The 60,218-nt window shown below is 34.8% G+C and overlaps 3 protein-coding genes and 1 non-coding gene across 7 annotated transcripts; 2 read left to right on the top strand and 2 right to left on the bottom strand.

Moving 5' to 3' along the window:
* Positions 1–4,357: 4,357 nt before the first annotated feature.
* On the bottom strand, positions 4,358–4,439 carry LOC133858976 (small nucleolar RNA SNORD36). Its single transcript, XR_009898646.1, has one exon. It is a non-coding gene; the product is annotated as a small nucleolar RNA SNORD36 (small nucleolar RNA).
* Positions 4,440–4,729: 290 nt separating this feature from the next.
* LOC133863984 (putative pentatricopeptide repeat-containing protein At5g13230, mitochondrial) lies at positions 4,730–14,870 on the top strand. Of its 3 annotated transcripts, XM_062300173.1 has the most exons (6): positions 4,730–7,510; positions 9,210–9,277; positions 9,443–9,464; positions 11,006–11,059; positions 14,043–14,173; positions 14,499–14,870. In XM_062300173.1, the coding sequence occupies exon 1, from the start codon at positions 4,888–4,890 to the stop codon at positions 7,390–7,392; it is 2,505 nt and encodes an 834-aa protein (XP_062156157.1). In that variant the 5' UTR covers positions 4,730–4,887; the 3' UTR covers positions 7,393–7,510; positions 9,210–9,277; positions 9,443–9,464; positions 11,006–11,059; positions 14,043–14,173; positions 14,499–14,870. The 3 variants fall into 3 exon arrangements, with proteins under 3 accessions (XP_062156157.1, XP_062156150.1, XP_062156166.1); XM_062300166.1 differs by lacking the exon at positions 11,006–11,059 and having other exon boundaries at positions 14,499–14,869; XM_062300182.1 differs by lacking the exons at positions 9,443–9,464; positions 11,006–11,059 and having other exon boundaries at positions 14,078–14,173.
* A 22,008-nt stretch (positions 14,871–36,878) lies between these two features.
* LOC133858447 (uncharacterized) lies at positions 36,879–46,000 on the top strand. 2 transcript variants are annotated; one of them, XM_062293918.1, is made up of 4 exons: positions 36,879–38,003; positions 38,148–38,198; positions 38,391–38,463; positions 45,589–46,000. In XM_062293918.1, the coding sequence occupies exons 1-4, from the start codon at positions 37,228–37,230 to the stop codon at positions 45,742–45,744; spliced, it is 1,056 nt and encodes a 351-aa protein (XP_062149902.1). In that variant the 5' UTR covers positions 36,879–37,227; the 3' UTR covers positions 45,745–46,000. The 2 variants fall into 2 exon arrangements, with proteins under 2 accessions (XP_062149902.1, XP_062149901.1); XM_062293917.1 differs by having other exon boundaries at positions 45,586–46,000.
* Positions 46,001–58,789: 12,789 nt separating this feature from the next.
* LOC133858373 (uncharacterized) lies at positions 58,790–59,994 on the bottom strand. The gene has a single exon (XM_062293831.1). The coding sequence runs from the start codon at positions 59,852–59,854 to the stop codon at positions 58,964–58,966; it is 891 nt and encodes a 296-aa protein (XP_062149815.1). The 5' UTR covers positions 59,855–59,994; the 3' UTR covers positions 58,790–58,963.
* Positions 59,995–60,218: the final 224 nt, after the last annotated feature.

Raw genomic sequence — 60,218 nt, 5'->3', positions numbered from 1 at the left:
TATGATTTAATCCATACCTTAAATTGTATTGGATGCGTCGTTTCGTCCATGTCGTGCAATAAAGTTAAGCTCAAGTATTCACGGGAATTTGCCTTTTGGTCTGCGGGTGGAACATCACTTTCATGATAGACTTGTTTTTACGCTTTGATAAAAATATGTTTATATTATGGTATTCAAACAAGAAACGTGGAAAATTTGATTAGAATAACTTTTTACTAGAGTATAAGAAATGAAGATAGGATTCCCTGCTAACTTTTCAAATAATTATTTTATGATTTTTTGTCACGTAGGATAATTGTGTGAAAAGTTGGTAAGAATTATATTTTTAAGAAATGTGTGAAAAAACTAGTTAGCCCAAAACGTAATTTTGAAAATCCTAGACCCCCCCTCTTTTTTTTTTTTTTTCTTTTTTTTTTTTTTTTTTTTTAATTAAAAAACAAAAACAAAAACAAAAACTTCTTACTACTTCTGATCTTCGTCATTTTTGTAATCATACCTTTAAATTTTAAAATTATCAATTTATTGTAACCAAGTTTGCAATATTAATTATCCTTTGACTCTAAATTGACATTTTTTAAAGGTTAAGGATATGATTGCAAAAGTGATAAAAGAAGAGGGGTAGTAAGTGATTTTTTTTTTTTTTTTTTTTTTAACCAAAAGCTTTATAACCAAACACTTCAAACTACACTCCAGTAAAAACTAGAATCAATGTTGCAACAAACCCACCTAATTGCTAAAAAAGTAGCAAACCAGCAAATTCAAGCTCAAAACATAGCAACACCAACAAACAAACAAAACACAACCAAACCTACACAAACCAGAGAAAAACCAAAAAATTAGATCAGCGGCAGTGAACCATTCGACCTGAAAATTTGACCATTACTCTAGCTCTAACCTCCCACCGAATCTTGGAGATAATTTGCTCTTTAGTTCTAAGGGTTTTACCATGAAGAATAGCATTCTTTTGAAGCCATAAATGATAAACAGCAGCCCCCAAGCATAGTTTTCGAACACAGCTCACCATATTATTGCCCTTCAAAGCTACAATACTCCAAACAACAATCTCATCCCAATCAGATGGATAGTTACTCACCAAACACTCACTCATAAGAGACCTCCAAATCCTTTTACTGAAACTACATTCAAAGAAAAGATGGCTTTGACTCTCCATGGAAGTTCTGCAAAAAAGACATAAGCTATCACCAACAAGACAATCACACATCTTCTCTCGGGTAGTAATAGCTTTATGGAAAGCTAACCAAAGAAAGAAAACATGCATGGGAATAACAGAAGCAAACCAAACAATGTTATACCAATCAACCACAGGATATCTAATCCTCAGTTTGTCCCAAGTCTTTGCATTAGAAAACTGACCAGACTTTGAATCCCAAATGGCTTGATCAAGACCTCCCAACTCCACCTCAGACAAGCGACTTTGGATAGCAACAATAGCATCAGACCTAGCACTAGGCCAATACCAAGATCCATTTTTAATAATTGAATCCAATTTCGGTCCAATACCATGGCCAGCATCATAAACAGTTCTCTGTCCATAGACATTAATCAAACACTCAGTCGGATGCCAATTGTCATACCAAAGAAAAATCTTCCGGCCATCACCCACCTTATACCTAATAAATCCTCTAGCAATATCCTTAAGTTTGAGGATTTTTCTCCAACACCAAGAAGCATTTTGAGGGACGGAGACCTGCCAAAAACTCCTCCCTTTGAAATTTTCCTTTAAAAAAATTATTATTAGCAATGGAATATGAGATCTTCTCCTTCAGAAAGAAAAAGAAAGGAATAGGATCCTTTCCATATTTCAGGAATTCACCATTCACGTCCGTCTGGGTTTTGTTTAAATGTTATTTAAAATTTTTAAACAGGGTGACAACACATATATCATTTGGTAAAATATAATTTAAACTATAAAAAAAAAGTTCATATTCAATTAGCAAGGGTGAAAGACATTTCATGGGCAAATTTCTGTGGGCAACCTTTTGAAATATATAAAATAAGGATTGGACAGATATTGAATTCGTTTTTGGTAGGCTGAACGTGGGGAAGCTTGAGACTTGAGTGTTATCTCGTCCAAACGTGATTATATGTGGGGTTGAAGTTTTCTTATTTGTGGCTTAAATATGTTCTAGTGCGGTCGTTGACATGTAATTCTGTCACGTGAAAAACATTACCAACCCATGAAGGTGTGGGTTAAATTTCTCAAGTTAGGTCAGGTCCATCAGATTTCTTATGTCAATTATTAGGCCCTCGAACAAACTTTAATTGAACAAAAATATTGTGTAGTTAAGTGGACGTAACTACTATCTTGCCAAAACGTGTGAAAATTAAGTGGGCCTACGGCAATATTGTATTGTATTATATTATTTTTTATTGTATTTAAAATTACGAATACCGATAATTTTTTTTTTTTTGAAATTATATCTAAATAGTTTAGATAACTTGAGACAAAATTGAAAAAATTAGATAAAATTTGAGTAGATTTTAAATTTAAAAGATTTACTCAATCATGTTTTCCAAAAGTAATAAAATATAATAAAAAAACATTGATTACCCAAACATGTCCTTAGACTATTATGAGATATGCTATTCATTCTTTTTTTGTCCTTCTCCTCATCCTTTCACTTTTTGGATGAGCAGTTTATCTGAAAAGAGTACTTCTCCATGACACACTTATAATTTTAATAATTACAAGTATGCCATGGAGAAGCCTTAGAGAGATGAGAGAAGAGCGTAAAAATTCAATAATAATTTTAAAAAGTAAAAAGATAAGAGAAGAAAAAAATAAAATAAAAATCATTTCTCAACTATTATAGATCGGTGAGGACCACCGTGGAGTCTAATCCAACAAATTTTATTTTATTTTTTCCTTTTTTTAAAAACTTTATCAAACTAAACCAAATTTTAAGTTTACCAAACCAACCCTAATTTTCTTTTACTTTTTTTTGGCAACGCATGTGGAGCCTTAGACGGTCAAAAGTTATGTACGAACGAACTGAATAGAGAATGAATAGTAGCGAACTAAAATTTGTATTTGAATGCTTTGCCAAATGGGGCCCATTGAGGTAGAGAAAATGGGGAGGTTGAAGGCCCAACTAAAGCTTTATAAGCGAAGTCCAACACCACCAAGGCCAATCTCTGCAGCCCAAAGAACACCTTGTTCTGTTTGGCACTTCGGCTAGGCTGGGTTAAAGCTCAATTGGAGTTCAATTGAACCAATAATTTAATAAAGGAAAGAAGAAAAAAAAACATTTTAATCTTTTGAAGTAGTACTATTTTTTGATTTTGCCTCCAATATTTAAAAATTGGCAAAATACTCCCATCAAGTTTCTGAAATTTCTAACGACTGTTCTTAGATCTGAACGTCCCCAAAATGCCCCCAAGTCCACATGTTGAGTTCCCAAAATTTGACTATTTATATTTTTTTAAAAAAATAGAAAAAAACAAAAAAAGATTGGGGTGGCCCGTGGCCGTAGCTACAAATTTTTTATTTATTTTTGGGTGAAATAAGGGCATTTTAAACTTTTCATGTCTTAAAAACTCGTGCACTGCACATGGGCATTCTTCCGTTAGAGAAGAGGGTGTTCTTCCATTAGAGAAGACTAAAGTTGCTAACGGATTAATTACATTGAAATTTCAAAAATTTGATTGGGGCACATAATCAGTTTCTAAACATTAGAGGAGAATAAAAAAAGTGGTACAACGGGATAAAAATCATAAAATGTATAGGAAAAGCTAATCAATTAGATAAATCATAAGTTCCTGTCAAGAACTTAGAAGTAGAATAAATGCAAATATGTTGACGTTTGTGTTGAAAAAATAATAGGTAAAATAAAAACAATACTTTCTATTTACTTAGAATGAAGATGCTAGGTTTCCAAAATTTATCTAAAACATTTAGGCTATCCAAATTCATCTTAAATAAGATTCACATAAAAATTCAAAAATTCAAAAAAAAAAAAAATCCCAATCCCCATACAGTTTGGGGGATAATAAATTAAATAAATAGGTAATTATTAAACGGAATTGATATTTGACACAAAATTAATAACCTACGTTCTGAACAGATCTATGACTCTCAGATCCAATTCTGGCTACCATCTTTCTTATCATCATCTTATGTTCTCCGTCTTCCTACTCTATCCTCAAGCCATCAATGTGACCATTTGCATTACCAATTACTTGCATAAAAAAAAAAAAAAAACTAAGTTCTTTGCATCTGGAAAGACCCAAAAGGCAATTGATTGGAAGAATGAAGCAAATAATCCAATAAACATGTATAAAATATTTGAACTAATGAAAGAAACTGTGAATGGGACAAAGAATGAGTGGATTTGGCCGAGCATCAGTTTTAAAAAGCTCGATTATTGATAGCTTCATGGAGTTATCAGTTTTCAATACTAATATCTCATCATCTGCTCAGATCCTCATCTTCCCCCCATCACATAACCAGAACCAAAATTTTAAAGAAAAAACAAACGAAGAGCATACAAAAAATAGAAAAGGAACACTTTCTAACGAAGGCGCTGAAAGTCTGAGGTGAATACACGCTTATTCAGAGGCACATAGAGCACCTTATATACTGCATAGACCGAGGACCCCGGAAACCCTAATTGCTAAAGACCACCCAAAGTGATGTCGTTTTAGGCTTGCACTTAAGCTTGACCGCCGTCCTAGCCCAAACACTCATTTCACTTGCTCAGAACGCACCGTTTGACCATGCTTACCTCGAAACGCGCCGTTTTAATCTCGTCTCTTTTGCTGCTCCTTGCACATGTCTAAGTTTGATTTACCGGACGCTGAGCTTAAAGCGCTCTGTGTTTTCAGATCTTCGAATTTGTGAGCTTGAGATTTGAGAATCCAACGCGCATGATCAGATTGTTTTGTCACAGAACTCTGCCTTCTTGTGTAAATTTCGCAACGCATTGTGGAAATTGCAGAGCTTGGGTATGCTTCCCTCGACGTTGTTTCTCAGCCCAAGCGGCCCAATTGGCCCAGCGGTGCGCGAGTTCTATAGAGCTTCCGAGCTCAGAGTTCGACGCTCACGCTTACGCCACTATGCTTCAAGATTGTATCCGAAACGCTGACCCAACCTCAGGGAAGGGTCTCCACTGTGAGATTCTGAAAAGAGGCGGCTGTTTGGACCTGTTCGCTTACAACGTTCTGCTCAACATGTACGTGAAATCTGAGCTGCTGTGTGATGCTGTTACACTGTTCGACGAAATGCCCGAGAGAAATACGATCTCGTTTGTTACGTTAATTCAGGGGTACGCGCTGTCGTTGCGATTCACTGAGGGTGTGGAGTTGTTTGTTAGGTTACATAGGGAGGGTCACGAGCTTAACCCTTTTGTTTTTTCTGCGATTTTGAAGCTGCTTGTCAGTATGGGATGGGCTGAGCCAGGTTGGACAATGCATGCTTGTATTTGGAAGCTTGGTCATGACTCTAATGCATTTGTAGGGACCGCTCTTGTCGATGCCTACTCTGTTAGCGGGCACGTTCCTAATGCTAGAAAGGTTTTCGATGGAATTATCTGCAAGGATATTGTTTCGTGGAGTGGGATGGTAGCTTGTTATTCTGAGAATGGTTGTTTTGAAGAGGCGTTAGAAGCCTTTTCTCAAATGAGGATAATTGGGTTCAAGCCAAACAATTTTACTTTTGCTGGTGTGCTTAAGGCCTGTCTTGGATTAGAGGCCTTTAATGCGGGAAAGAGTGTTCATGGGTGTGCGTTGAAAACTCGCTATGAACAGGATCTTTATGTGGGTGTTGCATTACTTGAACTGTACACAATGTCCGGGGACATTGATGATGCTCAGCGGGCATTTGAGGAGATCCCTAAAAAAGATGTGATTCCCTGGAGTTTTATGATTGCACGTTATGCTCAAAGTGGTAGGAGTGAAGAAGCTGTTGACCTGTTTCGTCGAATGAGGCAAGCTTTTGTTGTCCCTAATCAGTTTACATTTGCTAGCTTGCTGCAAGCTTGTGCAACTATAGAAGGTTTAGTTTTTGCGAAGCAAATCCATTCCCATGTACTCAAAGTTGGTCTCTGCTTGGATGTGTTTGTTTCTAATGCCCTGATGGATGTCTATGCTAAATGTGGAAGGATGGAGAACTCTATGGCTCTATTTCTGGAATCACCCGATAGAAATGATGTGACTTGGAACACTATGATTGTTGGCTATGTGCATTCAGGTGATGGTGAGAAGGCACTGAAGTTATTTCTAAACATGCTTGAATACCAAGTGCAGGCAACAGAAGTGACATACTCTAGTGTACTTCGTGCTTCTGCAAGTCTAGCAGCCTTGGATTCAGGAGTTCAGATTCATTCCTTGACAGTCAAAACCTTTTATGACAAGAATATTGTTGTGGCTAATGCTTTGATAGATATGTATGCCAAGTGTGGCAGCATTAAAGATGCCCGTTTGATATTTGACATGTTGGATGAACGACATGAAGTTTCATGGAATGCCATGATCTCAGGATATTCTATACATGGTTTGGGGAGGGAGGCTCTAAAAGTTTTTGAAATGATGCAGAAAATGAAGTGTAAACCGAACAAGTTAACTTTTGTTGGTGTTCTATCAGCATGTAGCAGCGCGGGGCTGTTAGATCAAGCACAAGCTTATTTTAATTCTATGGTTCAGGATTATAGCATTGAACCATGTATAGAGCACTATACTTGTATGGTCTGGCTTCTGGGGAGATCAGGCCATCTTAAAAAGGCTGTCAAGTTGATTGAGGAAATCCCAATTGAGCCCAGCATTATGGTCTGGCGTGCTTTGCTTGGAGCTTGCGTTATCCACAACGATGTTGATCTTGGAAGAATGTCTGCGCAGCGTGTGCTTGAGATGGATCCCCAAGATGAGGCTGCCCATGTGTTGTTGTCAAATATATATGCTACAGCAAAGAGGTGGGAAAACATGGCTTCAGTTAGGAAAGACATGAAAAGGAAAGGGGTAAAGAAGGAACCGGGCCTAAGTTGGATTGAGAACCAGGGAATAGTTCATTATTTCACTGTTGGAGATACTTTACATCCTGACATGAAACTAATTAATGGGATGCTGGATTCATTGAACATGAAAATCAGGAAGGCAGGATATGTTCCTAATCGTAATGCAGTTTTGGTTGATGTGGATGATGATGAAAAGGAGCGTCTCCTTTGGGTGCACAGTGAAAGATTAGCTCTTGCTTATGGGCTAATTAAAATGCCATCTGGAAGACCTATTCGTATCATTAAAAATCTCCGAATATGTGTGGATTGTCATGCCGCAGTTAAGTTAATATCCAAGGTTGTGCAGCGAGAAATTATTGTCAGAGATATGAATCGGTTCCATCACTTTCAGGACGGGATTTGCTCCTGTGGTGATTACTGGTGATCGATGATCTTCAATAAGATCGACCTTTCTTGGAGGGCTGAGGTTTCTATTTACTTGTGTGAGTTCATAATTACAGAGGTTCATTGGTAATAAGCTGGCAGGAACTGCTATCTTCTAGGTAATTCTGCTTCCTTTATCATGTAAAAAAATAATAGTCCTAGGGAGCCAGGATTTTTCTTCAGTGGCGGCAATGAACAGTTATTGACACAATATATACCTATTTATGTTATATGTATGTATGTTATAAATTGAGTATTAACTGATGTAGATTAAAAACAAGCAATGGATTTCTCCTTCTCTTCTGCCGCTTGAATCTTCAAAACGAAGACTAGTTTTCTTAGATTTTTTCCCCCTTTTCATTTGTAAGGCAACACAAAATGAAGGTAGAGAAAATAAAAGAAAAATTCAGAGAAAGAAAAGACAGTCAAATCAATCAGGAAGAAAACTAACAAGAAATTCTATTTTTTTGGTCACCTATTCATTTTAAAGGAATGTGCTCACTGAACTGAGATAGAAGATGGCCTAGGTTTCGAAAACACAAACAGAATTTCAAGTGGCATCGCAAAGAATGGTTGAAATATTATCATTTTGTTTGACAATAAAATCCTCAACTTTTTGAGTATTGCAAAGTCATTGAACCTTTTATTTTCAAAAATCTCAGCGGGTGCAAAAAATAGATTTTCTAAGAACCTAAAAGTTTTGGAAACTCAGTGGGGAGAATTATCCACATTCAGCCATACCTGGCTTTGGCCCTGGTGTTTATGCCACAACCATTTGATCACTAATGTGCAATTACTTGACAACTCTATGTTTAGTTAGCAGGAAAGACTGGAGAAGCAAAAGAACTAGAAAGGAAAAAAAAAGGTTGTCTTAATAATTCAAGGATGTCTGAGTTAAATATAACATTCTGATTGTAAGACTCAGTTCTTGCCAAGCAATATATTTTCCATTCCTCGACTTTAAAATAAAAATAAAAATTCATTACTCATATGTAGGCCAATCATGTACAATGATTCCTTGCTTGTTGTTATATTCTGCCTCAAAGATTGTTTTTGTGCGCTGTCAATCATTTTTTTTGTGAATATACTTCTTAATTTGATTGTCTATCCATTTATGCTTTATGCACTTGAAGTTTAATAGACTGAGATTTGGTGATTGGAATCATCTCTCAGGTTTATTTCTCTTTTGATTATCCTAAATTTTTATTGAGATCTAGGAAGGACTTTTTCCCTGTGAAGAAACTAGATTTTGTGTGATTTATTGAAGTATTATGTTACATTTGCCCCTATGTGCAATAGTGTCGGTAAGTTTGGATGTTTAACCGAGGGTCTATTCTTGCATGAAATTATCTGTCATTATGAAGGTAGGCAGCCGTAAAAGGAGACTAAAATCTGTTAGTACATAATCATCTTCATTTAAAGAGATGAACATGATAAGATAACTGCTTTGGGCAATAATCAATGTCTGGAATTTAGCAATTGGCATTTTGCATGAAAGTTGGCTCTTAAGATACCTAAAATTAAGTCTTATTTTATTTGAGTTTAATAGTCCCATCATCTCATGAAGTGAGAATTTCCAGTCTCACCAAGAAATTGGTGAAAATATATTTGTTTGAGGTTTCTTTATACTATACATGCAAGTGAGTTTGTCTAATTTTTTTTTTTTTTTTTGAGGTCAACTTTTCTTCTTAGTTTTCCCTGATGTGCTGATCTAAAAGTCGGCTCTTCTGTCCTATTTTTACAAGAGTTCAAAATGATGGATGCTAGAATCTGATTCTTGTGCAATTTTAAAGGCTCACATCAGTATTTTATTTGCAGCTGTGATCTCCAACATGATGAATGGGTCATAACTCCATGCAACAAGATGTGCTACACAAGGTGTGAAGGTATGACTCTGCATGATTTGTTTGTTTAGAATTGTTATTTATGCTCGCTTTGCTTTCATTTGATCTTGTATGGCCAAATTTTTTCTACAATTTCCTAATAAGACGTTTATTTATACTCCGTATGATCTCCAACATGATGAATGGGTCATAACTCCATGCAACAAGATGTGCTACACAAGGTGTGAAGGTATGACTCTGCATGATTTGTTTGTTTAGAATTGTTATTTATGCTCACTTTGTTTTCATTTGATCTTATATACCCAAATTTTTTCTACAATTTCCTATTAAGACCTTTATTTATACTCAGTATGGTCTAATGTTTATAATCCAATATTTGTGGCCTGGTATCACTCACTAATTAGGTTGTTGAACGTGTGTTTTTCTCCTTACAAATAATCCAGATTTAACAGGATATGTTTTCTGCTCCCCCCCCTCCCCCGTCCAAAAAAAAAAGTGTCCGATAGTTTTCCTTCAGATTATCCTGATTGCTGGATGAGAGCATCACTCATCATTCAATTCCCAAAAGAAATTTCTTCTGGTACTTCAAGAAAACCTGAGAATTTTATAGCTGATTAGAATTCTTTAAAAATTTAAGGATTTTATATATTTTTTTCCCTGAGAGCTTATACTTGCTTAAATTACCTAATGATGTATGACTCTTGTTGTATACATTGATGGTTTTATTTATGCACAAAAATGCAGATAGGCATTGTGCACATGGTTGTAGATGACTTGTATATAAGTCCTCTCCTCTCCTTCATCCTGTTTTTGGCAGACAATGTGTCTCTTCAACAGGGGCGGAGCCAACATTTGGGATTTGGGGGGCAAAATTAAGAAAAAATAAAATTTTTGGGGGGCAAGACTAAAAAAATAAAAAATCTAAGGGTAAAATTTTAAATTTTTTTAGGGAAAACATGGTGGCTTGGGGGGGTCTAAGCCCCTCAAGCCCCAATGTAGCTCCGCCCTGCTCTTTAAGATATATTGTACGGCAGGTTTAATTGATTGAGTAGTCATTTTATTGAATATAATATCACCTTTCTTCTGGAAAGTTTCAATCCATATTTTGATTAATGAGGAGAGATGGTAATACTTTTTTTTTTTTGGGTTAATTACCTTTCCCCTCCTTGAACTACCACTCATTTACAAGTTGCCCCTATAAACTAGCACTTATCACATTCAACTGCATTGAACTACCATTTTGTTATAAAACGACCCCCCCTCTCTCGGTTAGGAATCTCATTAAATCAGATAGAATATGTGATTTTTAGACGTTAAAGGATAGAAGTACCCTCAAATAAAACCATACAAAAATTTAAAAACTGAATAAAAAATAGAAAAACTAAAAGGAAAAACTTAAAAAATAAGAAAAGTGAAAAATAAAAACATGGGTGGTCATCAAAGCACCCACATCTATGTGTTTCGAGGTGGATCAGCCACCCTTGAAACACATAGGTGTGGCCAAGGCTTTTGTTTGGGGGTGGATCGACCACCCCTGAAACACATAGGGGGTGAGTGTTTTTTTTTTTTTTTGCCTTTTGTTTTTGTTTTTCTAATTTGTTTAATTTACAGGTTATTTATCTAAACTTCGGGTATTTTTGTCATTTCACTTTTTTTTTTTTTTTTTTTAAAAAAATTGTTATTATTATTATTATTATTTTTTAACGATTTTGACTAATGGATGGGGTTTATTGCTAACGAGTGTTAGTTTAATGCGGCTGAGTCTGATAGGTGGTAGTTCATGAAGGCAACTTGTAAATGAGTGGTAGTTCGAGGGAGGAAGAGGTAATTAACCTTAATTTTTTGATTTCTGTTAATTTGAATTTTTCTACCACACCACATAACAATGCTCATATTGATGTAGGTGTCAGATTCTATCTCCTTTTTCTTCAATCTCATTTGCCTTGTAAACCTCTGCGGAGTCCTTTTATTTTAGCTTAGTATTGAAAAACTAAAGTATTCATCCAAAAAAAAAAAAAGAGAATAAAACTAAAGTTATGGTTCCGAAAGTAACTCCAGTTCAAGAATTTGTGGCCTTTCTATGCGCACTCAATATGGTTTGCAACTTCTCTAGATCTTGTTGTACTCCACTTTCTTTCTGTAGTTTAGCTAATCTTTACATTACTCTTCTCCAAGTAGGCAACTTCAACCCCTCTTGTAGGCGTCTTTTTTCAAAATACCCTCTTTTCTTTCTCCTTTTATTTTTGGGTGGGTGGTTGGGTGGTGGGTGAGGGAGAAGAGAAATAAGGTGATAAATAATGTTCATGGGGATCTCAACTTTCGTTTTCGGCACGGCAAGAAATGACAATTAAGCGTACCATGTAATGATGCCATGCTATTGCCTTATATCCTTGTTTTTAATTATCTTTCAAAGTCGCGGATATTTAATTGCTACTCATCATCATAATTGACCAGCATGTCATTCCATGAATTTCTTGGCAGACGTTGTCATTATCACCATCATCCTTGTGTGTGGAATGGGAAATCATTCAATCCCTATTTATAAGTTTGTCTTGTTTGGACGAAGATGGACATTTTATGACCTTGAGCCATATTTGTTTTCAGTCTCATGGGCTTAGTCATGCTGATATTTATTTTATCCACAGTGATATGAGTTTTCTTTTTCAGAATTTATCTAGAGTGTATTAATTTTGGTGGGTAAGAAAAAATAATGTTGCTGGCATTAGTGGCATGTTTCACTAATGCATACCTACCTACACATGTATATATGTACATAAGCTATACATATATATAATATAGATAAGATATATGCATAGGTTCATGTTCAGTTAATTACATCAATATTCAATTAAAAAAAGAGGGAAAAAGTTCTCTTTGATATATATGAGATCTCAACTTTTACACGGAAAAAAGAAAGGCAAAAATGATTGAATGCATCTAAATGCATGACTGGATGCACAAACATGCATCTTTATTATTTCACCAGGTATGGACGATTTTGGTGATATATGACAGTAGTGTAGAAATATCAACAATATTCTTGCCCTGCATCTGTCACAGTTCCACTTATGTAATATTTGGTGTCATATCGCACTTATAGTAAATGGCATGTAACTGCAGTATTTAAATACCACGGTCTTCAGAAAACTTAAGCATTTGATTCAGATTTCTAAAATCATCAACTTTAACTTTAAGTTATCTTCTGATAGTGTAGTTTAGCTGTAGGTGGTAGTGGATTGAGAAAATAATTGTTGGCAAGATAACAAGTTCAGAAAATTCCAATTTCTCCTTTATGACATGGCCAAGAGTAAATGGGAGGCTTAATATTTTTACCATTAATTTAAAGGCAGCGACTGGAGGACTTTAAGCCTTTTGGTAAAAAAAATTGCAAATATGAATTGAGAATAGAGCATGCACATCACAACTAACTTGGGATGTTAACAGGTACCAATATTTACTACTATATTGCAACTGTTTCTTTACCCTATCTACTAAGCCTCGTGTAAATGTCAGTTTTCATCAGGAGTTAGACTTGGCAATTCTAAGCATCCATATATGTGGTTCATATCCATGGTAACATATTTACTTCAAAGAATTGTGCCAAGATTTTATGCTAGAGCTTTGTTATCAGTATGTATAAGCCTAATATGAAATGTTTGGGTGCTTCTTCACGGAGAATATTCTTTGTTGAATGCAGGATTTTCAATCTATTATGGATGGAGTATGCTTTTGCATTGCCAGAAAAGAAATTTGATCTTGAATTTTCTCACAACTATGCAAATTTTTGCTTGATAGAATGTTAGCTTTTGGAAAGCAATAGTTGATCTTAGAGAGCAGATAATTTAGTTTGTTGGTAAAATTAAGCTTCAAAAACAAAATTGACAAACCAACTAAAAAGTTCTCTTGGTAGTCTGTGATTGCCACAATTACCTGGGTTATTCAACTATTTCAATATATTTTGAATTACTAATTGACTTTATTGCAATTTGTCCCAGTAAGAATAACTTTTGAGTTCTTATCTACTCTCAAATGGAGGAGTTTTATCCATCTCTTTCAAAGAAACTTAAGAGTTTATCTTTTCCTCAAATCAACTGATTAACATATTATAATATATACATGTCAGCTAAATATTTGTTCTCTAGGACTATTTCTTGGAAGATTGCTTACTAATAAAAGTAGGAAACAGTCCTTGTCAGGGACATGATGAAGATAATCAATGCTTGCTTTCAACATGAGCAAGACCAAAATATTGTCTGAAGATTTAAATTTTTTAAGATCATTGACTATTTTCCTTCCAAAAAAAAAATGAAAAGATTGTATATTATTCATTATCTTTCATTAAAATCTTTCAGTTTTGTACCATTAGTAAGTCAATCACTTCCTTAGAAACATGTGTCACTGTATATATGCCACATTTTATAAATATTGTGCCATTTCTTCATAGCATATTTAAGGCTTGGCCTTACCTCAATTAGGTAATCCATTTTCAAGAATTGCAATATTTTTCAGTACAGCTTTCCTTATCACCCTATTAGTGCGTCATTTTCTGTCATAGCTCTAACTACAAGCAAAAGCTGGCATTTGTTTGTTTCCTCGTCTATCTTCCCAAAACAGTCAAATAACAAAATACCCAATTGTTATAGAGACATGATGTACTTGTACATCTCTTTTTTAAATTAACCATTTGATCTGTAAGAATTATATGTAGATCCTACATATTTAATGGTTGATTTAAAAAAAGATGTACAGAAGATGTATAAGCGATTGTAAAAAGATCATTTCTCATTGTTTTATGTTTTAGTTTCAGGTTGCTGATAATGACTGCTGTGGAACTTGTTTTAGGCTTTGAATGGAAAGTCATAGGCATAAGAAATGGGGCTTGATACTTCTTCGATAGCAGTCCATGGTGAGGTCAGCTGCAGAAGCAGAACTATCAAGGTAGCTCTGGTTGAAAATTTGTAACCGGCCATTTTTATGACTGATCTGGTATATATGTTTGACTATATGTCGCAACTTCTATTTTGTATATGCTTTTAATATAGAATTTATCATAGGAGAGAAGGGGCGAGTCACAGAAGGCTAAGAATTCTTTTGGAAATTGCTTGCATTAGTTCATCCTGATGATTGTTTTTTTATCTGGCCAGAATCCTTTTTTTTTTTTTATTTTAAAAAAATGTATTAGAAAAAATATTTTTCCTCATTCTTACACTCAGCTGCATTTGGGTGTCGTGGGAATTTAATGGGTCCATTTTCTTTTATGCAGATTGAGATTGTAATTTTTTTGGCTGTAAAGCAACTGAGGATACAGACAGTTTTGAGCTCTCACGGAGGGACACCATTCCGTTCTTCACTGCGGATGTTTTGTGATGGCCCCCTCCTAAGTGATGTCTCTTTTTAACTGAAATCAATGTAATCTACAATTAACAATTTGCACTCTTGTTGTGTGATCTTATCTCAACGCAATGATTGAGTGAATCGGGGGTGGGGGGCGCATAATTTGGTCATCATCATAATCTGTCTCTCTCTCAATCTCGGTTCTCCTTTTTCTGAGCATCTCAATCTTGGTTATCAGCTGTAATTCCATGCAATCATAAAATGATATCCATGCATATGATTCAATTCATGAGCTTTGATTTATTGTGGCCCCATTCATTTTCGGCATTGTTTCCCAGGCAAAAAAGAAAAGAAAAGGAAAGACATTCTATTACCAAAAGAATAAATGAAAATTATGAGGGGAGATTTCACTTATTTCTTGAATTGTTACCCTTTTTGCAATGTCCCTCCAAAGTTCAATTTATCTCATTTTAGTGTATTAAACTTTTATATTTTGGCAATGTCCCCCCTCCATTAGGGTTTGGGGTTAAATGTATCAGACGGTAGAAGGGGTAAAATGACATTTATACTCCTCAAAATTTTATAAAATTCTAAATTTATCCTTATTACAAATATATATTTCTTTTTTCTTTTTTAAAAAAAGAAAGAAAAAAAATGTGACCCGTTGTGAATCACCTTATTGATGGGTCGCCTGTGACCCAACAGAGGGTCACCGTTGGGTCATTTGTGACCCATCAACCATGGGTTTGACCAGCACTGGTCACACCCTAAAAATTTTATTTTATTTATTTTTTTAAAGAAAAAATTAGGGTATTTTTTAAATTTCACATCCCTTATTAGAATTTAACAGAAAATTCTAACCGTATGGGAATATTACAAAAATATAAAAGTTTAATACACTAAATTGAGAGAAATTAAACTTTAAAGATACATTACAAAAAGAATAACAATTCAAGAAAATAAGTGAAAATTTAATTTGTCGTTTCATCAAGGTTTGTGGAGAATTAGAAAGAAACAGGTCGAACCACGAAGTAAATTGAAAGTTTGAAACAGGGAAAAGACCTCTCTCTCACGCATACACACGCGCGCACATACTCTACTGCATGGCCCTTTTAAAAACGAGTTGTGGTTTAAACAAGTTTCAATCATTTGCCTTAAAAAAAGAAAAAAGAAAAAAAGGCCTACGTAAAACTCAGGTTTTATATTAAGAAGATGAATAACTCAAATAGAATTGGTGGATTATAAATGAGATAATGGGTATTAAGTTTTACATTAGTTCCTTATGAGGTGAGTCGGAGCTTTATAAACAATTTTAGAGAGTTCTAATTGCATCTTAAGGTTTCGTTTAGTTCGGGGAATGAGTATTCCATTAAGAAAATAAATAGTTATTATTGGGAATAAGGAATAGTAAAATAGAATAATTGTTCCAATTTCTTAGTTTGGTGACAACTCATATTCTACAATTGGAATTGACCCAAAATTACTAAAAAACTTACATAATTTCTTATTATTCAAAAAAATCAAATCTTTTAAAAAAAAAATTAATAATAAATGTTGTATATTAGATTTGTGGGTGGCCACCCACAGATCCGATCTAAATTTTTTGTTTTGCTTTTGTTTTTGTTTTAATTCTTTAATTTTTTTTTTAATTTTTTATTATTTATTTATTTTTAAGTGTAGTTTGAAAAAATTAAAGAAAAATATGGTTCTTTTTGAAAAATGTTGTCTATTCCCTCAAGAATAGCTATTCTTCCATAAAAATGAGAGGAATAACTATTCCTCTTCGTAAGGAAATAGTTTCCAAAGAATAGGTCACTATCAAATAAAGGAAAATGAAATAGCCATTCAATTCCAATGACTTATTCCGCGAACTAAACGAGTCCTAACTAGTTATTTTGAACTTATACTATAGATGTGGCTAACGCTGTCACGCCCCCGTTTTGGGAAATAAGGGAAACGTGAGTTTAAGTACTAAAACCTTTCAAATGGAAGCGTGCAATTACAACATATAAATTTAAAATTTCCTATTTTTATACCTTTCTATTAATAATCCTTTACAAGGTCATGAACTCCAATAAAAAAAAACAAAACATACTATGCAACTAGGGTTTGGCCGGTTCATCACGAACTATTGCTCTTAGCGAGGTCTACGCCCTTACAAGGAAAAAACTTCGTCTTACTGTTGTCATCTGGAAAGGGGTGGAGGAAAAAGGGGTGAGTTCGACAACTTAGTAAGGAAAATACAACACCAGGGGAATAAAACATGTTATAAACCTTTATGCCATAATCTTTAGTCATGCATAATGACAGATTTATTCAACTCACTGATAAGAATTAATTTCACATATGATGAATTGCATAATGTAAATTAATTTATAATCTAAACCAATAGTATGTTGATTTTAATTTATTTTAGATGAATTAAGTGTTTTTGAGTATGTTAAAAATTACAATGGTGTTTAAAAGTATGGATATTATATGTGATTTTAGACTGAATATAAGTTGGAGATTCAAGTTATGAAAATTGTCTGAGAATTGTTATGCTAGGTTGTTTATGTTTTATAAGAAAACACATATTAAAGCATGATTCATAAAATGAAAAGTATTGTTTTATAACAGGTGACATAGCATATGAACAATTAATTAGAATTGTGAAGAATATGAATAATGGTATAAGGACAGTTTATGCAGATTAACAAGATGAACTATTAATCAGATTTTCTAATGATTCAATGAATTCTTTTTATCAGTTTTCTTTTTAAACCTTCATCTGTGGTTTATCCCTTTACAGACTCTACACCGCCAGTTCCCGTGAGCGGCGCACGTTGGCTTTGTCCAAAGGACCTATAGACTCAGCCTGTCGTCACAGAGAAGAGTCGCCGGGTTGGAGATCTTCCCTAGGTGAAGGCCAACCCCGGCCGGTAGCACACACCGACTTACGGTATGCTTGCCTTGCTACCCTATGGGTACCAAATCTAACTGTAGTAGTGCCTCAGGGTTAAACAATTACTGCACATGAACGTTTTTCTGTAATACTGTAGGCTTTGCTTTATCTGTATACTTTATTTTAAAACTGTAAGAGCCGCTTTCATAACTGTAGTCATGTGCAGAATTTAACTTTAGATTCACTTTTCTTTCATTCACTGGATTCATGAATAGAATCATATACTTTGGAATTTCCGTAATCATATCTTTGAAATGCTCTTTATCATCTCTTTGAGTATGCATAATTCAATGATTCTTGAAATGCTCTTAGTCTTAACTATAATTATGCATAAATCATAATTCTTAAAAATGCTCTTAACCATAACTGTGATTTATGCTCAAAATTCTTAAACAATATCATATGAGTAATAAAGCTTGACATTAAAAATCACATGAGCAACGCTTTGTAAATTTCCCCAACACTTTTCAAAAGATTTGTAATAAAATTTTGTTGGGGGTTTTTCGGTGTTGTATCCCCTTACCTGGACTTTCCATTAGCGTCAAGATCGACCTTTTACCTAAATAAATTGAAAGAAGAAGCTTAGAAGAATATTCTAAAATTCGAAATATCCTATATAACATCCTATGTACTGCATAATCATAATTATTCAGATACTTCCTATTAATGCAAAATCTCTACCCAAATTACCACAGATATCTGAAATTATAGCTTATGACTTTTCTTGAAAATCAGAGTAATCTAACTAACATCACTACCTTAGTGAACTAAATCCTCAATAGTTAGCAATTCTAACATATAAGAAGCAAGAAATCATTTGGCCTATTCCATAAATCCCCAAAAATGAATTTTCTTAAATTATCAAATCCATAGTCCAAAACTCCATAATTCAAACCAACCAATAATAAACCGAACTCATAAAAAGAATCCACCCAAACATCAGTCCATACTCACGGCCCTCCACAGTGAACACACCAACACTAACCGGCCAGCACCTCAACACAGAAAATCCTCCACAGTTAAACACACTCACTCAGCTACTCCAAATAAAACATCTCAAAATAATTCCAGCAACTAAAGTTCAACATGAAATATTACAAGTCTAACAACTACATACACTACCAAATTAGGAGAGTCTACCCAAAATTAAAGCATGGCCGAACACCTCCAATCAGTCCATCACAATCACAACAGAGACAATTTTATTCTCAAAACCATTTGTCCAAAAGCATCGTAAAACCAAACACTACTTAATCGGTTAAGACACACAAGAACTCAAATCTGCCAAAGCACTCATACACCCACTAAATCAGCCAAGAACAGGAAACAAAGTACCACAAACACCCAATCAACCTATTTAAGCACAATCGTTTGAAAAGCCCCAAATTAATCAAACCCTAATTCTATAATAAGCAAATTAACCTTTAAAAATAAAACATCATAGGCTATAAGAAATTACCCCAAGATTTTCATAGAAAATCCACCGAAAAAGCCACTGATTCCGCCGGAAAAGTCACCAGAAAACGCTTTAAGGAACCGGGTCTTCTTCTCGGGTCTGACGGGTCGGGTTTTGGGTCAGGGGCTTCGGGTCTTCGTCTGGGTTGCTGCACACAGGTCACTCGCCGGAAACCACTGCTGGAACCACCGTACATCGCCGAAAAACCGCCATGGAGAACCGGGTCTCACTAGGGTTCAAGGGTTCACGGCTTCAGAGGATCGGGTTGCGGGTTTGGCGAGTCGTACGGGTTGCAGGGGTTCGAGGGGCTCCGATTTACGGGTCTTCGCGGTTCGGCCGGAAAACATCAGGCCCGTCGGAAGCATGGCCTCTGGCCGCCGGAATTTGTGTTTCAGATCACCGAAAACCAGGTCCTGGGGGATTGGGTCTCCACCGGATTTCTCCTGCTTTCTCTCGGTCTCACGATTCCTCTGGTTCACCGGAAGTCACGAACGTCGCCCACCATGAACCGCCGGACAGTCGGACCTCCGGTCTCCCCTGGGTTCGACGGGTTCTCTCTCTCGGGTCTCCCGGAACTCTCCTTTTGGGTCTCTCTGTCTCCCTCGACATCTCTCTCTCAGCAATCTCCCTCTCTCCCGATCTCTGACTCTTCCTCTCTCTCTGTCTCATCTCGTCTCTACTCTCCTTGTTCTCTCCCTCTCACTCTCTCTCGCTCGGTGGGTCTATTCAGCAAGAGATAGGAGAATAGAAGAAGAAAGAAGAAGGAAACAACTTGCCGTGCAAGTTGTGGACTTTCCTCTTTTTTTTTTTTTTTTTCTACTTATTAAGTAAGTTACTTACTTAATAAGTTTTATATATATATATATATATATATATATATTACTATTATTATTATTATTAAAAAAAAATTGGAATATTACAAACGCTTTCTTTGATGATACATCCTTGCGACATAAAAACAAAAAAGGGAAACTTAATTCACTTAATCTCCTAAATTGTTGCCGCTTTTGTAATACCCCCTTAAACTTCGAAAACTCTCAACTTAGTGTATTCATCTTTCAATTTTTTTTTTTTCAATTTCACTCATCCGTTGGATTTTTTTGTTAAATCCCATCAAAATTTCCAAAATACCCATATTTTTTATATAAAAAATTTCAAAGATTCAAGCGTGGGTATTTTTGTAAATTTCATTAAATCCTAACCAAAGTCTAAATCCTTGGATTTTTTTATTTTTATTTTCTAAACAAAAGGAGGAGGGTATTATGATAATTTTATACCATTATGTAAGAAATTAATGAAAAATCATAACTAATGGGTGAAATTAAATGAGAATGAGAATTCATAGTTACTAAGATTTTGAGCTGTGAGCAAATATAGGTTGAAAGTCTTGATACTAAAATTAGACATGATCAATTGACTTAGATCATTGAAGCTTGATAAGATTGAGGATTTGTTTGGGTTTACGATTTCAATAAGTGTGAATTAAAAATATCGATTTTACAATGTGCAATTTGAAAACGTAATTTTTAAAAACACAGTTAAACGTTTGGTAAATTCATTGTTTGACCTTTAAAATTGTATTTTGGCCTTTAAAATACCATTTTAGCTTTTTAAAATTGTGCGTTTCCAAAAAAACACATAATTGCCTGCGATTTAAAATTTTGGCCTTTAATATATATATATATATATATATATATATTAAAAATGCAATTCTAAACGATTTATTTTCTGTGATGTGGTTTAAAATCGTACTTTTTGTCTACGAAATCACAATACCAAATGCACCTTAAGTATACTTGAATTAGATGAACTAATTAAGCTTGACGAAAGTCAGTTGAAGCATAGTCAATGATCAAATAAATTTAATTTTGATCTAAAAAAATTGTAATTTATTGTACCTAAGGAGGGGCTTAAGTGAATTGACAAATTGGTAACTAAAGAGGGGCTTAAGTCAATGTATAACCTTTACTTTGAAAATAAATAAAGAAAATGATTATTTGCTTGCCCATTGTCCTAATTTACTTTGCAAAGATTTATAATCCATTTTGCATTTTTTTTTTTGTTGGAATTTAACTTCTACTAGGAAATAGCCAACATTTTTCCATTAGACTCTTTTGGCCTAGGGTTGTATCACTACTCTTATACTTACTTAAGAGTGTACATAAGGCCGCAATCAAGTTGATTCGAGCATACTATTAAAATGTGTTCAAGTTCAATCAATTCATTTAATTCTGTTTCGGATGCAAGTGGCCAGAACTTGATTTCATCACCAAACTAGATCGTATGTTCAAGTTCAAACTTAGCTAATTTATTTCTTGAACAAACTCGAGTTTATTCATGAGCTACTTAATTAATATATTCAATCTTCATATAAGATGTCTATCATCACCGTTTACACTTTTTTTTTTTTTTTAAAAAAAAAAATTGCTAATTATTAGTTACTTTGTTATTATTAAGATTATATATTTTGAGTTAATTAGACAAACCAATTTAAATTTATGAGCTCATAAAAATTGACTTTACCAAATTGGATGTAATAAATCCAACATAGTTTTTTAGATGAATGGTAAAATATTAAATCCAACATAGGTCCTTATCAATAGATTCTAAACAATTCAATAATGAATTATATAAATATATATTTTGATGAAATATAAATATATTTTTATAAGCACACATGTTAGCGCTCGGGTCAATATTGTTAAAGATACATGATCATATGATTAAAATTATATGTATTACATTAAGGAGATTTTGCATCATTATTTTGATGATCAGTACTTAAAAATATTATCATTATAAAATTAAAATAATGTTCTAAAAAATAATATAATATTATAATACAAGTTTATACTATCGAGCTTATACAAGTTTGATTCATTTAATTATTGTGCATAAATTTCTATTGGAAATCGATTTGTTTGATACTAATTAGTAAAGTCAAGTCAAATTTATACAAATTAAACTTGAACCGTTCATGAATATTTGGTAATTAATATATATATATTTAACGAAGCAATTTGAACAACAAAAATGCATGCATAAGATAAAGTAGTGCGGAAGAAATGAAGTTGTGGTCATTTCAGAAGCCTTTAATTCCCTTACAAGTTTACACGTGGTCATCTATCGCCCCTCCAAAAAGCAAAAAGAAAAAGGGAAGACAATTACAAGTTTACACACATGATGTTTTTCTTTGGTCAGGTTGACCTTACAAAGATGAGCCATCCTGTCAAGATCTTTTAGCAGTCGTATTAGGGAAGAGAATATAAAGCCATCCATCCATCCATCCATCCATCCATCTATCTTAATAAGTGGGGAGCCATTGGCATTGCATGATTCATCTTCTCATTACTATATATATATATATATTCACTTTACATCACTAATCTAACGTCGACGTGACTCAACCATGACAACCCATCCATGTTTAATTAAGTTGGAAAATTAATTTCTAGGGAGAAAGAAACAATTCTTTTTATTTTTATTATTTTTTTTTAAAATTACTTATAAATTTCAATTTTATGAATAATTAATGTGAAACTTAAACACTTTTTATAATTCACCACTTAACATAAATAGTTTATCTTTTTAACGTACGACGGGAGTGTCGCAAAGTATTGTAAAATATTAGTGGAACTTAAAAAGCTACGCAGAAGAGATTAAAAGCTTTATTTAACTTATACATAATGGAAGGATTAAAAAATTACAGAACAGGCATCGAAGCCTTAAAGGGCACGTTGAATACTTGACAATTATACGCAAATGTGGATTAATTAGTAAAAGAAGACAATGATGGTGGTAATAGAAAATTAGAGAGAGAGAGAGAGAGAGAGAGAGGGTACGTGTTGGCAATGGCCCACAGAAGAGCCCCCCATGAAGTCCGGCTTTGCACGCGCAGTCAGGAAAGTGGGGCCCATAACAGGCCCACGCACGTCCATGCAAAGCGTGGAATTTTATGGCCATCCCTTGTCGGGAATTTCCAGAGCTAAGCCGTTATCGTGAGCCATATCCATCGATCACCCGCGCCCCTTCCCTTCTCTATCATCGACTATCATGCGCATTGGGTGTTATGGTTTGGATCATCATTGTTTCTCAAAATTAGCTCGGAAATCTGAGCCGCTCTCACCATTTTCCGATGCGGGACACTTAGAACTACGCAAGCTTGGTCTAATATTCGTTGCGTGTCTCTTGAAAATTGAAATTGCTGGAAAAAGTTTGGAAGGTCCAACACTACTGATTGATATTCAGGAAATTATTTACTCTTTTATATTAATCTTTTACGTAGTAGGGACTGAAATTGCCTTGTAGCTAAAAACAAAAGGAGGTTGTTAAGTAGGTTATAATTGGCCTAAATAATCATGGTCGGATTATTATCAAAAAAGGACGATGGTGGTTGGTGAAGGGAAAATGGCATATATATGATCCAAGATTGCTTGCATGTATATATATATATAATAGAACATGAACCTTAGGTAGGCTCTAATTATTACCTTTTATTGTTATTTTATGTCTGAGCAAATTGATCGATCATGGGATAGGCAAGCTACAAGCAAACCCCTTTGATCATGATCAGATGAAAACATTAAGCATCCTAGCTAGCTTAGCTAGTTGGGACTCAAAAATACGAATGAAACCCAACTATATATATAGGGGCAATAATGATGGCACTCGGTTATCAAATTTCGATTTGCATAATTAATTAACTTTTATGTTGGATTTTGGTCAGATATATATACGTACTCGAAGGAACCTCATGGATTACGAATGCTCGACTGTTGCCTTAGGCAACAAATTATCAATACCCGGCCAACTCATTCCATATTAATGAGAGATAGATAGACTCTTTTTAATTTACTTTCTTTGAGGCATGTAGACTTCCACTAAGGAATATATGCCTTCACTGTTGAAGAACCAACTAGCAAGTTTTGTAGCTATTTAATATATCACTTTTCCTTTTTGTTCTCTCTCTCTCTCTCTCTCTCTCTCTCTCTCACCACACACACTCACAATGTGTGTGGTTTAGTTTAAAGTATTTAATTATTGACATGGTTCTATCTCTACAAAATTACTGTGTACTTTTAAGAAATAATAATTGATATTATGGGTAATCATCAATATATTTGAGAATCCACAAAAGATGCACTAGCAGACATGAAAACCATCATCTATTATGAGTGATAGGAAAGGAAAGACAAAAGGTTTGATTGCCTTCCAAGGCCACTTGGACATGCAGAAGTGGTTTTAATATTTAATATATATTATTTATTTATTTCAATCTCAAAATAGAGGTTTTTATTTTTATTTTTTTTATGGAAACCCACTCGAAAATTCTCCACTTCGGGTAGGAGAACACCACAAAAGCTCATTTCAAATAGGAGAGACTAAAAAACCCTACTCAGGGCGGGGGAATACCACAAATTGCAAAATACTTTCTTTGATTAATTTATTAACTAATTAATCACAAGTTGATCTTTAAATAGTATACAATAGGATGACATCTAAATTGATAAGAACTCTTAATTAATCCTAATTTTAATTTTAAATATGAAAAATTCACTTAACCCTCTTAAATTGTAGCCGCTTTTGCAATTATCCTCATAAATTTTAAAAACTCTCAATTTAGTGTATTTATCTTTCAATTTTACCCTGTTAAGAGTTTTTCGTTAAATCTTGTCCAAATTTTTAAAATACATTTGTTTTTTTTAGAAAAAAAAAATCCAAAGATTTATGCATGAGTATTTTTGCAAATTATGTTAAATTCTAATCAATGCCTAAATTATTGCAATTTTTTTTTCCCCATAAAAAATTGATAGGTATTTTGAGAATTTTGACATCATTCCGTTAGGATTTTTCGTAAAATCCTAATGGATGGATGAAATTGAAATAAAGAAGAAGAAGAAAGATTGATATACTAAATTGAGAGTTTTTTAAGTTTAGGAGGAGTAATTGCAAATGTGATAGAAATTTATGGGGATTAAGTGAAGCTTCCCCTTTCAATAACCTAATCCTAATGAGTTGGAATTATTCCAACTCCACTACTAAACCTATCTCACCCTAATCTTATCCCTAAGATTTTCTTTTTTTGGACTGTTTCAAAATAAATAGAAGTTTTCGAAAATAAAATTATTTATTCATTTAAAATCTCATATTATAATATCCTTTAATTTAAACTTATCTTTATGGTCCACCAAATGCATTTTAAAAAGATTCTTATTCTTATATAATTAATCAAAATACTTATAGTTTGTGAACTCCTAGCTATTTTGGAACACGTGGAATTATTTTTTTGTTTGTCGTTATGGCTTATATATATAATGATATTTGAAAGAGAATATGATTATACTGGAATATTATTGTTGTTTGGGAATGTGAAGTGTTTGTATAATGGGTTGTTAACTTTTTGAGACATTTACATGCAATGCACTCCCTATATTTAGGGTTTACATAGAATATATATAAAGACTTAATTTAAATCTTGATGCACTGGTTATGATCTGATATTATGATATATATATATATATATATATATATATATATATATATATATATATATATATATATAATGTAGTGAAACTAAATAAGAATACATGCATGCAAGTGGTAGCTGTAAAAGTAGTTGAAAAAAATACACTGTGAATTCCAACAATTGAATTATATTTTGAAGTCAATATTAAAAGCTTATTCATCCAAAAAAAGAATATTAAAAGCTTAAATATGTGGAAGGACTTGAGCTAAAACCATATATCATATACTTGACTTTGCACGATGATTAAAAATTAATCAAAAGACTAGGCATTTTTTTTAATTATTTACATAATGTGTACATATAAACTTAGCAAACCAAAAAACTATTAAATAATCCAATTGGATATATCGCATGCAAACATATCTTGCAAGTGGGCTGGATATAGGCAACTTGACTTGAGTCATACCCATTTCAATTAAACAAACCTAGGGAGAGAGAGAGAGAGAGAGAGAGAGTAGTTGAAAAGGAAGAAAAAGAAAATGCGAAAGGTGATCGCCAAGTCAATTTGAGTGTAATTGCAAGTACTCTTTTGATAGTAAAACCAATAATCACAGTTGTATCTAAATTATGATAAAAGGGAAGAAAGTGGAAGGTTGTCTAAAGAAAGCTATCTCTAAGAATCAGCCGGCCAAAAAAAAAAAGAGGATATATATAAAAAGAAAAAAGAATAAAGAAAGCTGAAAAATAAAGAGTTCGAAATGATGAGGTTTTGGTGATGATGGTGAGTGGGAAGCAGTGAAGGAGGAAAAAGGAATAGAAAAGAATGGAATATTTAGGGTGTGGTGACATGCAAAAGGGGGGGAGTGCGTTGCTTCTGTTACTTTTGTTTATCTATTTTTTCTCTGAAGTCGTAATTCCCTATATCATGCATGTGTCCTTGGTCGAACCCAAGCAAGCGTGCCTATACTTTCAGAAATGAGCGAATTAACAATGCCCTATATATGTTGATTGTGCTGCCCAGCGATTCCTTTCTTTAACATTTTCTCTGGAAACTCTTTCCCTAAATATATATATATATTGTAAACCGGCCATGCATGTATTTTACTTATATATACAACTTATTTAACCAGTATGTTTCTGCCAAGAAAAAGAGAAAAAGAAAGGATTTTTTTCATTTTTCTTTCTAATTAGATTATAGTAGTAGTAATCATGTTAAGAAAAGAAACTAATTAATCAGCGCTGTATAATTAAACTAGTGGATCAAAGAATATAAATGTCAATTGTTCGATCAAGCTTTTGATTTAATCAAAACCAAGCCTATAAAATCTTGTACGTGAATTAATTGCAGACGGTAGAGATCGAATTAAAAATGAAAATGATCAAATTTTAAATGTGAAACGAAAGAACAATTAATATTGATTCAAATCTAGCACTCGTTAATTAATTCTCTCCATTTGCAGCTGTTATATACGGATTAGAAGTTGTACGTGTAAGTCAAATTAACTCGCAAAAAATAAAAATAAAACTACTAATACGTACACTTATTATTCATGACCTGATGACCGGATATAAATTAAATATTAGGTAAATTCCGAACCCTTTTTCCACATGCAAACTGCAAAGTTGGATGACAATATGAGCGCGTAACATCAGATGACCACGTAAGCGCCTAAAATAGGTGATCACATGCAAAGACGGGATATGAGAGCTTGGCCTTGTATGGAAGTTTATGATTTTCAGTGCAAAGTTATGATTCCATTCCGTATGTGAAAAAATTTAAAATTTTATATATATATTTTTTTTAATTATAAAATCTGCACTCGATCGGTATATACAAATTCTAACCGCTCAAAACATCCATGACTTTATTAATTTTTTAAAATTTAGAATTTAGATTTGGGTGGAGCTCACTTCCAAACAAGGCCTAATTCTTTTTGAAAATGCTAAGAGTTAATACCAGCTTTATTATAAAATTTTTACAAAGTGATGTGACGTGCATTTAATTTTTTCGTGGCAACTCGATATATAGGCAACTTAAAATTTTTGTTTTCACATCAATTTTTAATTAACAATTGTTTTATATCTTGTTACATCAATTTTGTAAAAAAAGAAATATAATACATTAATCCACGTCTCATACTTTTTATACGTACCTAGCTTTCTCCTAGCATTGGCTAACCTGCTGCTAAAACTGCAACGTACTCTGGTGAAAAGTGAAACCCATGCCAGGGAGAGCCTAGCTTATACCTTTATGGAAAGAGTTACGAGGCGTGGTTCCAGATTCCTTAATCCTCGTTTGAAAAACGACTTCATATGATCATATTGGGGATGGCACAGTCTTTTCGCATAAAAAGAGTGCCCATGCCATTGGGTTTAAATGGGAGTTGCCCAAATCAATTTTTTTTTTTTGGTTCTTTTGAATGTGAAAGAGGAGAGAATACTGTAGACGTGAGAAGCTTGCTTGCATTCAAAGGGGACATGCAATGCAAGTGCTAATCCAAAAAGGAGGAATTTATAGAAAGTTGGCCCCCTTTTCACTTTGGAATGATCACCCCACAACCCACTATGTAAGAGGCCATGCCAAAACTAATCTCACAAGCCTACAAAAGGCATCTCCTCCCACAAATTTATTATCCACCACCAAAGTAGACAGAACCCTACCTTTCTCTCAAAAGACAAGTCTCTATCATAAGATTGCAAAAGAAAGCATGTTGTGTGTTTTTGTTTGTGCTATGAATTTGTGGAGAGAAAGAGAGAGCTGTACCTTTGTCACAATATATATGACATAGTTTTAAAGATCAAAACAGTATTCTGAAAACTGGATTGACCCCAAGAGGGAGAAACTTTTCTACAGTACCTTTATTATTAACGATCTTATATATATATATATATATCTAAATTGCTAGAAGCAAATTTTGTAAGAGAAAGTTAGGCTTTGTATAGTATTAGTTTGAAATATATATATATATTAAAACAACTTAATTAAACAAGAAACACAGGAGTTTCACAGTTCTCATGGAGCTTTGGGATGAATTCTTCTTTTATTTTATTTGTATGGTTATCTAGATTGACATATAATTCGACCATTTGATGCATAACACAATTCGCGTTGATAGGTTAACTTCCATCAATTAAGTATAAATCTTCTTTGATCTCTTTTGTAGGCTGCAACTTAAGTACACGGAGGGTGATCCTGGGATACAAAAAAAAAAATGGAGATTCGGAACAAATTAAGTGGCTATATATACTCAATCTTATATGACATATTTGCTCGGGTGAGGACCAGTTTCTTTGGTATAGTTGGGTGAGAACTTCTGATCTTATCAAGCATAGAAACATTTGGGAGATGAGGTGTCTAACAATTTTTGTTCTTAGATTTGAGGCAATCTCTTAAAGATAAGATGGTTAATGTTACGATCCTTATAAGGATTAAGGGTTTAATCAAATCAATCAGTATTGTTTTAGAGATTTTCAATCAATGGTTAGTAGTACTCTTTGCAATTAATATTAGAGTAGACACCACACCATGAGTTCGAGTCACGGAAGGAGTGACCAATAAGTTGGATTAAAATGTGTTGATATTATATATGAGCATAGTGTTAAGTTATTGAATATTTATAGGTGAGCAGAGTTGTCAAAAGAAAAATAATTATCAACAGGTAAGTGTTTTAATAGAGTGAGATGTCATGGACGTCGGATTCATTCGAAAGCGCTGTCGAATGTTACGATCCAAAATGTCAAGGGTTTAACCAAATCAATATTCAACAATCTTAAGGCTTTTAGATTAATAATTAGAACCTTAACAGTTAACCCATTGAAAAAATTAATTAAACAAAAGGGCAACAGGATTCTTTGGACTGTCTTCCAATATTACTTTCTCTATTAGGAATGCTTAATTGGGAGTATTTTCACCCTGGGGGAAGTGTGGATTGACTTAAGGTTATCTGATTTAGCAGCATATATGATCCATGGACAAGAGTTTTCTCTTCGGCTGGCCAATATAGAAGTTGAGTAGAAATTGGGATCGATGCGCCTTGCCGTCGATGGGAATATTTCAAATTAATACTAGATTCATTATTCTTTGTGCAGGTGAGGATGAGAGCCAAGACCACTGATCTTCTAGGTCAGAACGAGTATTAGGATTAATTTATTGTTTGGGATTTAGTCTTCCCTTTTTTTTTTTTTTTTTTTTTGAACGAAAGATCTGAGTATTTTATTAATCAAAGATTACGAGCATAAAGCTCTTACATCACAAAGTATAAAACTCTACAAAATCATAATCACATGCAATGAGGTTACAAAGTCATAGATACAAACAAAATTCTACAATAAAGTACTATCTATAACTTTCATCTTGCTAACCCATGTACAAAAATAGTTAAAGAGGATATCTGCTTTAAGCAGACTAGACCTAGGACAAAGGTAGCCAAATATCCTAGAAAAATTTATTTAAACCAGCCGTAAGAGATAACCTTTCACACCGAACTATCCAGATTATGAGAGATAACCTCTCACATTGAGTTATCCAAGCCGTGAGAGATAATCCCTCACACCTGACTAATTTTCATCACATAGATCGTCCATAAGGGCAGATCTATGGAGAAAAAAACTCATATTCAAAACAAAAACAAAAACACAACCAGCAAACAGTACTAGCGGCTATGGAGGAGATGAACAACACAACACGGAGGAAGGTTGACGAATGCATAGTGGAAATGTCAAAAAAGCTGATATGGTTGGAGAACACTTGCAAACAAAAAAAAAAAAAAACCAGAATGGGACGGGGTAGGAGCGAGGAATAAAAAGGAAAAGTGAGAGGAGGAGGGAGCAGCCTCCTCTTAAATCTGTTTTCTGTCTTCCCTCTTTAATACAAAAGCTGAGGAGATTGAAAGAGGCTGAAATATAGAATATATACTTGCATTGCAAATTTTCATAATTTGAATGTGACATTGCAAAAGTCATAATTGTTCGAGAGGGAAACCGAAGTTTCCCCATATATATAATATTTGAAAACTAGCTAATTCAAAATCAGTGGTGTAGATAAGAGGTAATGTACATGCATGAGAGATGCGCATATATATATATATATATATATATATAGAAAATGAGTAAGAAAATTTTCCTGGATTTATTAAGCTGCTTCTTTACATCTTAATGTAGCTTATGTATTAAAAAAATTCTCCAAATTAAGTGAGGGATTTCTTTCAAAAAAAAAAAAAAAAAAACCTTGCCTGACGATAATTAACTTTACCCTACTTAATGTTACTCAACCCTGCTTTTCCTTTGCCTGTTTTAGTGTTTTAGAAGCTATACAACATTTTTTCTCTTCCAGAAGAATTTGATTTCTTAAATATACTTTTTATGAAGGATATAGCTAGCCACACATTTTTGTTTTCTCTTATTCTTCCAATTATTAAAATTATTATTGGATCTTCAAGATCCTCTTGGGTCGTAAGAATTTTCTCAATCTAATTATAAAAATGTTATGTATTTTTTGAACACGTGAAAAAAAACACATTTTTATTTTTTATTTTTTTTATCAATACTATTAAAAAAATATATGAGAAACACGTACTACTGAATATATATATATATATATATATATATATATATATATATATATATATATATATATTAGGGTTTAGATAACACTATAAGAGATTAAATTAGACCCCATATAATTTATAACAAAATTCTGTCATTTCATGACCCTTCGTCCGTTCGTCGGTAAACGGTAGCTAGCTAGGCAACGCCCCTAAAGAATTTCTTCTTCTGTTTTTTTCTTTCGTTCTTTTTTGGTTGGCTCGGGATGGGTCTTTGTCCTGTTCTGAAACAATCGTATATAGAAGTTGAATCTGTTGACTACAATATATTGACGGGCTCTGAAATTAGTATCCACATGCCTCCAAAGCCCAAGGATGGCTGTGCTCGCGAACCTGACAAACGCCATGCACAAACTCGATCTCTCTCTCTCCCTCGGATTTCAACTTTGAACAAAATTAAAAACCCCCCGTTTGAAGTATCCCCCACACTCTCACATGCATGGACTGACATAGGCACTCATGATACCACATGCACATGCAAACAGACTTTTCTCTTTCTCTCTCTCTCAAAATTAAAATTCAAAAATATAGAGCCCAGTGTATGGGATCGCACTCCTTGATATATCCTGAGTGATGATGATGGTATTGATGATGGCATGATGACGAGATTAAAGGCTATTGCTTTTCTATCTTCAATTGCCCACCCATCTATTTAGTGGGGAAGAGAAGCGCAAACCCCACTTTAGGTAATGGGAACATGCACATTGAAAAGCTATTATAATTAGGTGTCCCCCCTCCGCCTCTTAGTACGGCACTAAATCAAATCCCATGGACTCTAATACACGAAATCATCTCTCTCAAATGTCATGAGAGGATCCCATGCATGATTATTACGTAGACACCAATACATGCTTTACATGTTCCTTTTCCTTCCGTGGGAAAGTTCATATTGGTTGGTTGGCTGCTTATAGTCGGGCTCTTTTCTTTTTTCTTTATTTATTTATGAGTCAGTATATCCTTTAGGGCCCCAATTCAGCTCTTTTCTTTTCTTTTTTTCCACAAAGTGATCCTTTTTTGCTTTTCTACTGTTCTTCCCATTAGGGTTTCATTTTTCACGAGCAGAGTCAAGAAGGGCTGTTTGGTCTTTCTGCTATTGAGTATTGACCTATATACGCGATAAGGCCTTGATCAGCTCTATAATATATGGACTCAAATTACGCTCTAAGTAACAATACTGGGCATTCTCAAAAGTTAATTTAGAAAGCCCGATTCTGTTAGCATAATGCCACGACAAATGTTATATATGTACTACACTCATATTCTACTTCTATTTTACTAGATTGATGTGACAATGTCTATTAATCCTCGATTTCTTTTTTTTTAACAAAGATTGCTGATGAGTATTACTACATCAGCCCAATAAGATGATCGAGAGTGAGATATGAGTGTAAGAGTAATGTTATTTAGTAGATTATTATATGACTGTGATGATGTGACAGTAAAAATCAGCACCGGTAAAAGAAAAAAAATGATTTTCACTGTCATGACAACCTAATAAATAGCATTTCTCTTACTCTTAATGCCACATCATTTGGCTAGTTAACGGGGACTTGCCTGACAAGCAAACTTTACATTGGCAACAAAGATTTACTGTACAAACAAGAGAGGTTTGAGAATTCCTATTTCAAGTAATGATTAGTACTCTCACCAAGTTTTTCTTCATTTCGGATTTCCAATGCAACTATATATATCACCATCATGCATTTTTTCAATCATTTTTTTTTTTCTTAAGAAAAAGCAATAATAGAGTATGATTTAGATCTTTCGCTAAGTCCTTCCCCAAAAGGCCCCAACAAGATCGAGAGAGGGAGATCGCGAGCTAAGGAAGAAATGGGGCCGGTGTACTCCATTCTACTCCTTAGAATCTTGAGAATGAAATTTGGGTAGAAAGGCATCGCCATCAAGGCCCCCTTGCGTGCTTTCATGCTTTGATTCAAAGCTTAAGTCTTTCCATGCCCATGCACTGTCACCAGAGGCCACGCCTTTCATCTCTCAGGCTAGACCTTTATATAGAAGCGCATGACACATATATATTTCTCATTTTCTCGATCTGTGCGTTGGAACAACTTTTCCTATACAGAAAAGTGGAGTTAAAATATTGCATTAATTACCATCAAGGAAAGATCAAAGCAATTATTCCGAAGCTTAAAGCAAAGTTCATTTCCCATATTTAAATGGGTTCCAACGAATTTTAAAGGCATTGTATGCTTGAAAACAGAAGAAATGTGATTATGAACGGGTAGAATTGTCTTATCAGTTATCACTTTCAGTAGAGCGCTCCATATATCAAAAACTGAGGGGCTCAAATAAAAATTTTATGTGGTTAATAAACTTATGATAGTTTCCACAGTTTCAGCTAGAAAATTCGTTGATTGACCCGTCCTTGGAAAGTCCCTTTGTTTCTTTTGAACAAAGGTGTTTTTGAGAATGAGGGAGAGACCATGTTTGATGGGCTGGAAAGAAAATGGTCAGCTTTTCAGAAAGAGAGAGGCAGCCAAGAACAGCCACCATTGTTCAATATAATAACCCAGTTCCTTTAAATTTTCAACTCCAACTTTAATTGGCACCACAACAGAGGTTTCAAACTACAAAGCGTACAGGGAAGAGGGGGGGAGAGAGAAAGAAAGAGAAGAAAAAATGACATTTCAGAGGGCGTTCAGTATGTGCAGGGAGGGTGGGAGGCACATGGCTTTTGCAACCAATGTCGACTAACAAAGCCCACGTCGCTGTGCTTCGATTCTCGGGTTGTGGGGAAACACCATCATGCATGCCAAAGTCCCTATTTATTTGTTTATAATTACCTCTTAATAACTTGAAAGTCCAATGTGCTGTGATGCATTAAATATCTAATTATTGACAGGTAATCTCATTATGCCCGGCCACTTATTTGGGCACTCCCTACCTAGCTTCTCTCAATTTCAGGCATTGGTAATTAAATCTAACTCAAACTCGGCTCTATCAATTTGATTAGAATATACCAAGTCTCATAGCTAGCTAGCTAGGGAGACTACTACTTTTCTATTCAGAAAGCATCTCGTTGAACTTATTTAATTTGGGCACTCCCTACCAAGCTTCTCTCAATTTCAGGCATCGGTAATTAAATCTAACTCAAACTCGGCTCTATCAATTTGATTAGAATATACCAAGTCTCATAGCTAGCTAGGGAGACTACTACTTTTCTATTCAGAAAGCATCTCGTTGAAAATGAGAACAATATATAGTACTACTAATGTTTTTTCTTGGAGCAGAGAAACAATATTACTATTACTATATGACACATTTTGACATTTTATATATATATATATATATATATATATAGCGTCTAACACGCCCCATATATATTCACTACAAAAAAACTTATATTTTAGCCACGTGGTTACGGTATTCGGTACTGTAGCCACACGGCGATTTTGCTATGTGATAGTTTACCCAAGTCACGATTTCGCCATGTGGGTAATCCACCATGTAGCGAAATGCTTTGCGTAGGTAATTAGCCACATAGATTTTTACCATGTCGCAAATTAGCCACGTGACAGATAAGTCACGTAGCTAAAATATTCATATTTTTTTCCAATTTTTTTAGGAATTGAATTTTTTTTCAATTTTTTTTTTTAAGATTTGAAATTTTAGCCACGTAATTTATTGATCACGTGGTACAAACAACATGGCTAATTTAGTAAAATTATTTAAACTTTTTTTTTTTTTTTTTATATATATTTGAAATTTTAGCCACGTGGTTTACTGTCCACTTCACCAATTGGCCACGTGGCACACAAACCACATGGCTAATTTATTAAAATTATTTTATTTTATTTTATTTTTTATATTTGAAATTTTAGCCACGTGATTTACTGCCCACCTCTCCAATTGGCCACGTGGCACATAAACCACATGGCTAATTTATTAATTTTTTTTTTATATATTTAAAATTTTAGCCATGTTTATTGCCCACATCACCAATTGGCCACGTGGCACATAAACTACATGACTAATTTATTAAAATTATTTTAACTTTTTTTTTTTTATATATATATTTAAAATTTTAGCCATGTGGTTTATTGCCCACGTCACCAATTAGTCACGTGGCATATAAATCACATGGCTAATTTATTAAAACTATTTTAACTTATATATATATTTAAAATTTTAGTCATGTGGTTCATTGCCCACGTCACCAATTGGCCACGTGGCACATCAACCACGTGGCTAATTACCATTAATTGCTGAAACTTCCCTCCAACCCATTTCTAATTTCTCTCCTCTTTAATTATTTCTCTCGTTCTTACTTTTTCTAATTTTTCCCCCCTTCTTTTTTTTCTTTTTATTTCCCCCGCTCCCTTTTTTTTAACTATTCTTTTCATTTTCCTCTTCTTTTTTTCTTCCTTCTTCCCCATTTTCCCACGCAGGCCTTTCCTTCTTCTCATTTTTTTTTTGTCCTTTTCTTCACACAGAGAGGGAGACCGAGAGAGCTAGAGCGATTCTGAGATAGAGTTGTGGTCGACAACAGCGTTGGAGTCCAGAGGGTTATGGCTTGACGTCGGTGAAGTCAATGGGGTGTTTTCCGGCGTTTTTTGGGTTTTTTTTCTCCTACTATTTCTTTGAGTTCTCTGATCTGGAAGTTAAGTTTTTTTTTTTTTTTTTTTTTTTTGTAGTTTCATTTCACTCTGTCTCCGATAAACATGCATATCCACCGGTAAAACAGGAACAACGACGTGGTGATTTTTGGTGATTTTGGTGATTTTTTGGTGTTTTGTTGGTGATGTTGTCGACGGGGGATTTTTTGGATTGGATTTCATGGGGAAAGGAAGAAGAAGATTTCGCCGGCCTTGAAGAAGTTTTTGGTGAGGAAAAAAAAAAACATATATGATTTTTGTGACGTGGGTTAGTTCCAAGTGGCTAAAAATGCTTAATTTTATTTATATTTTCTTTTTTTAAAAAAAAAATATATAATAAAATGCATTTAGTTATGTGTGAGTGGCACATGGTTAAAAGCCACATTGCTAAGTTACCACATGTATAAAAATCTACGTTGCTAAGTGACATTTAGCAACAACTAGATTAACCACGTGAAACCTACATGGCTAACTGCATGTGGCTAAATAAAATTTTTTTTGTAGTGATTGTACGAGATATTGAGATTAATTAATTCTAATGGACTTATTTTAATATCACGTTAAATTATCGTTTAATTGTTTAAAATATTTAAACTAATTATAAAAATGAATAAATTTAATAATTTAATTAATATTCTATAATACTTGACATTGATGCTTCTCTAATCAAGAAATGAAAGTCTAATCATAAGTTGCATAACTTTAATGTCATTGAAATGTGTTATTTTACATCATATTATCACCATGATCCATCTAATCATAGATCATGCATGCATCTATATATCTTTTTTTTTTAATAATAATAATAATAATAATAATAATTTTTTTTTTTTTTTTTTTTTTATTTTTTTTCTGTTTTCTGATTTTCCAGCTAATATATTGATGGAGCGAAATGGCCAGCTTGGTCGGTTCTTTGTTGTCTGATGTACGATTAATTATTCATTCCAAATGTAGATTAACTTTCCTAAATCCCTATTAGGCTAAAAAGGACCTTTTTGTGATATTCCAAAAAGAAGGAGCCTTTCTAGTCATTTTGTCCTTGAAACTTGCCCTAAAGTTGCTTGCTGGACCACCCTTGATATTTGCCCTTTAGAGAACAGGTGGAACCTATATTTCGTATTAATAATAAAGTCAAGAAAAAAAAAAAGAAAAAAGAAAAAAAGAAAAAAAAGAACTACTGTTCGACATCCTTAAGAATAATAAATATTCAATCTAACTGACTGACCACCATCTCTCTCTCTTTCATTCTCCTGCAACTATTTCATCTCCACAAGCTTCCAAACAAAGAGAATTAATGGAAAGTGAGATTTGCAAGGTTTATTCTCCTCGTCGTCCTCTGATATGTCTACGATGAAACAGCAGACGACAGAAACCCTTATCTGGTTAATGGGTGTCTCTCTCTTTTGCAATTCCATATTTCCAAAACATTCTCATGGCTCCAACAGATCCCTCTTTCCAATATAAAGCCCATATTCAAGAATCTCCAATCCATGGCTTGCCTAATTGAGACCAACTACAAGCTGATCAACGACGATAATCACTTTAATCGGCGGTTCCGGTTTCCAGGTTGTCCGATATGACCATCGTTCGTGCTCAAAACCTCTCAAGAGAACAAGTAGTACAACAGCAACATCATCTTTCTGGAGGTTTATATACTGGTTGCGGTGGGGGGTTTAGAGAAAATTTCGGTCTTATGAGCCGTGTACAAGGTTATGAATATTGTAGTGAATCTTGCTTAGGATCTGATCTAGTGGTTGGTGATCAGATGGCTGAAGATGAATCAAGAACTAACAGTCTTAACGAAGCCGCCTCGAGTTCAAAAGATATTCAAGAAGAGAGGGATGAAGGGTGGCTACAATTGAGCATAGGCGGTCACAGTACTGCTGCCAGCCACAACAACGTCAACAAGCATGATCTGGCAGACCCAACGGCCAGAAGAGCTTCCGGATTGCTCGAGCTTGATCTATTGCCCGGCGGCGGTAGTTCACAACAAGCAAGGCCATTAGCCCCTATCTTCCATGTGCCGGAATTTAGAGCTCCTCGTGCGGTTACAAGTTTCCCAGGTGGCAGTAGTTTGTTTTTTCAGCACCCGGGAAGTAGCTCAAACTTTCCTCATCAAGATATTAACTGGGGTTTTAGGCCAATCAGCCGGCATATTATAGGGACTACTTCTTCCTCTACATCATCATCGTCTTCTTCTTCTTTGATGCCATTGGGGTCCTATTTTGCACAGCCCTTTCAACTCCACTCTGGTATTGATGCTGCTGGGCCGAGCTTAGACTTCAGAGTTACTGATCCTCCGAGGAGGCCCCATTCTGGCATTTGGTTTATGCTGCAAGCCTCCCAAAATCAGTAAGTACTGAATAGATAAATAAGAAGATAATTTTCTTTTTCTCCTTTCGTTTCTTTATCCTATATTTGGACTATATATATATGTATAAATATAGATAATTTTCTTCGTAATTAACAGATTTTTCATTTGGTTTCTCAATGCAGAGCAAAGGAACCATTTTTGCCTCAGATACCAAAGAGCTACCTAAGAATCAAGTAATATATTTTATCTTCTTTGATTCACCTTCACTGCGCTTTGTTTGATTTTTATTTCAAAAGCTTCGTTTGAAGTTCGTAAAACCGAACTCTCTCTCCCGAGCCTCTCCCTCTCCCTCTCTCTTTCTCTCTCTCTCTCTCTCTCTCTCTCTCTCTCTCTCTAGTTACTTATTTCGAGTTTCAAATATTCAGGGATGGAAGGATGACAGTTCGATTGTTAATGAAGTATTTGGTCAATAAGCTGAGACTGGATAGCGAATCAGAGGTATTTAAAACCATTAATTAATTACTGCAACTTCTTTTTTATTACAAGTGCTTAATTATATATGTACATGAATCCATGATTGATTGGTTCCTTGTTTATTTCACATATCTGAGTCAGATTAATGACAAAATATGGGTGCACAAAACAAAAACAAAAAGAAGAGAGAAACCGACCTATGATTTTATCAAGTAATCTCTTTAATTACATGAATATGGACACACAGTCTGTGTTAGAGACATGACAGAAACAGCAGAACTAAAATGGGTTCGTCTAGTGGTATTTCTTTATTTTTTCTGTTAAAATCATATTTAGGTGGGAAGTATATTTCTAGGTAGGCATCTTCTCTTTTTGTATTATTAGCCGCGCGCGTTCAACTCAATATATATATCTACTAGTGTTGGTAAAAGAATTGGCTTGAACTGAGAACTTTCCTAATCATGGAAATTATCAGCGTTTCCAAATCGGTCGTAAGCTTCGTGTTTTAGTTAGTAGTGGATTTTTTGGTGATGGATTGGTGTAAAGTTCAAGTGGAGAAATCTGGATATAATTCTGAAAACTACCTACCACCCGTTTTCCACATACCCCAAATAAATCATCAAGAGATTAATGGGTTTACTGTGAAAGACCAAATATATGAAAGTAACGTTTCAATATTATCTGTAATATATACCTCCATTTTGGAAAACAGGAGAAAGGCGAACCAGACTTTGACATACAGTATGCAATTTTATATATGTATATGTATGAATTTAATACAGATCGACGTACACACACCATAGATATATATATATATATATATATAATATAGAGCACATCTATATTACTATATATATAAGGTACACATGTAATGGCCGGACACATATAGAAACACCAGGAGGCGGTAGAGTGGAAACCTAATTAATGAATGCTACACGAATTATATTATTGTTCTAATATGCCTTTAATTTTCTTTAAGTAAAACCACAAAACATCTTTTAGTACCCATTTATTCAAAAAAAAAAGAAAAAAAAAAGACCCATTTATGACTTATTTATCAGTTACAATTAAGCTAGCTAGCCACGTTAAAGTAAATGTAGCACTAGGATGCATGCTCAAACAAATTTAGCATTAATTAAGCTCCTAGCAACTGAAAAGGTTTAGCAAGAAGAGCAGACTATCTGGAATGACTTTCGATCCCTCATTATTATTAACCAGGAGGACTGAAATTTTTGGATATACGACTAAGTGCCATAGTAGAGTTTGAAGTAACTTAGTCATTGTCTGATTGGAGCAAGGCCTCATTATTATTAACCAGGAGGACTGAAATTTTTGGATATACGACTAAGGCCATAGTAGACTTTTAAGTAACTTAGTCATTGTCTGATTGGAGCAAGGCTTCAATTGACATATATATGAGACTAAGAATCACTGCTTTAAGTGGAATATTGCTGATATCCTACTGGTTCATACATCTTAGAGAGAGAGAGAGAGAGAGAGGTTAGTAATTAAACAATCTTCTCCAAGAACTTCTACCCTCATATTTCATTAATTATATATAGTAGTCCATATACTTTCTAAAAAAAGACAAGAATCTAATTGTTACGACTATCATTTGCAAGAGAAATAAACACTTAAATGTGCGCTAGCGCTGACTGATCTAAGCCCCTTTACCTTAATTAGGTAAATTTTCAACTTAAGAACAACGCTTTATTGTCACCAATTTGAGTTATATAGTTGACTACTTCCTTTCCCAACTTCAGCAGCTATGTATACTAAGTTACAAAACAATCATACGAATTTAGCAAACTCAAACCCTAAACCTTATGTCATTATAATGAAGCCTTTCATTAATTAGCTACTCTTATATATTGAAGCCTTTCACTATGAGCATTAATGCTAGATACTATGATTCTATAAAAAATTCATACAACAATGTTAACGTGACACTACCAACTAACCTTTGGACCAATCATTATTAAATAATAATAATAAAAAGATCTAATTAATGGTTATTTAGTTTCGAGTATCGGTCACGTCAGTATTGTTGAATGAATGTCGGATAAAATCATATATAGTATCTAACATTTCTCTTTCACTATTGGGAATCTCATGATTGTTTTGATAATTAAGAGTAGCATTTTTACAAGCTAATTATGAAGAGGAATTATAATTATAAGCATATTCAAGGATGTTGCACAAGGCTTTTGGATGTGGTTTAATTATGATACGTACGTGAAAGTATCTCACAATTGATTCAATTTACTATGTAGTGTATATATATTATTACTCGAAAAATAGGTCTATATATATACTATAATAAGTGTGCACGAGATACATGGTATAAAGTGATCGATATAATTTGTCTATCAAATTAATTGCATTGTTGTGTCCCGCCACTTTATAAAACGCTTCATTCACAATCCATCATCGACTAGCTACCACTACGTCTTACCCAAATAATTACTATAAATTCATGTTCCTTTTATATATACTACTCGAGCATACCTATCAAACATATATGATTCATTTATAATGTCAATATTGTTTTGCATGAATATTTTATAGTGCCTCAGATTGAAATTCAGACCGGAAGAGAAAAAGAAATCAAATTAAGTCTAAAATTTAAACTTATCATCTAATTAGATCAGAATTGAGGAATCAAAACGTAATTTTGCTATGCCAAAATTTTACCAGAAAAAAAGAATAAAATAGCAGTACTCCATGTCAAAATTTTACATGATATACATGTGTAAAAGTTTTGGAAAAACCTATAATCACGCGCGTGGAAGTATATATAATTGGGCATAATGTAAAAACCTAGCTATAATTATCCTTAAATATGTACTGCATAAGTTTCGTAAAAATCTATAATCATGCGGAATTATGCATGATGTAAATTGATCGAGATAGGTATATTAGAAGTACTATATATATATGATACTAATTAATGTTAGTGTGCATTGCATAATTATATGAGATTTAATCAAACAGATCGATATATATATATATATATCCCCACACATTTTGTGAATTCTAGCTTGCAGCCGTAGATGACTGCCGGTAATATCATTTACTTTGAAGTATTAAGAAAAGATTTTAGTATCAATCTGGTAGTGTTGAAGAATAGGACGTAGCTCTGGCTTTGAACATTTTATACATGTCAAACACTTTGTAATATCAGAAAATATAAGATGAATATATATAATTTTTATCCTTAAAATAAACAAGTTTGAAATTCAAATAAATATTTCTTTTGTGGTGCATTGGCTTTAAACTGCATTTACCAGCAAAATATGTAGAACTATACTACATTATTAATCTATGTCTTTGCAAAAATAGCTTAATTAATTAGATCATGTGACAAGTACAAACTTGTCTCAAAAAATTTACACGGCTTGTTAAGTATGTTGCTTTTTTTGCTATATATATATATATACACACACACGTACACTATTAATATGATTCATTTGGCATTTCACCATACTTGCTAGCTGTGCTATGTATGCGTGGTGAAGCCCATATAGTGAAATGGAATATATTTATACAATCATTATGCTTATGGATTGAATAGGAAAAAAAATGTTTATTGATTATTTCATGGTAGGCTCACTTTGAGCATCATTACATATATATATATAGATCGAGGTATGCAAAGTTTGGTTTACACTTAAAATTTATTTTTTATTTGTCATTTTTTCACTTGGGACAATAAATATTTTTGAACACTTTCTAGTGTACATTGAGTCAGTTTTTTGGAAAGAAAGTGAGGCTAAATTATATAATAATTATAAGAACTCATTTAAAATCATCTTATGTTTAATTGTTAAGTTTCTATAAATGGATCTGTTTTTAGCTAATCTAATATAGCTATAAACGTGCTTGGAGAAATTTTGATTTAATTAATAGGACCCCAAAAAAAAAAAAAACTACTCTAGCGAACTTCATGATCGATCATATATTAGAAAAGCTACAAATTAAGATCAATAGCCAACAAAACAAACATTATTAAAAGCAGAATTTCTAACTATTACATTATTTACATAAACAAGTACACGTGATCGTATGATTTCTTTTCCTTCATCAATTTGGAGAGACATAATATATTAATGTAATAAGACGGCATATTATTAAAAAAAGATTTAAACCATGTAGTGTTATACTTCTCATCCGAACCATGTTTTTATATCATTTGTATATCTGTCCGTTACCTACGACATTTATAAAATTAACATTAGCATGTTAGGTTGTCTAACATTCTCAACATTCTGTTTTATTTTGTATAATCAATATTTATGTATAAGCTGGTAGTTAGTCAACCCTTATACACCCTCATTTGGATGCATATCCTTCTGTATTGTTTCCTTGCACTTCATGCCATGAAGAAAGGAGACGAGATTAATTATGACAGTATCTTATCTTGTTAATTATTCCCTAATAAACCAGCAATATATATGCAAATCTCTCTCTCTCTCTCTCTCTCTCTCTGAGCTGCGACTCAAAAAAAAAAATGTCTTTTATTATTTTACTCAAAGCATGCATATACACCAACGCACAGACAATCAATTAAGAATCATCTGTAGCATATATAAATTATTACAATTATTTAGAATGTGTGAGACACTAAACATTCTTATTGCTTTTGAATAGTGAATATGTTTCCATGCACCAGTTATATTGTTGTTAATTAAGGTCAACTTATGTCATAGAAGGGCTATTAATTTCTTTATAGTTTAAATCCACCGCTAAGGTGATATAGTCAGCAGCTGTGTATATCTAAAAACCGTTCGATGCCGCCCAGATGCCAACCCAATGAGATTAGATTTCTGATTGAGTGTGAAAGAAGAACACCAAATTTAGATTTAATATATACCTAGCCTCAGGGTAAATTCGATTAGGACTTCTCTTCTCTAGCTCTTAATTGGATGATTTGATTGCAATTGTTTGCTTCATTATGTACATATATACTGGGTTCACATATGCCTGGCCAAAAAGAAATTAAACCTAGCGTCACATGTATCTTTTGTGATTACTAACCAAAATCAATTAGAAGTATATTATATATATAGATATTTTACATGGAGATGATTCAGATGAATAACAGTCTAGGGCAATAATCAAGGCAGGAAAGCGAAAAGATATCTGCAAGGGTTTGAAGGTCTCAACCCTATTGTGATTTTATAAAGAGTGCATTGACTTTAAGATGTAAAACATGCATCTTCAACTTAATTAGATTATCTTGGCCTAGTTGACACTCATAATTAACATAGAAAAAAAGGTTGATGGCTAGCACATCCAATCATATCGTAGGGTCATGAAAATCACACGTGTGCACCCTGTCCCTCTCAACACTCATCTCTGCATGCCTAATATATCGCTCCTTTCGTCATGCTTTCGCTTCTTTCAACTCAGCTTTCCGACAGCTAATTTGTAGGGCCTTCGTAGTTTGCCCTCTTTTTCCCATGGGATGGTGCTTGAAAAGGCACATCAAAACCTTAAGTGGTGCACTCTTGTGGAATTTAAAAGACCCCATCATCTCGTCCACGAGCAGAAGCAACCATAAAACAAAAAAGAACGAAAGTAAGAAAGAAAGAAATAGTTTAAACAATATATAGAAACCGCATATATAGATGTTATTTTTTTACGTCGGAGGAAAGCAATGCATGAAGGAGAAATCTACAACAGAATCATTGCAAGCTGTTGAAAAAAGAACCAAAAAAAAGAAGAAGAAGAAGAAGAAGAAGAATTAATAAACCCACGAAAGACAGATAAGAGCCAATGAAAATGATACTGCATAATGGTAGGTGAACGGGCCGGGGATGCATGCACAATTAAAAAAATTATGAACAGAGACCCTTTCAACAACAAATGTTTTCGCCAGGCTTTAAGCTAAGTTTTTAACGACTATTTTTGTATTCAATAAGACAAAAAGAATAGACGAATTAAAATCAAAAGGTGGAACTTCATGAAAGAATATTGACCTTCATATTAGGGTTTTTCTGAAGCAACGTGAAAGAGACGTGCATGACGATTGAAATAGGGTACACATAGTTAATAGGCACTTAGGAGCTTTAGAATATAATAGTCGTGCCTATTCCTCGCCGTGCTTTTTGGATCCATTACGTTTTTTTTTTTTCTTTAATTAATTTTTATTTTACTTTTATATTGTTATTGCTTGCATCGATTATGAAATCTCTTGGTATATATAAAATAATTAAAATATAATAACAAAGTCCAAGGTAGCATGATTTTGGCTTACGAGCCAAGTCTGGGTGGGCTCCTTTAATGATTAAAATCGGGCAGTTCAAGATCGTGGGCATACGCGGGCAGCCCTTAACGTTGGATGACCTTGTCTACCCGCTGACCGAAGTATTTTGAGGAATCTTGGAGTAATGAAAAAAAGTTAGATAGAGGAATTTTATGGTTAAAGTAGACGTAACAAAGATTTATATGGGGCATAGCATGGGGAAGACGTAAGCTAGTGACAAGCATGACTTCAGTCCCACAATAAGTTTAATATATGTTATTTTAAATGGATAATAATTTGGACTTAGCTTGGGTCCACGTGTCCCAATTTCACCCTGTCCAGTTTCAAGCCTTAAAGCACAATATATATTATTAATAATTCTTTTTATCTTTTACAGGACGTATATTCTCATTAATTTGATTAATTAGTTTTGGATTAATTCTTCTATATATTGTTTGTCCTTACTTGCAAGTGACTTAAAGAAATGATCCTTATGATATCAGATCTTACGTAAGAGATGTGGATATGGGGGAAGTATACAGATACCAATAACCAGTGAAGTTAACGTCCAATGACAATTACTTAAGGGAATTATATATATATATATATATATATATTGTTAATTTCTTATCACTATCAAATTGGTAAGAACTCGTTGTAATTTATTGATCAGGAGAATGATGCCGATGGACATGATATTGATGTTCAATTACCAATATATATATATATATATATATATATATGTTAATCTAAAAATTATAATTGTTCTAGCTAGCTTTTTGGACGTTGTACTTTATATGATTATGTTTTTGGATTAATTTGTTTGTTTGATGCCTAGCTAACACGTATTGCGTGCACGTGTGTGTGTGTGTGATTACGATTGATGGTGCAAATTAAAGCAGGTAGAGATAACATGTAGAGGGCAACAGCTTCCACCTTTCTTGACGTTGCAGCATGTAAGAGATAACATATGGAGTCCGAGGGACACAGTGACTTTGCTTCAAGACTCCTCAACCACAGATCATGTCATGGTGTTGCACTACGGTAGGAGTGCTTGAAAGTGCAAAATCCCGTAATTTTATTGGCTCCCACATGTTGTATCATTGTTTAAGTTATGAGAACGCTTTTCTTTTATTCTTTTTCCTTTCTTTCTTTTTTTTTTTTTTTAATTTATTTTCCTTTTTTTTTTTTTTTTTTTCTTTTTTAATCCCGTCGACGTTTCTCTAATTGATGGAGAATATAGTTTGGAATGCCCTCAAACGATGTTTATGGTTCTGGGGTCAATAACATAACCCGTAAAATGTAATTTCAGGCTATGCGGGCTTCATATTTAATTATAATTATTGCTAATTAATTGACCATGCATCCGGCCAGTTCGCCCCTTCCTTTTTATTTCGCCATAATTTTCTCATGCACCTCGATCTCTCTCAACATGCTTTGAAGATGCAGAATATATATATATACTTGACTTATATGGGTGACAATTCGTGTTTGTGTGTTAAGTTTGAGTTGTGTTGTGGCATGGTATAAGCCTATATGGGTCAATCTGAACCCAATCCATTTAATGAAACGAGTCTATAGGCTACTCAATTCTGACATAGCTCAACCCGCATAATCCATTTAATTAAATGGGGCCAGTCTCCTTAACCATGACACACGTCAACCCATACAACTCATTTAATAAACAGGTCGTGTTGGGTTGATTTAACCCGACCTGCATAAACCGTTCAATTAACAAAATACCGATCAATTATTGAACATTAAAATGATCAATTACACTACTAAATTTATATATTTACAACTAATTAACTAGGAATGTGACTCACTACAAGAAATTTGTTCATTAGCGTCGACTCTTAGTGGACGCTAAAAGTCCAAAAGTCGACACTAATGAGTATTAGCGCCGACTTTTGGACGTTAAAAAATCAACTCTAAAAGCCCGACGTTGATGATTGACTATTAGCGTCGACATAACATTTGGTCGACGCTAAAACGTGTAACACATATATCATAAGTCAACAATGATAGGTATACTATTAGCGTCGTCCATTATCAGCATCGATTCGTGTGAACGCTGATACTCTAAAAATATTTTAAAAAATAAATTAATAGACTATTAGCGTCGACTGAATACCTTAAAAATAATAATAATAAAAAAAAATAATAATAGGTTATTAGCGTCGACCTAGTTGACGCTAATACCCTAAAAAATTAAAAATTAATAAAAATTAATAAGTACTTAAAATGACGTGTTAAAAATTCATGTGATTCAATTCACCATGCATGTATGGAATATATAATACATTTATTTATTTTTATTTGCTCCTTAATTTTAATGGTAATTAAGGTTCCGTGATTTCAATGAGCATTTCTAATATTACCTGACTAGCAAACTTTTCTTTAAATTAATTGTATCTAAATTTTCCAACCATTTAAATTTAAATTTTTTATTTAATTATACATTTGGATATTATTTTATGCGTTATATTAGTATGTAAGAATGTTAATTACCCCAATACATTGCTTAATATGCTTTCTAACATACTGTTAATATAGTAAACAAAACTCTTTTAGGTCTTTTGATCATCATGTAACACTTAAAGAGTTTCATGAAATAATGAAATTAAAAATTTTACAAAATAAGAAATTACCAAAGGCATTATGTCTTCTTCTTCTTTTTTAACGAAAGATTTGAGTATTTTATTGATCAAATATCACGAGTGTAAAGTTCTTATATCACAAAACATAAAGTTCTGTAAAATTATAGCCACGTGCTATGAGGTTACAAAGTCATAAATATAAACAAAATTCTTACAATAAAGTGCTATATATGATTTTCATCTTCCGCTAACTCATGTACAAAAATAGTTAAAGAACAGATCTGTTCCGAGCAGACTAAATTTAAGACAATGGTAATCAAATATCCTAGAAAAATTTATTTAAATCGGCCGTGAGAGATAACCCTCAAACTGAACTATCCAGGTTGTGAGAGATAACCTCTCACATTTAATTAATATTCATCTCATAGATCGTCCATGAGGGCAGATCTATAGAGAATAAAATTCTTATTCAAAGCAAAAATACAATTAGCAAACAGCAGCAGCGGCCATGAAGGATATGAACGGCACAACACGAAGATAGATGGACAGATGTATAGCGGAGATACCAAAATTGTTGATCTGGTCGAAAAGCACCTACAAATAAAAGAAAAAACCAGAATGAGAGAGGGGAGTAGGAGTGGGGAATAGAAAGAGAAATGGAGAGGAGGAGGAAGCAGATCTGCTCTCTCCTCCTCTTAGATCTGTTTTCTGATAGTTTTTCCTCTAGGGCCAACTGTCTTAAAGGCATGTTGTCTTTATTGCAGTATACACTTAAATTTTATCTTAATTAGCATGTACGTAAAGATATTATTTCATTTTATTAATGTAAACTTTCATTAATACCTTTTTATCACATAAATCTAAAAAGATTTGAGCTATAAAGGCAAATAGTTCCTCTTTAATAATTCAGTAAAAATAATTTTGAAATGTCATAAACTTGTTTTGCTAAAAGCCTTTTAGGGTAACATTTACTTTTTCTTGTTTTAATTTTTTGGTCAAAATTATCCATTACTTCATAATAATAATCCACTATGTGGCATGGAATATTTCGATAACCATGTGATTAGTCGATCCCTTGATGCAATATAAATAATTTAACTAATAAACAGATTGGAGTGTTTCTGTTATACCTTATTAATGAAACTAGCAACGGAAAAGTGCTAATATTCTTATTAATTTGATCAATTATCATAGTTTGATGCATGTACCAGAGCTACTACAAATTAACCATACATAAATAGAGACATAATATACATATATCTTTTGTATATCTTATGTACATCTCTTTTTAAAATTAACCATTTGATCCATAGGACCCACATGAAGGTCATACCGATTCAATGGTGGATTTAAAAAATGATACACAGAAAATGTATAAAAGATGTAAAAATTTCATTTTTCTAATACAAATAGAAGATACCAAAACATTAAGAGCATGTTTAGGATTATGGTGGGAAATAAAGCTTTTATATCTAAAAATAGGTTTTTTTTTTTTAGAAAAAGCTTTATTTTAAAGCTTTTTCCATAGTACGTTTTTACATTTTTTAGAGCAAAAAAGTATTTTTTGAATTTTTTTTACCAAACATATCCATTTTAGCTTTGCATAGCTTTCTATGTATAAAAAGTGTTTTTTAAGTTTTTTAACGCAATTCCAAACATGCCTTAAGTCTATTACATACACAAAAGATCGATGTTGGATACCGATAGGCAACTATATCTCCCATACTAAAATCCACAAAAAGCATGATTGACACAATTTAGGCTTTACAAGTAAAAAATATAACAATATAAATCCACGACTTAGTAAATAAAACACACATAAAAAGTGATTCATAAAGAGAACACATAAAAAGTGATTCGAACATGAGACAAGCCATGGAAAGTTTCGTTCTAAAAGAGGATAAATGTAACGACCTATATAGGAAAAAGTGTTAACTACGTTTATGCTATCACTCCAAAATAACTAGTCAATTTGAAGCTTTCTTAGAATCCCTTAGAGTATCTCCAACAAAGTTGCTACTTTAACCAAAATAGTCAAATTTATCTTTTTTTGCACTTTTTTCATCTCCAACAGATTAGCTTCTTTGACGTTTTTTCCTTAACAATGAACAGTGAATAGCCAACATTGGCTATTCACTATTCATCTGGTTACACTTTTTTTATTAATATTTTTTCTCTCCCTCTCTCCGTCCCTCTCTGATTCTAGAAGAATAGCCGGCCATGACCAACCAACCAAAAATCATGAACAACCAACCAAAATCGGCCATGAACAACCAACCAAAATCATCAAAATCAACCATAAATATTACTTTAGCCGTGATACACATAACCGAAACAGGGGAGATACATTCAAGCTTCAAAATTAGATGGGTTCAACTAAAAATCATCAACCAAAATTAACCCCTTAGTTAGTCACCGAAAATCGCTCATAATCACCGGAAATCACCTATGACTCCGCCAGATCCGTGCCTAGCTCAACCAGAACTCATCTCAGGCCACCGGAGCTCAACTCATGGAGGATCGGGTTGATGGGTTTCATCTGGGTTTGTCAGGTTCAGCAGGTTCTCTCTCGGATTAGTCTCGACTTCTCGGGTCTCTCCCATCTCCGGCTCTTCTCTCATCATGGGTCTCTTCCTAAAGCCCTCGATCTCTCTCTCTCGGTGTGTTTCAGACGAAAAGAGAAAGAAAGAACAAGAAAGAGGGGTCGGACAAGAAGAAGAAAAGGGGGGAAGAAGTGTATCGAGAAACCGAGAAAGAAGGGAAAAGAAGGAGAAGAAAAGAATAATAAAAATAGGGAAAAAGACACTTTGCCCCCATGATTTATCCATAGCCTGGCGATATAGCCCCCAATGTACCAAAATTTAGATATGACCCTCCCGAACTTGCCAACGCATGGTAAAAAATACAATCCGTCCATTCGTCTGTCTATTTGGATGGAAAGTCGATCATCTGCGTTGCACGTGACCTTTTAAGCATAAATCATTCCCAAAATACCCCTGTCTCCTACATACACTGGCTGGCCAACAAAGAAAAGAAAAAACCATTCTTGATCCCGTGGTGCCCATCTGCGATGATAACTCGCCCATCCAACTCACCAGCAACGAAGAACGATCGAGTCTCCGGCATGTCCTTGTCTCTCCTCCACCGCCGAGTCGTGAACTCGTACATGAACAGACGGGTGAAAAAACCAGTCCTGCAATTTTTTTGTCAATATAGTCATCCAGGCCCATAAGCTGAAGAAATAGTAGTTAGGGAGGGAGAGAGACGGGCAAACCCTCTCTCTCACTGAGACTGACCTTCCTTCTCTCCCTCTCGCTTACAGCGTCATATTCCTCCTCGCTACCATTCTTTCACAAACCATCCTCACTTTCACCTTCCACGCCCAAAGCCACCCCTTCAGACTTGCTCTCTCTCCTCGGGCCCAAGCCTCAGTCCTCCACCATCAACCCCCTCGTTGCTCAAGACCTGAAATCCTGCTTCAAGTTCCTCATTCCCTTTACTCCCACAAAACCCAAAATGGAGTCCAGAAAGTGTTTGGCGACGAGAAGAGAACTGGGTTTGAACCAAACTCTCACACGACTCCAACCAAGGCCAGGAGGCAACATAGGCGGCAGACTTGGAGGAACGACGAACCGGTCACTAATATAACAAAGCAAGGTTGAGACAACATGCAAGCACAGCCATGCAAATCATCACCAGAATCGCTAATATAACAGAGCAAGGTTGAGACAAGCTAAGGTTCCGTCAAACTCTGTTCCTCACCATGGCCACGTTCCTCACCATGACCTACATCCTCACGGACTCTCTTGGTTTGTGACGCCGAAACAGAATAGCGATTATTCTGTAGGCTAATCAACTGGTAGTTTGCAAGGGAGAAGACAGAAAAATTATCCCAAAAGATAAAACAAGCCCGTAGGCTAAAAGATATAACTCCGCAGAGTTTTGAGAGAAACTCTCTAATTTGATAATAATTCAATTTATTGATTAATTCCTTGTTCCTATTACAAACGTCCCTATTTATAATAAAGCCCTAATGGCTACTAAAGGAAGTAAAATCTTCTAAGACTTGAAATAAATACAAATAAGTATATTATGGAAATACTTGGTGCCAAAGAATATCTCCAAATTAATGGAAAATATTTGGTGCCAAAGAATTACCATATTAGGGAAAATATAATAACTATAATATTACTTGACGATTACGTAAATATAATTATGGGAATTCTTTAAAAGATGAATCAAGAGATTTGTGATAGTCTCTTTTTTCCTTCTTGGTCTTTCCTTTGATGGATGTTGACAATTGGTAGAGAATATCTTCTAAATCACAACTTGCTAAAGGTCTCTTCTTTCCTTCTTGAGTAGTTGACCCTTTCCTTTCTTGCTTAAATCAAGCCAATCACATCGCCACATCATAGACCAATTAATTCTATAGTTGCGTCTGATTTCCTCCTGCATCAGTCTCACCGGGTTGGAAAGAATTCGTCCTCGAATTCGAACCTTATTTACCTCGATCTTTTGGATGGCCGATCAATTCATTCCATTCTGTATTTCTCAATACCAAACTAACTTGAAACCAGAAGATAAATAAATTGCAACCCATCACAACGACTAGCCTCACACTAAATTGAAATAATTCAATCTTCTCACGTCTTTTATTTATTTTCTCCAATTCACGCTCCATAAAAGTCTTCAAAGAATTATCAATTCTTTCTTGACCGCAAAAATTAAAATTGTCATCCATCTCGCCAAAACCAACATTCAAATTATTACTAGAAGAACTTGATAGAAAATTTTTGATCCCAAGAAAATCAACATAACTAATTTCCTCATTACTCAACTGAAATCCCTCGTTATGTGGACTTTCATCAAACACATAGTAGTCATTATTTTCTTCAATAAATTTTATTGCATCACCCACAAAACTTACCTCTTTCAATAAATCTTCTTCTTCATGATAGACATCATAAATTGGGGGAGAATTCCAATCCACAAATCCTTGTGAAGGATTTTCAACATCTTCATGTTCAACATCATCATGAACATCTCCATGTATGAACTCCTCATCAATGAACTCGTCTTCTTGGAACTCTTCATCAACAATTTCTTCATCCCGACCACGTTGTTCCCGGTATGGAGCAGGATTGTGATACAGGTTGTCGAAGGTGGAATCGAAATCGGAGTTCATCTCACAATTGCCGACTTCCTGCGCCGCTAGGCGCTGGGCTAACTCTGCAACTTGCCTCTGCAAATCCTCAATCATCATATCTTGAACGTTACGATCATGGTGCGGAGCTTCCTCAGTCGGAACCTGCTCACGACGACCACCACGACTACGACCACCAACCATCGAAACTGATGAAGAACGATCATGGTGCGGAGCTTCCTCATTCGGAACCTGCTCACGACGACCACCACGACTACGACCACCAACCATCGAAATTGATGAGGAACTCGTCTCAGGAAAGTGCTGAAGCTCTGATACCAATTGACGTCGGAACAGAATAACGATTATTCTGTAGGCTAATCAACGGGTAGTTTGCAAGGAAGAAGACAGAAAAATTATCCCAAAAGATAAAACAAGCCCGTAGGCTAAAAGATATAACTCCGCAGAGTTTTGAGAGAAACTCTCTAATTTGATAATAATTCAATTCATTGATTAATTCCTTATTCCTATTACAAACGTCCCTATTTATAATAAAGCCCTAATGGCTACTAAAGGAAGTAAAATCTTCTAAGACTTGAAATAAATACAAATAAGTATATTATGGAAATACTTGGTGCCAAAGAATATCTCCAAATTAATGGAAAATATTTGGTGCCAAAGAATTACCATATTAGGGAAAATATAATAACCATAATATTACTTGACGATTACGTAAATATAATTATGGGAATTCTTTAAAAGATGAATCAAGAGATTTGTGATAGTCTCTTTTTTCCTTCTTGGTCTTTCCCTTGATGGATGTTGACAATTGGTAGAGAATATCTTCTAAATCACAACTTGCTAAAGGTCTCTTCTTTCCTTCTTGAGTAGTTGACCCTTTCCTTTCTTGCTTAAATCAAGCCAATCACATCGCCACATCATAGACCAATTAATTCTATAGTTGCTTCTGATTTCCTCCTGCATCAGTTTGAGTGTAGACAAATTGGTTTCTTTTTGCAAAGCATGGCGCGTTTGGTTGTAGACAAGTGCCTATACAGAGTCGGACCACTACATAACTTCACGTTCCTCTCTATCTTCACAATCAAGATCCAAACAGGCTGGCCATGGATGACATGTAGGACGACGACAACGGTTGATTTTACACAGTGGACGACATGCTCCAACTTCACCGTGGTGCAAGGAGTCGCAGAGAGGAGTATGAGCTCATTTGGTGGCCTCCTGAGCCGGTTCTGGAGCTAGCTCGCCTTGCCGTTGATTCCGGTGGTGACCCGGCAGCTATTCATCGCGTCCTAGATCCCACCATCATCGTTGTGAGTTTTGTTTTGTATTTTTTTTCCTGTTCTGTTTATTTACGTGAATGCCCTTGTATTCACCCTCCTCCTACTGTTTCTGAGAGAGACAAGAGTGTGACACGGCCATTTCACTGGCCACCTGCTTGACTTCATCATATCGCAGGTTAAGTTCATTCTCTAATGAAAATCCACCTGCTTCTTCCATATCAGAATAGCCGTTCCGATATTCATTAAGTGTAAGTAGAACAGGAAGAGGAAGAACTAGACCCACAAGAGCATCATCTCGCTGAACTTTCTGTGACCACTTATTGCTACAGCATGAAGGCTTCTTAAGAAGAAAAGTGGCAATTGAGGTAGGTCTGGAACAACTAGAAATTTCAAAGCTACCTTTTTCTGGTCCCCAAGTACTTCAAGGAACTCTGAGTAGTTGGAATAGGCAAGTTGCAATAGTTCCATTGGCAGGCCTGCCCACAATCTCCTCAAGGCAACTTCATGGATGCCTTTGATCTGCTCCACTCCGTGACAGCCCGTACACATCCGTTATCTCCGGTGGGTCTCTCTGGCTCAGCTTTCTGGGTTTCTGAGAGAGACAAGAGAGTGAAAATGGCGGATACACGAGGACGAGGAGACATGGAAGAACAAAAGTGAAAGAAAGTTAAAAGGAAAGCTGGAGCATGAGTGAAGGAAGTGAAACGATGCGTTTTTCAGATGGGCAATTTTGGAAGAGAAAATACATTAAAAGGTCACGTGCAACGTATATGACCGACTTTCCGTCCAAACAGACAGGCGACTGGACGAAAAGTATTTTTTGCCACACGTTGGCAAGTTCGGGAGGGTCATCTCTTAATTTTGGTACATTGGGGGGTATATCGCCAGGCTGTGGATAAAAGAGGGGGGCAAAGTGTTTTTTTCCCTAAAAAAATATAATAAAAAAAGAATGAGAAATAATATTTTAAATGTAAGTAAAGAGTTGAATAGTAAATCTGATGGAGAGAATATAGGATAAACAGTAATTAAAGTAGAGAGTTGGCCTTTTTCAATAGCTATTATAACTTTTATTATTGGAGATGTTCTTATAAAGCCCAGTTTCACCTAATAACTAGGCAATGTGGGACTTAACATTCATTACTATCTCTTATAAACTACACACTCTATGTGAGCTATTCATCTATTCCCAATATGAGATCGAACTGTTACAAACTCCCCCACTCAAAACCTCTGACGCCCTCGTTAGGGCCACCTCATGCAGTGCTCCTGTAATGCTCATGCTATATTTATAAAATCTTTTGTATGATATTATTAACTATGTAACACTAAGAAGCTTTCTTAGAACTCTAGTAATATTTTTCAGATAAGAAGTTTATTCGTCATTAGACCAATTTTTAAGATATTCTAAATTCAAATTAATTTCAATAAGGATTTATTTGTCAACCCATTTTAATAAATAGGTTAGACTGCATCATACATACTCAAAGAAAGAATTTGAGTGTTAGACAAATTCACAAACACGTGTCACACTAGAAAGACCATCTTGGATGCTAGCTCAAGAAATTGGTATTTACGTCTGGGTTTCAGCTTTTCAACTTTTTTGCCTTGGGCTAGTAGTAATTCGGCTCTGCATCTTGGAATGGGCCAAATTGGATCAAGCCCACATAACTTGGATGGACAAATTCAGATCATAAGACTGTGCTTCAAATTTCCAAACACCCCAAACCACATGAGCCTGAATTGATTTGATTGCTGGATACCGTAACACTGGCCCTTCGGTTCCATAAAAATCTAGCGGACAGTTAAAGAATTTACCAACCCACGAGGACAGTTATTAATCGCTAACAATTGTATAATTATATAACAGTTAATAATTGTAACTGAATAACCCGTTTAAGCCGGCTGCGATTATCATCTACTGGTAATAGGGATTGACAAAAGCAGTTAATAATCGGATAATCATTTTATAATATATTATATATATTAAAAATATATAAATACCCATTTTTGTGAAAAGCTGTTGTTTAGTGGCCGTGTATGTGATTACTTTAGTGCTTTGCCAGATTCTGAACAATGAATGGCAATTGCATTTTGTTTTGGAACTAACTTGGTCTCTTAAGGAAAAATAAAATAAAATAAATAAAAGGCATAAGTTCACATAATTTTAGTAAATCTCTGCAGAAAAGTGTCGTGTATTCATCATTACGTGTTTATGAAAGAGATAATCTATTTAGATATAGGATTGCGAATTGTCTTAAATCTTAAAGTTAAGATAACGGTTAACTTTGTAGGCGCATTGCCGACCAGGATTCCAATTATACTAACAAAAATATATTTAAATTTAATTAAGGTATTTTGGATTTTTAAGAAAAACAGTTATCAATAAATCACCGGTCTTCAATAACCGCATAACTGCTAGTTGCGGTTAACAACTGACTGGCCTAGCAATTGTGATTGCAGTTATTTAAAAATGAATAACCACCTAAATCGGTTGCAGATACAATTAAGAGGAAATAACCACAACCGTTGATACACCCTTATGGACACCTATCAATTAATTCATGCACCAAATGCAAGAGAGCTTTTATGAAATCTACCTCTTCAGATTGATGACCAAGTATTTCAAGATTTATTTGAGCAAGTGAATTTCATATGAACTCTCACAATTGTTGTATGGAGATCTCAATCCCGGGTTAATACTTAGCCCCTATTGACTATCCACTGACAATCATCGATACGATCGTTGTGACGGTCCTCTATGGTCAATTATGATATTGACATTTGACAGAGAACCTAAGAAATTTTTTAATCTGAGACACGATACCATGATCCCAATTCAAAAAAGACAGTCAAACCTGAAGTTCAAAAGGATTATAAGGTTAGAGAATGAACAATCTTCAAAGCTAAGAAGTCCTATTACCTAAGAACTGCATATTTTTAAACTATAACCTGGTCATTTCAAACATATAAAAGAGAGAGAGCACAGAGATAGAAAGAGATTCAAAGCCAAACTAGAGGCTGAAAACCTGACCCAGATAGCCATCAAAATTTGTTGACACTCCTCTAAACAGACAGCACCAACCATTTCAGAAAACCTGAACAATTGTGCGTGAAAGTTTGTGATCGAGCGCATGCACAAGAGGGAAAGGCATTACTATCTGATCTAAAGGGCAGATAAACCAATAATTGAACGTCAATCATGCAACATAGGCAAACTAGAGTCATGCAAAAAATGGTCAATTCATATAGGAGAAAATTACCTGAAATATTGTCTAGCTAGAACAAAAAGATGGGGGGTGGGGGCATTACTAAGTACCTTCTAACTAAATGATAACATATACAATAATACAGAGATTACAACAACATAAGCATCACTTTTTTTTGAAGGACCATTGAACTCATTTTAAAGTACAAGGTTGTTCCTCCAAGAAGAAAGTGAGACTTATAACCGAAAGATAATGCTATTGTATCTGTCTTGGAATCCTCCAAGACAGATACAATAGTTTCCAAGACAGATAAGATAGCATTATCTTTCCATAAATATATTTCATGGTCGAATGTAATACTATGCTTTTGTTTCAACATCTGTCAAATGGCCAATGAGGATCAACACTGGCAGATGCCGCTCACCATCAAGAATAGAACACAAACCAGATTTATGTTAAAGAATTTGAAAAAGAGCCTTCACAAACTGTGGTTTTGGGAAGAGACTAAACTAAATTGTGTAACAATGTTATGCAAGAGAAGGCTGATCAGTCTTCTGTCAATGCAATGACTTCGGTAGAAGTTTATCTTCTGATTAATTTCATCATAAAAAAGCTCAATAAGAAGAAAGGATGTACAACCAATAAAGAGAAGATCTCCTCAAAGAAAACTGAAGCTAAAGAGGAAACAAACCAATTTATATCTCACCAAATATGAAACAGACAGCTTGAGCAAGCTTAAATTTCCTAATGAAATTCTTTAAAACAGTAATCAGAAATGTAAAGTTCATCTCAGCTAAACTGAAGACTTCTATAATAAGAGAGGAGAAGAGCCTTCACAGAACCTCAGAAGATTGACAAATCAAGAGGTACTATAATTCTCCAACAAAGACAAAACAAAACTGACAACAATCCATATGCCTACATTCTTTTCTTGTATCAGGAATGGCCCGCTTTTTTGCAAAGAGAGATACTAGATTTGGAAGTCAATATGTACTCGTTTTGGTACCACAAACAAGTAAGAAATTACTAGCTGATTAACTGAGCCATAATTCATAAAGAGAATATTGTTAATTAAAGTTTTGGTCAATACTTAAGATACAACACAACAGGATCCATATGACTTCAACATACTGTGATGGTAAAAGACTATGAATTGTCTTGATCAGAAAGATAGTCAACCCACCCATCCAAACAATCAATAATAGGTTCATCCATATTCTATGTGAGATAATCAAGCCAAGCCAAGCACAAGCAAGCACAACTAAGCAAACTAACACTCTCAGCATGTCCAAAGCCCTCGTAAATCAGTGTACACCCTGAACAATGGGTTTGAAATAAGGCATGCTACCTGAGGAAGAATCAATCTCTTCCTGAGGGATAGACGGAAAGAATGGGAGGAGGGTTGGGAAACTTTCCAATACTGTGATCAACAATTACACCCGCATACCTGATACCAATGCAATGAAAAATCTGCATCTCAAAAGGACAAGTGGACGAGACATACAAAAACTTAACCTGACTGAAAGGGTCAGTCGAAACAATAACACAACCTCGCTAAATAGGCAATACCATATTGCACCTAATAAGTATGTAACAGATACTATATATTGTGAACAATCAATGTTGATCAATTTTTTTATCAAATCAACTCCAAAATCTACAAATAATGCTAAGATCAGACATAGTTCCTATCATTGATTAGCAGCTATATCAACAAAGAAATAGCTCAAGAATGCAAATCTTCTTTCCCCCTTATTTCCTATAACAATTAATCAAAGTTATGCATAACATAACCAACAGCAGTAGCCAAGCAAAAGTTAAACATACAAAGGCATTCCATTTCAAAACTTAACTCAAAAAAGAAAATGGGATTATCATTATACGAAAAAGAAGCTCAGACCATCTCAGACATGCATTTTATCCAATATTTTAGCCATGACCGAGGGTTTATAAGACCAGCTTAATACAACCTTTTAAGTTCTACAAGAACCAAAAAGAAAAAAGAAAAAAAGAAAACACATTAACACTCACGAATACCCCTTGCGAAGCTTTTGAATTGCAGCGTACATTTTCCGTCTCGACCCGACAGCATTGATTCCCATATCCTTGAGATCCTCCAGCGTCAACATAGGCAAAACGTCGTCGTCCACCTCGTGAATCTCGAACACCGGCGCGTACCGGCTCAGCCCCAATTCGATCAGCCAAGACCTCACCCCCTCGCTCGTCCCACACCTCCGGTCCCTCGAATCGGACTCCGGGTAGTTCTCCAAATCAACGGCGTCGTTCTCTCGGCTCTCCGAAACCCTAGCCCGGCCTTGCCTCCTAACCCCGTGCCACAAATCCAGCTCGACGTTGCCCACCGAGTGAACCGGGCTGTGGTCCTTCAACGGACTATCCGAGTCCGGATCGAAATCCCTAAACCCCTCGTTGTTCCCGTCTTCTCTGCTGTCTCCCTCCGCCGCCGCTCCCTCGTCGATCCTTGTCACCCAATTGGATCGGACCCGCTTCGTGGAGCCCCGCTTCGCCTTCTTCCGGTTCGCGAACTCGAGGTTTCCCTCGCCGTTTTGGTTCCTTTCTTCTTGTGGTTCTTGAGTATCGTGGGAATCGCCGCCGTTGACGAGGTTGGTTAGCGACCGAGCCTTCACGGACTTGGAGGAGTGGTCCTTGGGGAGCCTCCAGGGGTGGTGCTTGGTCCTTCGCACGTGCGAGTCGTAGGAGAGCGTGGCGGGCTGGTCCCCGATCTCTCCCAATCGGACGCTGGGCCGGCGCTGCCGTTTAGGGGCCAAACTTGGGCCTGGGTTGTCGCTCGAGGGTGGGGCCGTCGTTGTCGTTTCTGCTGTTGTTGCTGTCGTAGTCGCCGCCGTGGCGGTTGGGGCGGCGGTTATTAGGGCTTCTGGTGGTTGTAGCTCAGCTGCCATGACAGTGGGTCTCACTCTCTGTGCGTGTGAGTGTGCGTATGACGAGGATAAGTGGTCTACACGGGCGGATCCGGTAGTTCAAGAAAGCTACGCCAGACGCGGTCTCCGCCGTTGGATCGGCTTTGAAGTTCAAGATTTTTCAGTTTTGATATGGTCGGTTTGTGAAAATGAATATTGAGTCCTTTTGGGCTTGAAAAGGTCTGGACCAGATTGTTCGAAATTGGGCTTGGATTTAAAGTATGTGGACCACGCGTTTTGACATTAGGCTCCCACAAAGTCAGTGACGGTTTTCTTGGACCAATATTCTCTGCAATTCCATGCAGTGAGTGGATTTCCCCCCCGAGGATAGGAAGTAGGAACCTTT

This window comes from Alnus glutinosa, chromosome 1 (genome assembly GCF_958979055.1).
Source record: "Alnus glutinosa chromosome 1, dhAlnGlut1.1, whole genome shotgun sequence".
Lineage (NCBI taxonomy): Eukaryota > Viridiplantae > Streptophyta > Magnoliopsida > Fagales > Betulaceae > Alnus > Alnus glutinosa.
The sequence above is the reverse complement of the archived record's forward strand: the minus strand, read 5'-3'. Positions and strand labels throughout refer to the sequence as shown.

Excerpts from the sequence above, each read along its gene's own strand:
- LOC133858447 (XM_062293917.1), top strand. The coding sequence starts at position 37,228 with ATGACCATCGTTCGTGCTCAAAACCTCTCAAGAGAACAAGTAGTACAA. Across the intron at positions 38,199-38,390 it reads AAGAGCTACCTAAGAATCAA|GGATGGAAGGATGACAGTTC; the intron begins GTAATATATTTT and ends TCAAATATTCAG. Across the intron at positions 38,464-45,585 it reads GACTGGATAGCGAATCAGAG|CAGGTAGAGATAACATGTAG; the intron begins GTATTTAAAACC and ends TGCAAATTAAAG.
- LOC133863984 (XM_062300182.1), top strand. The coding sequence starts at position 4,888 with ATGATCAGATTGTTTTGTCACAGAACTCTGCCTTCTTGTGTAAATTTC.
- LOC133858373 (XM_062293831.1), bottom strand. The coding sequence starts at position 59,854 with ATGGCAGCTGAGCTACAACCACCAGAAGCCCTAATAACCGCCGCCCCA.